General features: G+C 38.2%; 4 protein-coding genes and 1 long non-coding RNA gene across 6 annotated transcripts; 1 reads left to right on the top strand and 4 right to left on the bottom strand.

The window, feature by feature from the left end:
- Positions 1-3,358: 3,358 nt before the first annotated feature.
- Positions 3,359-5,104, bottom strand: LOC133734872 (uncharacterized). Of its 2 annotated transcripts, XM_062162490.1 has the most exons (4): positions 4,786-5,104; positions 4,297-4,575; positions 3,707-4,197; positions 3,359-3,586 (listed from the first exon to the last, which is right to left on the bottom strand). In XM_062162490.1, the coding sequence occupies exons 2-3, from the start codon at positions 4,396-4,398 to the stop codon at positions 3,718-3,720; spliced, it is 582 nt and encodes a 193-aa protein (XP_062018474.1). In that variant the 5' UTR covers positions 4,399-4,575; positions 4,786-5,104; the 3' UTR covers positions 3,359-3,586; positions 3,707-3,717. The 2 variants fall into 2 exon arrangements, with proteins under 2 accessions (XP_062018474.1, XP_062018473.1); XM_062162489.1 differs by having other exon boundaries at positions 4,297-5,104.
- Positions 5,105-29,558: 24,454 nt separating this feature from the next.
- LOC133730168 (uncharacterized) lies at positions 29,559-30,693 on the bottom strand. Its single transcript, XR_009856652.1, has 3 exons — positions 30,548-30,693; positions 30,098-30,269; positions 29,559-29,692 (listed from the first exon to the last, which is right to left on the bottom strand). It is a non-coding gene; the product is annotated as an uncharacterized LOC133730168 (long non-coding RNA).
- A 1,927-nt stretch (positions 30,694-32,620) lies between these two features.
- Positions 32,621-42,152, top strand: LOC133730590 (probable xyloglucan 6-xylosyltransferase 3). Its single transcript, XM_062158151.1, has 2 exons — positions 32,621-32,783; positions 41,635-42,152. The coding sequence occupies exons 1-2, from the start codon at positions 32,621-32,623 to the stop codon at positions 42,150-42,152; spliced, it is 681 nt and encodes a 226-aa protein (XP_062014135.1).
- Positions 42,153-47,196: 5,044 nt separating this feature from the next.
- On the bottom strand, positions 47,197-48,746 carry LOC133727755 (uncharacterized). Its single transcript, XM_062155162.1, has one exon. The coding sequence runs from the start codon at positions 48,654-48,656 to the stop codon at positions 47,271-47,273; it is 1,386 nt and encodes a 461-aa protein (XP_062011146.1). The 5' UTR covers positions 48,657-48,746; the 3' UTR covers positions 47,197-47,270.
- An 11,563-nt stretch (positions 48,747-60,309) lies between these two features.
- LOC133730084 (uncharacterized) lies at positions 60,310-61,893 on the bottom strand. Its single transcript, XM_062157755.1, has one exon. The coding sequence runs from the start codon at positions 61,891-61,893 to the stop codon at positions 60,310-60,312; it is 1,584 nt and encodes a 527-aa protein (XP_062013739.1).
- Positions 61,894-72,089: the final 10,196 nt, after the last annotated feature.

Raw genomic sequence — 72,089 nt, 5'->3', positions numbered from 1 at the left:
TGCTGATATAGCCTTTATTTGGTTCAGTTGACAAACTTTTAGATTTTGTTTTCTTCAAACAGTTGATCTTTGACGCAACTTTACCTTCCACAGAGCCATCAGCAGAACTAATGCATCATGTTGGACATAAGTTCCATGAGGTATTTCAGATAAGACAAGGATGCTACGCGGATCTTCCTGCTGCAAAGATCTCAGAAATGATGAAATCCAACAGTTTAGACGTATGTTGTCGATGTACCTGGAAACAAAATCAGGTTCTTTTTTTGTGTTCTCATCAAAGTTGTTATTCTTTGAAAATCTGGTAATATGTTTTATATATGTAGTGGTCATGCCATTTCTAATCGTGCTGCTACTTGTGATTGATTAGCAAACTTTTCAACTTATCTAATCATGATTTTGTCTTCTGTTTTGTAGCAGTCTATTGTTGAAGATGATGAGCTCCCTCAATTCAATATCTAATCATGCTGCTACTAAAGTCTGTTTAGTCCCTGTACTATGTCTCTCTCATCGTTTCAGTCCCTGACATTCCAATTTAATCTGAAAAGTTCCAGAAGTCTCAATTTCCGTCTAATAGGTCTTTTCCGCGGGAAATTAGAAATTGGCCTTGGGTGAAATGTCCAATATACCCCTCAGTTATTTCTTTTTTCTTTTTTTTCCTTTTTAATTTATTTTTTTCCTTTTTAATTTCTTTTTTTTTCTTTTTTCTTTTTCCTTTTTAATTTCATTTTTCCTTTTTTATTTTTATTTTTTTCCTTTTTCCATTTTAATTTCTTTTTTTTTCTTTTTTCTTTTCCCTTTTTAATTTCTTTTTTTCATTTTTTCTTTTTCCTTTTTAATTTCTTTTTTCCTTTTTTTCATTTTTCCTTTTTAATTTCTTTTTTTTTCCTTTTTAATTTCTTTTGTTCCTTTTTTTTTCCTTTTTAATTTCTTTTTTTCCTTTTTTCTTTTTTCTTTTTCATTTCTTTTTTGCTTTTTAATTTCTTTTTTTCCTTTTTTATTTTTCCTTTTTAATTTCTTTTTTGCCATTTCTTCTTTTTTTCTTGTTCCTTTTTAATTTTTTTTCCTTTTTAAGTTCTTTTTTCTTTTTCGTTTTGCCTACTTTCTACTTCCTCAACCCACCAATCAGTGGCGGATCCAGGATTGAAACCTTGGGCGGGCTTGGATTTCTTAAACAAAAAAAAAAATATATATATATATATATATATATATATATATATATATATATATATATATATTATGGAGAATCTCGACGGTGCGAGATAATTTTATTAATTTAAAAAAAAACCACAATATAAGCCACAATTTTATATGCACAATGAAAAGAAAAGAAAAAAGTACCTTGGAAAGCAGTAGATTTTAGCTACTCTAATAATGGACTCAAGCTTTTGCCATTCACTTTGTGTTCCAGTTCGTAGTTCCAATTCATAGTGTCATTCACAATTAAACAAACAAACAGAAAGAAGCCTCCTATTTGAAGCACAAAGTTGATTAGCACAACACTTTAATTAAACCCAAACTTGACATAGCATCGTTGTACAACTTGATTAAACCCAAACTTGATTACTCATTAGCACAACAAAATTGCTGCGTTATACTTTAATTAAACCCACTGAAGAAGTGCAGATGAGCCTCAAAATTACACAAAAAACTAAAACCTCAACAAGGTCTAAACTCTAAACTAAGAAACTAGCTTCATCCCACAATATAACTGCAGAGGGTAGAAGGATTGCTCTAAGACTCCATGATTAGGTCATAGATACTTTGGGGAGTCTGGTGGCCGTTTGTATTTGATTGATATTTTTGAGCATAGTAACACTCGGTTTGATGTAATGGAGATGGAGAGAGACTACTTTGGCTGGTTTGTCAAGTACATTGTTGATCTTAATCGGGTAGTCACCGCTTTTACTCTACATGCTTCGAAGGCATTTGTTGTCTTGTTCCTTTCTCGAGAAGAAAAATTTAGCAGATGAGGAGGAGGATTCTTCATCTCTTTTGTTGCATATGCCTGGCAAGGTCATAAATTATAATCTTAGGAATAAGACGTTCAAGGCATCTGTTAATTTAACCAATAATAAAAAATTTCTAGTTTCAGATAGAATTACCCTTACATGGAGACTTTAGCTTCTGTATGAGGCGTGATAATGCATGGAATCCATTTATGCTACTGTTGGCATGTAATATTTCATGTATATTAGAAATTGTTATACACACTGAACTTGTTGATTCATGTATTTGTGGTTGTCATAACTCATAACCATATATAGTCCAAGAAATCCAACAATGATTTACATAAAGTAAGCATTATTTAGATTGTTCAGATTCCTATGTCACATTGGAGTTTGGTTTGACACATGTTGATATGAAATTTGTGAATATTGAATCTCTAGTGTAGGTATAAGGTTTATACTTGATAGGGCATACAAAGCACTGAGGAAGCCTACAAAGTTCATCAAAATTGATCTCGGAAAATTTCAGGTAATTGCATATCATGCATAATCACGGGATTGCAACATGTGTTGCAATCCCCGAGTCTGCCCGAGTCAGTCCTAGTCAACCCTACGTTTTTGGGAGTCCAATTTTGGAAAGTATCTTTTGGTTTTAGATTTTATTTTACAACGATATTTTTCAAATGATAAAATCGTGCTTTTGAAGTCCTAGGTGATTTAGGATTTGTTTATTTTAATTGGATATCTTTTATTAAAAGATTTTTCCTAGGAGGAGTCCAATTAGGGTTAAGTCTTAATTGTTGAGAATTTATACACTACCAGAAAAATGGTCTTTTATGGCCTACAAAGAGAGCCGTGAGACAATTTACGGCACACAAAAACGCGCCGTAAATGGCCAAGCCGTAAAAGACAAAACTCTTTTACGGCGTTTTTTGAGAAAGCCGTAAAAGACCCCCCCCTCCCCCCCCCCCCCCCAGCACGCCGTGAATGACATAAAAGAGCGCCGTAAAAGGGTTTTAGATTCAAATTTTGAAATATAAAAGCACGCCGTAAATGACGAAATATGTGCGCCGTAATTGATCTCAAAAGCATGCCGTGATTGATCTCAGAAGCACGCTGTAAAAGACAAAAATGAGAGCCGTAAAAGGGTTTTAGAGATTTTTTTTATTTCAATTTTGAAATAAGAAAGCACGCCGTAATTGATACTAGAAGCACGCCGTAATTGATAATTGATATCAGAAGCACGCCGTGATTGATTAACAAGCACGCTGTAAATGTGGTCGTATGATATATTTACGGCGTGTAATATTTGCACCGATTTTTTTTTCCTGTAAATTTTGTGATACCATTTCAAAATCTAAATAAATCTATACAATTTATTGAGATAAAAAGAGAGATAACAAACTGCAAGTATCACATTACCAAATATAAATGAATATGCCAACAACACTAATACTGTATAAAAACAATTTAATTAAACCAACAGTCTATCATCACCATGCTAAAATATAAAACATTCTAGATTATTAGAGACCACCTTAGATTAGAATTGTCTTTGTTAATTGCAAAAGATAAATCTATAGTGATCCATGCTGTGGCCTTTTGAACATCTTCATATTATGTTTGATGCCAACTTTTACCTGCATGACCAAAACAAACACAAAGAGAGCAATGAAATCTAATTTTCATTCAAGGAAAACACATGAAGCTAAAGTTCTAATTCAACAATTCATGCATCATAAGCAAATAGAAGCAATTACCTCCAAAATGCCTAATTCACTTTGATGTACTTGATAGGCCATGCAATCATACTTCCTGTGGATGCATAAAGTTTACTAAACTCGCTTGTTGGGCGATACAAGGCTATATCATGAAAAACTTCATGCACCGATACTTTCCAACAATCATGGCCAAGAGGAACATGATGCACCTCAACTTGTGGATCTTTTGATATAATGCTAGCACTTGCAACAACTACTTCTTCTTTAGCAAACCAACTTAACAACTGCACTTGTTTCCCCAAATCTGTCTTGTGGACTATTTTTGGGTTAACTTGTCCAGAAAGTTGTTTCTTTCCATTAAAACTTTGCTGCATTGGGCTGCCATTTTCTGTCTCATTATAAGAACTTCTAACACTTGCATCTTTCTGTTTGCTCTGTGCTATATCACTACCAGTATTTGTAACACTTGGATTTTCTTTACGTTTTCTATTTCCAATCTCAATAGCAGATTGTTGTGCAATAGTGTGTTCCTTTAATGAAAAAAAAAAAAAAAAGGCAGTCAATAGTCTAATTAAATGTGTCAAAAAGAGGTAAGATATGTACTGAGACTAATGCAAGTCAAAACTTACATTGTTATTTCCTCCTTGGTCTAGCCGAGCACAAAGGCCTCTCACCATCTCTTGCAATTTGTCTACCACTTGTGTTTGAGCAGCAAGAGCATTCTCTAACATTGTGATTTTATTACTTACATGTGATTGAGCATTGACTTTTGAAGGTAGTGCACCGAACCCATACCCTCTTACTCGTCCTCGTGGATCTTGACCAAGCACTTTTGCAACAGCATCATTCTTTATAGAAGACAGTCCAGAAACTGTTTCTTCTTCTTCCTTGTACTTTTTCACTTGTTTCTACATATATAAAGAATACATAACTAAATACATAAGCACAAAGTTTTCATCACATGATCAATGAACAAATATATAGCAAGATCAGTGCTTAGAATATTTATGTAATTCAAAGGCTAAGACAAAATTGAGCAGGGAGGTAATAATGTAAGAATAGTACATATATATATTATATACTTTGAACAAAAACATTTTACTATAGATGCTTGTTACCACTATTTCTGAATCCACAGCTTCCTCAGTTGACCCCTTCTTCTGCTTTGCTTCATAGGCACAAAGCCAAACATCAGACCTTGATATTGCATCCGGCGTTTCACTTTGTTGCTTCTATGGAATAAGTAAGCACATATTAATTATGACTGTTATTTTGATATTATGACCTCAACAAATTGATCAAACAAATTGATCACTATAGGACAAGGATATAAACAGAACCTGCAATTGCTAGGACTAGTGCTAAAGACATCAATGCTATCACAAATATTTAAAACAACAAAACATATAGGAAAAAGATAAGTCACTTACAATACAAAGTCTCCTATCAAGTCTGGACGTCTTCCCTACTTAGATCCTCCCCATGATTTTAAAAGGCTGACCTATTGCTATGACTAGTTCTCTAGATAGTTAGGAAAGGAAACATGGAAAAGAAAGAAGATTAGCACCTTAAATAATGGTTGATTAATTGATACTTCTCAATTAATATACAGTAACCCCCATAATTTCTACTAAGGAAATCCTAAGAATGAATATCAAATAGACGTCTAGACTTCAAATAGAGGCAGAGAGGAGACTTTGTATCTACTAAGTACTAATTAAAGAGCTAGCTTTGTATGTAGACTTTGTATGCAGGGAATATACTAATTAAAGATAAGGCACTCTCAGACTTTGTGTTTCATTGGCTATAGTGAGAATATACTAATTAAAGAGCTAGCTGCCATATACGTGACATGTTGCCAAATGAGTATTTGGAAAGAAAGACAAGCTTATATCAATATGGTGGCGCAAACAATCTGGCCTTTGAAAGCAAGTGCATATTTCCATACACATATATTCACTCTTAGACTAGTCTAAGATAAATGCAACATAGCAATACACATATATTCATTCTAAGATAAGTACTCTCACTGGAGAAACTCCATCCTATACAATCTGCAATCCCCAAACACAAAAGAAATATTAAAAATTCAAGAAAGGAAGAGAGAGAATTCAAAGGTACAGAAATCTTTCTTTACCTCTAGATCAAAAAGAAAGGCCACGAATTGTGAATAATGTAGGATATCAACCTCCGAATTTCCCAACTACGATCGAACTTATCCTGATACACCTTTCAGAGAGAGAGAGAGAGTTGGAGGAAAACATAAGGTTCCATTTGGATGATCGAAACTGTTTCAAAAAAAGAATTTTCTTTTGTGCTGAAAAAACTATGAAAGATTACATATATTTGTTTGATGTAGCTAGATGCTGTATATTTGAAACGGTTTGCAAACTACACACAATGAGTCATTTACTTCAAAGCTAGGTATAAATGAGCAGCAATAGTTCAATCAAGCAATTTAAGCTACATATATATTAGTAAAAGAATACCGAGATTTCAAGTCAATCTCTTCAAATGGAATACAGAGAAATCTATAAATGCAAAATCAGTACTAATAACAAAAGTGCGGGGTCTTTTGATTGCAATAGTTAAAATTGAGAAATTAAACAACGTAATTTGAACCAAACCACTAGATTTCAAAGGAGAGTACAAATTAAGTAGTGTGGTACTCACTCAAGCCACGGCTACAGAGGGTCATCTCATCAATTTCTTGAATCAACCGCCTAGCCATTGAAAACAAAAACAAATCAAAATGAAAACTAAATGGGCATACATACTATAGAGCGAATGAAGATGAATTTTCGAGAAGAGGACCTCCGTTGTTCAAAGAGGGACTTCTTGAGTTGGTTGTTAGTTTGAGCTTTGAGAGCGTCGTTTAAGATTTCAACAAAATCAAACAATAGAGAACAAAAATTTCCAATTATTGCTAGGAAGAACATATAGGAATCATACCCAGAAATAAGCGGTGAGCATTCTTGAAATTGTGCAATCTTGCTGGGAACTTTTCTAGATCTAGCGGTGGATAGCGGTGCAATCATCTTGAGCAAGTTCGATTCTTCTGCAATCTTGTAGATCCGGCCGCTCTTCTCAATGTAGATTAGGAGCAAACCGTCTTCCGCCGCTGGTTCTTGCCTTTTCTCTTATCTCATTTCTTTTTTTTTTTTTTTCTTTTTTTTAAGAAACATATTCGCTTATCGAGTTAGCATTTGGGAAAGTTGGGAAAATTAGAAGGAGGGAAAAGCTAAAAATTTTCGCGCTAATCGCAAAATTCACGAACTCTTTTACGGCGTTTTCACAAACACGTCGTAAAAGACTCTAGATTACTCATTTAAGGCTTGCATATTGTGCAAGCCGTGAATGAAAAGAGATATTTACAGCGTATTCCAAAAGCATAGTTTCATACATCATTTACGGCCCACATAGAAGTGCGCCGTAATTGATACTCATTTACGGCGCACATTGAATGCACGCCGTAAAATGTGCGCCGTAAATGATCAATTTTCTGGTAGTGTTATTTTCTCGTCAATATATTCAGAAAAGTAGCGTTGATTGTGTAGGGATTTTGATGCAAGAATTATTGTGTGTCTTGCTTGCTGAGAAAGAGTTCCATAGGAGTCCATGAAACACTTGTTCCATGTCAAAGTGTTTCATTGTTCATTCATATACATGCATTGATTCTCTCGAGATCAGTAGAGAAGATTGGTGGTGCAAGTGGAGCGATATTTGCAGATCGTTCAAGTGAAGAAGAAGGTCAAGATTCAAGACAAGCACCTCTCTAGTGAGTCTAGAGATTGCAGCCGCGTAGAGAGCTATATGTGTTTGTAAAGAACCATATCCTTCATCAATAAGTTGATTGATTTTATTTGGGTTCTCAAGAGTAAGAGCCCCGCAGTGTTTTTAATCTCAAAATTGAGGTTTTTACTGCATAACCAAAATTGTGCTTTCTGTGTGAATTGTTTGATTTCTGCCCAGTAAGGATTGCAACGTGTCTATCAATCTCCGAAACCCAGAAAAACGTTTCATCCAAGTATTTTCATCTAGTGGTGGAGATCCAGCAAAATTTAGCCAATCTGTACTCTATGAAAATATGTATAATACAATTAGTTGGATTCCCATGAAATGCAAATGTCCTTTTTTTTTTTTTTTTACTTTGTCAAGGGGAACCCAAAGGCTTCCTAGGCCCAAGATAAACCCCTTCGGCGCATGTAAAATGCTCTAACTGTGCATTGCAGCACAGTGCCTCGCCACTTTGACAGCTTTGGGGTTCGAACCTAGGTTGGGGAGCACACTCAACTAGGCAAGAACCACTAGGCCACTTGCAGTGGTTAAATGTCCTTAAACTTACCTATCTCTGGGTACCGAAAGGCAGAAACTTAATTCTCCCCATTATATTGCATATTACCATGCCAATGAATTAATAGTAATTTTTGGTTTCTATAGAAAACTATACAATGCCAGCAATTTTTGAGGTAAATTCAATTTTGAAATATTCCAAAGCGAAAACATATGCTGAAATTGTGCACAAGTTCCAAGCTACTTTGGCTAGTTGGAAAAGTAAGACTCTTACTATGGTTGGGAGGCTAACTTTAACTCAATCTGTATACCAATTTATGCTATGGAGACAGCTAATTAAGTTACCAGTGCAGACCTGGAATAGTTTGAACAAATTAAATGGAGACTTTTTTTGGGGAAGAAACTGCTCGAAAAAGGAGGATTACTTGGCCAGATCGGGTATTGTACGTTTGCAGATGCAAATGTAGTGGTAGCTTGGGATCAAGAAAGCTGAAGTAGTTAACAAGGCTATGCTAGCAAAGGCTAGCCAGAGGTTAACTCAAGAGGACCACGGCTCATGAAGCAGAATCTGTAAGGAAAAATATCTCGATAAGTGTTTGAACCCAAAATTAGCATTTTTCCTGACATGGGGTGTCTCGGAGAATCCGGGCCAATATCCGTGGCCCAAGTTATATATTTTCGACAAGTTCAGAATATATTATTTAGAGGCTAAATAAAGCCTACTTAGAGACCAAGCAATCCTGAAGCAAATATGGATATTTATTGATTTACTATTAATTATCAAATATTTGATAATTAAATATGATTTATTTGCTTGATTACCAAGATTATGCAAGAGAGAACAATAACGTGAGCCATGCAAATAGTGAATATTCCCATACAATTGATACGTTCGCGAAAGGATAGCAAAAACATCTGCAGGCGGTCAAGTCTCCCATGCAATTAAGGAATGGATCATGGCCAAGAACCATGCATGTAAGGAATCAAGGGGTCCCACATATATTGCAATTAAGCCACAATGGACGTGGGGGAGATAGCAAGGATGTAATCATCCTTGATTACAATCAAACAAGGGATCTCAGTGCATTAAGTGTACCATAAGCTACGAAATGCTCGCGAAGGCAATCTGTGCATATCCAAGAATCAATCCTTGAGGCAATTACGTTCGCCTAGAAGAAGATTACGTCCAGGACTCTAAGAGGCATTAACTTTGCCTACATTCTAGCTATGTGAAGAGGCGGATAATTATTAATTATTGCCTACGATAATATCAAAACAAAACAATTTGATTCAAAGCCAATAACTGTGGCCTAAAAAATAGTATTTCATTCCTATTAGGAAGGAGAATCTACGAGCAGTCTATATATAGAGGCTAAAACGGAACACAAAAAACACAAACACTTCAATCAATCAATCTCAACGATTATCAAAAGCCTCTCCGGAGCAAACCTACCTGCAACCTAGTTGAAACCGGCAAAGCAAGGGTAACGCCCTCACAACCCAGCGAAGCTAAAGTCACGCTTTAGCAAAACCCGTGTTTTCTCCTACTTCCCGGTGATTGCTCTACTTAACCTACAACGTTAAGTATTGACTCAATGACGCAAGAGATCACAACACAAGTCCTTATCCGTAAGGCAAGAAGTCATTTTCCGAAAGGCATAGAAAAGAACCTTGTGACGAGGTTGGTGCTCTCCTCGTCCACATCGTTTGATCAAGAAGTCAGGTCAAGGGACTCCCCGACAACTGCACCCCACGGTGCTGGCACGCCTGCACATTCAAAAAGAGACTGTTTGCAACCAGACTGGTTTTGGAGCCAAACAATAAGGATTCTATTTTTAAAGTTTCAAAGAACTGCTCTAGCACTTGAACTAGTATTTTGGTTGGTGCTGACTTGCTTACACAGGCTTTATTCTCGTGGATTGACAATGGAGCTACTACTAAGTTTTGGCATGAGAACTGGTTGGAGTGTGGTATTCTGAGTCAACTTACTACTGATGCTAATCATATAAACCATAATTCTTTTGTTCAGGATTTTGAGTGAAATGGCTCAATGCGTAGGGTGTGTTTACCCTCTGAAGCTGAGCATTCCTATTTATCAGAGTGATAATGCTGCCACTAAACTCATATGGGGTCAATGGGGTGGAATTTCATCTAGGAGTTATTTCTGTTAAATCTTCTTACAACTGCTCAATGATATATGGTCAAGGATACCTTAATGTACTACATGTGGAAAGGAATTTGGGCATTACCTATTCCCAAACTTAAGACTTTTCTTTGGCTTCTAGTCCAAGGAAGAATTGTCACTGATAAACAGAGGTTCAAACTTCTGAAGGCATATTGCTAATGGCCCTTCTTGTCATTTTTGTCATGGAAACCAGGAAACCTTGTTGTACCTGTTCAGAGATTGCTTTGGCACGCGTTTAATATTTCCCCTAGCAAACGTGCTGTCTACTTTTACCTTGGATTGGAAAGGTTGGATTGTTGAAAATCTGAAGCAGAAGTCTCACAAGTCACACACATCTTTGAAAGTTTCCTTCGGAATAGTTTTTTGCTACTGGTATATCTGGAAGCATAGATGTAATACCCCGAAAAATCCAAATTAAATTCTGTGGATTTTTAGAAATGATTTCACGATAGTGGGAGCGAGTACGAGGCTCGGAGGAATTGTGGAATTAGTTCGAACGATTAATTTTCGAAAAACGAACGTTATTTAGGGGGTCTCAAAAAGTGACTTTTTATACATTGGGAATTTGGGAAAACTTCCTTCATGAAAGTTGTAGAGGACATTAAACCGAGTGCGTGCATATGTGGTACGTAAAAATCGGAGTTCGTATGCGAAAGTTATAAGCAAAATATGAAAGTTACTGTTTATGGTAGATTGGTATAAATTTGAAATGTTACTGTAGCCAGGTAACTTTTCTTTCTTTTCTCTCTCCTTCCCCCGTGCTCTCTCAGTCTCTCTCTTCTGCAACTCTCTCTTTCTCTCTTCTGCAACCTCCTCTTTCACCACCTCTAGACCACCAAATGGCGAGCTGCGAGCATCGATAGACTCGTCTCTTCCTCCTTATCACGCATGTGGGAGTTGTTTACGACGATTTGGCCGGAAATGTGGAGATCGAAGCCAACATTTTTACTGTAGCAAATTAGTCAACGCCGATTTCCGGCCACCTCCAGTCATAAACCCAGGTCCATTAGAAGCGCCTTAAGCCGCTCTTCATGCTCGCCAAGTCTCATAACCCAGATCGAAGCATGGAGGAAGAAAGCATAATTGGAAAATTTCACTGTACATCGGAGTGCTTAATTGTTCGGCTACTTCAAGGTATTTTCTGACTTTGTCACAGTTGAGAAAGTGATTGGAAATGTTGAGATGATGCTGTGGATGAAATTTGGTGGCCAGAGGAGGTGGTTGACCGCCGCGTTGACCGCCGTTGACCGCCCACTGACCGCCGCTTGTGGCGGCGTATTCGACCATATTTTGAGTTTTTATTATCTAGGTGATGATCTACGCATCCTTACGAGCGTTTTGATATATTACAAGGTCATTTTAGAAAACGTTGATAAATAGTGAATTTATGTTTTGACGTTACTATTTAACGTTTTTACGTTTTATCTTCGGTTTACGATCTGTGAGGATCTGACCATCGGTTTTACTTCAAATTTGGATATGATGATCTTATGACTGTCCCAGTGGCTTTGTGTGGTCATGGGCGAAGATCCGACCGTTGGATCTTCGTATAAATGTAAAACAATGATTCGGAAGGCGATTCGTGAGAATCCGACCGTCAGATTTTCGTATAATTTTATGGAGATGTTTGTTAGAGTGATTCAAGAAGATCTGACCATTGGATCTTTGTGATAATTTTGGAGGATGATCCTAAGGGCGATCCGTGAGGATCTGACCGTTGGATCATCGTATAATTAGGATCCGACCGTTGGATCATCGTATAAATTCGATCTGACCGTTGGATCATCATTAAATTAGAATCCGACCGTTGGATTTCCGTATATGTGTGGTTTATGAATGATTGCTAAGTTAAGATCGTATCTGACTAGGTGATTGACGGTTTGAGTTGGTGGACGATTGTGGATCGTATTTTGAGCTGAATTGAAGACGCAGCGGGATTATCGAGGTGAGTAAACCTCACGTGGTTCATATTACGAACCCAATACAATTAATTGCTTATTTTGTTGCAATCATATGAACTATTGTTGGTATTACTAGACATTCCTGTGTGAATGTCTGTATATATATTATTACGTGAAATAATATGTATTGTTGGAGTTGTGTTGAGTTTATTGTTGAGAAACAATATATTGTGAGAGGTATTGAGTTTATTGTTGAGAAACAATATATTGTGAGAGGTGTTGAGTTTTATTGTTGAGGAACAATAAATTGTTGTGATCTGTGGAGATCACTAGGTCACGAGGTGACCATGGCATCTATTAGTGAATCACGCTCTCGTACCGGGCTGGTGGTTATTAATAGTATTAAATCGTAATCACGTCTGTGGCCGGACGAGTGGTTACGTTCAGTTAGAGCTCTAGTCTGTCTGCCAAATGTGGAGTGAACTTATGAGTGAAATTGAGAGTAACTCATAAGTGTCAATATATATATGGTAACCTTATGAGGGAAATTGAGAGTAACTCATAAGGGTCTATATATATATATGAGTCTGTCTACCAAATGTTGGGAAATCTTATGAGCGAATTTGAGAGTAACTCATAAGTGTCTATATATATATATGAGAGTGAGTGATCTTATGAGCTAAATTGAGAGTAACTCATAAGTGTCTATATATATATATGAGAGTGAGTGATCTTATGAGCTAAATTGAGAGTAACTCATAAGTGGCTATATATATATATGAGAGTGAGAAAGTAACGTGGGTTTGTGGTAGTCTTGAGATCTAATAAATCAACAGTTCTTTCTTGTTTACTCATACTGGCTGTAAAAAGCTTACCGGGTTTTGTGTTGTTGCAACTCCCGGTACACTATTCAAATTGTGTAGCGGGTAATCCTACAGGACAGGAGAACCAGGACGGTGATCGCGCGGTTAGAGCAATTGTTAGAGTTTTACAACAATTGTAAGTTGTGAGGTGTGTTATGCTCATTTGAGCTTTATAATATATTGTGAGAGTGAATTGTAATAATGAACTCGAAGTTTCGAGATTTGGATTTTGTAATTGTAATTATTCAGGTTTCGGATTTGAATTTATCATTCAAAATCCGGGGCGTGACAGTTTGGTATCAGAGCGTAAGGTGCATATTTGGTGATGTGTCAATACCTTCCGAGTGATGGCCCGTCTGCAGCGGATCCCCATCGTGTGCTCTTCGGTATTGGCTAAGTCATTGGGTATGCGTGAGTGTTGGGAGTTGTTTAGGCCGCTAGGTCGTTTAGGGAACGTGAATACCTTCCCTATAGTATTGACTTGGTTAATATGAATTTGTATTTGACTTATACTGTGTTTTAAGTGTTATACATGTCTTAGCCAAGCATACTATACTCCTTAGGTGATGGAGATTCGAAGGGGTTGTACTTAGAACCTTACAGTTGTCTTGTAGGTTCGTATTGGAATAAGTTCAGTGGCCGCGAGTTACAATCCTTGAGGAATAGAAACCTCTTGATTCAACTCTGTTAAGTCAACGAGGATTGTTTTATGGAAATGAGGTTCTTTTGATTGTTGAAGTGTTTGGTTGAAGGCATGGTGTGGACCTATGCTCGTCTGTAATGTGGATACGAGTATTAATCGATAGTAATTTTGCCTTTTTAAGTTGGATATACTAATGTTTTTGAATAGATTCTTGACTCATGTGGAGTTGTGAGTAGTGTTGCGGTTAGGGAAGGAATTATTGTGGTTAATTCTTCCATGTGTTTGTAAGTTGTTGAGCAGAGTTTGAGGTGCGAGAACGGAGTTTGATCTTGTGTTTGAGTGATTGAGACGAACGACTATATATTTAAGTTATCTACAAGTACCTATAATCATAAGGGTTATTGAAGTGGGACTAGTAGTAATTTTAGTGATTCTAAAATTGAATCGAGTTCGAGGAACGTGTTTTATATACGTGGTTGATGTTGCGAGCATCATTTTTGATTGATATTTTGCGTTTCACAAAGACAACTGGATTGGAAATTCTCCATTTGGACACCTTGGTCTGTTGACCTGACTATGACTTGTGGACATAGTTTTATTTAAGTGAAGGAAATTGATTTTGTGAACTAGTTTTCTTAAGTTTTGGATCGTAGTATGGAGTTGGACTGAAGTGAATTTGAGGTTGTTTGTGTTTTAAGTTTAAGTAGGCGGGACACTTAAAGTTTTGAAATGGAGTTGATTTTGGTGTAATTAATTGGGAAAGTTAGAATCAGTTCTTGTGAAGGATGTTGGATGAGAGTGTGTGCCTTTGGTGATTGATCTTAGGTGATATAGTTAAACGCAATTTCGGATATTGATTTTAGTGACTTTGTTAGGTATATCCATAGTGGTTCAAGTGAATTACTATGTGATATGGAGTTTGATTCGGTTTCTAAATCGTAAATTCATAGGGTATGAATTGTGGTAAGTTTAATGGAGCAATTAATAGAGGAAATGGTTGAGATTTTATAAGATTTGTATGGGTAACTCTAAGGATGTGGGTTTTTCCTAGCTAACTCAGGATGTGTTTAGCTTTATTAAACCCTAATTCTAACGACGAAATTGTTTGTGTTTGGTTTGACTCAGAGGATACTAGCTAGACCTCGATGCGACTTAATTGATTGTTGGATTCTTTTTGAGTGATTGTTTTTATTGCATCATTATGAAAGATGTGTGCAGTAGAGTTGTTTATGGTTTTGAAAATAGTATTGGGTGACCAAGGTTCGATCCTTGGTGTTGTTGTTGGTTAAACAAACAGGAAAGAAAACATGCACACCATCTTATTGAGTTTATATTACAAAAAAAAAAGAAAAAAAAAAAAAAGAAAAAGGAAAACGAGGACTATGCTGTACTAAGCCTAGTCAGCAGCTCCGGATGGGTTGAGGCTGAGCTCAAGAGAAACTGGAGATCCACGGTTGTAACCGCCTGAGCCACCGAAATAGTAATCATGTGCACTACCTTCCTCGGAAGTAGTCTTCAGGTTACCAAAGACGTCCTCGCCGTGCACGGGGAACAGAGGAAGAGTTTGAACCTCCTGGTGATCTCCTCCTCGTTGTTGCAGGGATGTTTGTCCTCCTGTTGTGCCAAAAGAGTTGTACTAGTATTAGTGTTGAAGTGTGAGGAAGAATATGAAACAGAATTTAAATCAAGAAATCCTTCATTACCAGTAGAATAGGTGGAACCAAAGTTGAGATCAATGGATCTACCATCATCAGTAGAACTAGTGGACCCAAAATTGATGTCAATGGATCCACCAGCTGGCCCAAAATTGATGTCGATGGATCCACCAGCACCAGTAGAACCAGTGGACCCAAAATTGAGATCAATGGATCTACCAGTACCAAGAGAACTAGTTCTCATGGGCACTGGAGCAGCCTGATTACACCTATTCATCTGCTTCTCTCGAGCCCTGACGTTCTGGAACCAAAAGTAAATGTTCTTACCCTCAACATACCCATACTGGTTCAGCTGGAGACAGATCTCGTGAATCTGCTCTGTAGTTGGGCACTTAAATCCCTTGACATAGTAAAGATCCTTGAGGATTCTTATTTGTTCTGGAGTAGGAATCCACCTGGTACGGCTTCGCCAGAAATCCATGTTGGCACTACTTCCAGCTGCTTGGGTGTTTCCTCCCTCCTCTGTTGGTTGCTGTTGTTGTGGTTCCATTTGTTGCGGGGTTTGGAGCTCCATTAGTTGCAGAGTTCGTGGCTCTTGGGTCATGGGGTGAGAGGATGTGGAAATCGAGGAATACATGGTTTAGTGTTTGAGGGAGATTTTGTTAGAAGGATTGGAGTTGTTGAACTGGTGATTGGAGATCTGAGATTCTCAGAGGAAAGATGAGATCGAATCTTCAAATGGAAGAAAAGATCTGAGAAAGAAGGATTGAAGATTTGGAGGAAAAGATTGAAGATCTGAAAGTTCAGAGGAAAGATGGGATTGAATCAACTAGATGGGAGAGAAGATCAGAAGAGAAGGATTGAAATTGATGAAGAAAGGATTTGAGTTTCGAGAGGAAGGCTGCAGAGTTTGAGAGAGAATGGCTGGGGAAAATTTCTTTTCTTTGGTGTGAACAGTTTTTCTCCAGGATGCACCTATTTATAGAACGAGGTGAGCAGATCTCCACCGTTGGATGGACGATCTCTGAGATTCAATCCACGCGTTGGATTAAAGTCGCCCCGAAACCCGGAAAAGCTGTTGGCGCGTGGAGAGCGTGTAAGGGGACCGAGGGAATCTCGAGGCGCTGTGGCAGACAGCTGTAGCCGAAAGCAGATTTGACTGCCGTAAATCACGGAAGGGATAAGCCGTGACACAAGTGGGCCGTACTTGGGCCTGTCTCGGATCAAGGCATCACTGTAGCTGTGGGTGGAGGCCTGATGGGCCGAGTTTCAGAAACAGTTTTGGACATGATGGGCCGAGTTTCTGAAACAGTTTTGGATGAGTTGGGCTGGATTTCTGTAACAGTTTTGGATACGTTGGGCTGGGTTTCTGCAACAGTCTTGGATGTTTTGGGCCGAATTGTTTAAACAGTTGAAACAGTTGGTTTAAATAAAAGGATTTGTATGGATAATAACGTGAGCAGCCGTGCTCGAGTGGTTGAGTGTACAGTTCGTGTACAAGAGGTCTGAGGTTCGAACCTCGCCTCTCGTTTATTTTTATTATGTTCGTTATGACATAATAAGTATAAAATTTGTACACATTATATTAAGCACAGCTTGTGCTCCAGTGGTTGGGGGACAAAGGTTTCGTGCGGCAGGTTGAGGTTTCGAACCTTGCCTTCCCCGTTATTTTATTTATGTCGCTTATGACATAATAAATATAACACGTGAGCATATATTAATGAAGGCAGCTCTTGCTTCAGTGGTTGGGAGCAAAACCTTCGTGTTCGAGGTCGGGAGTTCGAACCTTACCTCTTACAAATATTTTTGGATCTCGTATATGCTTGATATACGGACGTGTATACGGTATGTACGGTATACATACGTATATACGGTCTGTACGGTATGTATACGTATATACAGTTGTACAGTATGCATACGTATATACGGTCTGTACGGTATACATACGTATATACAGTTGTACGGCATGCATACGTATATACGGTCTGTACGGTATGCATACGTATATACGGTATGTACAATTTCATACCGTAGCCGAGCTGGAAGTTGGTGGGCCGATTGGTAGGCCCAAATAGTAAGCCCAATTGTTCGGCCCGAATGGTAGGCCCAAATGTTAAGCCCAATCGTTCGGCCCGAATAGTAGGCCCAAATGTTAAACCCAAAGTGGTTTGGGCCGGTTCGAAATGTGGATGGTTCGGTTTCTTCGGCTCAATTGGCCAGCCTTAATGCTTAGCCCAAGGATTGAGCAAGCCCAAGTCATCATCACTGGGTCACATGTTTTATTGGCGTGCTTTGGAGAATGATTTGTTTTGAGTGATGCTAATTGAGTAGCGAAACGCTTTGTGGGAGTGTTTACTGTGCTTGTATGCCAGTACAGGGTGAAGATCTATGTGAGGATCTATGAGATAATCTCTGTGAAGATCTAAGTAATGATCTATGTGATGATCCATGTGATGATTTTGTGTAATTGATGTGGAGTGATGTTGAGCAGTTGTGTTGTGAGTTTACGTTTGTGATGAAAGGATTTAGTGGCCATAGGAATGTATTTTTATACAAAGGGCTGAGGCTTTGTAGATTACTACAGATTTGGAAAAGATGGAGATTCTATAGTTAGGTCAACCTTAATCGAGAGGAATTGACTTACGCTTAAATTTCGGGACGAAATTTCTTTAAGGAGGGTAGATTGTAATACCCCGAAAAATCCAAATTAAATTCTGTGGATTTTTAGAAATGATTTCACGATAGTGGGAGCGAGTACGAGGCTCGGAGGAATTGTGGAATTAGTTCGAACGATTAATTTTCGAAAAACGAACGTTATTTAGGGGGTCTCAAAAAGTGACTTTTTATACATTGGGAATTTGGGAAAACTTCCTTCATGAAAGTTGTAGAGGACATTAAACCGAGTGCGTGCATATGTGGTACGTAAAAATCGGAGTTCGTATGCGAAAGTTATAAGCAAAATATGAAAGTTACTGTTTATGGTAGATTGGTATAAATTTGAAATGTTACTGTAGCCAGGTAACTTTTCTTTCTTTTCTCTCTCCTTCCCCCGTGCTCTCTCAGTCTCTCTCTTCTGCAACTCTCTCTTTCTCTCTTCTGCAACCTCCTCTTTCACCACCTCTAGACCACCAAATGGCGAGCTGCGAGCATCGATAGACTCGTCTCTTCCTCCTTATCACGCATGTGGGAGTTGTTTACGACGATTTGGCCGGAAATGTGGAGATCGAAGCCAACATTTTTACTGTAGCAAATTAGTCAACGCCGATTTCCGGCCACCTCCAGTCATAAACCCAGGTCCATTAGAAGCGCCTTAAGCCGCTCTTCATGCTCGCCAAGTCTCATAACCCAGATCGAAGCATGGAGGAAGAAAGCATAATTGGAAAATTTCACTGTACATCGGAGTGCTTAATTGTTCGGCTACTTCAAGGTATTTTCTGACTTTGTCACAGTTGAGAAAGTGATTGGAAATGTTGAGATGATGCTGTGGATGAAATTTGGTGGCCAGAGGAGGTGGTTGACCGCCGCGTTGACCGCCGTTGACCGCCCACTGACCGCCGCTTGTGGCGGCGTATTCGACCATATTTTGAGTTTTTATTATCTAGGTGATGATCTACGCATCCTTACGAGCGTTTTGATATATTACAAGGTCATTTTAGAAAACGTTGATAAATAGTGAATTTATGTTTTGACGTTACTATTTAACGTTTTTACGTTTTATCTTCGGTTTACGATCTGTGAGGATCTGACCATCGGTTTTACTTCAAATTTGGATATGATGATCTTATGACTGTCCCAGTGGCTTTGTGTGGTCATGGGCGAAGATCCGACCGTTGGATCTTCGTATAAATGTAAAACAATGATTCGGAAGGCGATTCGTGAGAATCCGACCGTCAGATTTTCGTATAATTTTATGGAGATGTTTGTTAGAGTGATTCAAGAAGATCTGACCATTGGATCTTTGTGATAATTTTGGAGGATGATCCTAAGGGCGATCCGTGAGGATCTGACCGTTGGATCATCGTATAATTAGGATCCGACCGTTGGATCATCGTATAAATTCGATCTGACCGTTGGATCATCATTAAATTAGAATCCGACCGTTGGATTTCCGTATATGTGTGGTTTATGAATGATTGCTAAGTTAAGATCGTATCTGACTAGGTGATTGACGGTTTGAGTTGGTGGACGATTGTGGATCGTATTTTGAGCTGAATTGAAGACGCAGCGGGATTATCGAGGTGAGTAAACCTCACGTGGTTCATATTACGAACCCAATACAATTAATTGCTTATTTTGTTGCAATCATATGAACTATTGTTGGTATTACTAGACATTCCTGTGTGAATGTCTGTATATATATTATTACGTGAAATAATATGTATTGTTGGAGTTGTGTTGAGTTTATTGTTGAGAAACAATATATTGTGAGAGGTATTGAGTTTATTGTTGAGAAACAATATATTGTGAGAGGTGTTGAGTTTTATTGTTGAGGAACAATAAATTGTTGTGATCTGTGGAGATCACTAGGTCACGAGGTGACCATGGCATCTATTAGTGAATCACGCTCTCGTACCGGGCTGGTGGTTATTAATAGTATTAAATCGTAATCACGTCTGTGGCCGGACGAGTGGTTACGTTCAGTTAGAGCTCTAGTCTGTCTGCCAAATGTGGAGTGAACTTATGAGTGAAATTGAGAGTAACTCATAAGTGTCAATATATATATGGTAACCTTATGAGGGAAATTGAGAGTAACTCATAAGGGTCTATATATATATATGAGTCTGTCTACCAAATGTTGGGAAATCTTATGAGCGAATTTGAGAGTAACTCATAAGTGTCTATATATATATATGAGAGTGAGTGATCTTATGAGCTAAATTGAGAGTAACTCATAAGTGTCTATATATATATATGAGAGTGAGTGATCTTATGAGCTAAATTGAGAGTAACTCATAAGTGGCTATATATATATATGAGAGTGAGAAAGTAACGTGGGTTTGTGGTAGTCTTGAAATCTAATAAATCAACAGTTCTTTCTTGTTTACTCATACTGGCTGTAAAAAGCTTACCGGGTTTTGTGTTGTTGCAACTCCCGGTACACTATTCAAATTGTGTAGCGGGTAATCCTACAGGACAGGAGAACCAGGACGGTGATCGCGCGGTTAGAGCAATTGTTAGAGTTTTACAACAATTGTAAGTTGTGAGGTGTGTTATGCTCATTTGAGCTTTATAATATATTGTGAGAGTGAATTGTAATAATGAACTCGAAGTTTCGAGATTTGGATTTTGTAATTGTAATTATTCAGGTTTCGGATTTGAATTTATCATTCAAAATCCGGGGCGTGACAATAGATGTAAAGGATTTTCTCAACCTGATTTATGTATCTCTTGATAACATTTCTGAGGCCATCCAAGGGTAACTGCTGAATTCCAACCCAGAAGAATGTCAGATTGACATGGTCTCTTCGTCCTGGGCATTTCAAACTTAGTATTGATGGAGTCATCAGAGATGGATTTGGTAGCTGGATTAATACGAGGCATAAATTTATGTGCAATATTGCCTTTGGTGAAGTCTTACAAGCTGCAGCCTGGGGTATGTATTATGGGTTAAAGTTGACCTCTAGCTTAAGCAGTAATCAACTTGAAGATGAATCAGACCTCCATCCTTTGGTTACTTTGACTTGAATTGCAGGCAGCTGATAGGTAATTGTTAGAATTTGTGACTTTGATTCCACTGTTGGAATTTGGTGCGGAAGCTTTGGAAGTAGTGGGCTATGACAATGTGTTTAGGAGCTAGAAGTTGGGAGAAGATGTTATTAATTAGGAAAAATATGTTAGGAGGATATGATTTTGAGGAGAAGTGACGCAGTCGGAGTGATAACTAGGTTTATCAGCAATAAACCTAACAAAAGGGTTCTAGAGTCCACCAGAGATAAAAGAGAAAATTCTCTATTTTTATTAATAAAAGATGAAAGATAGGTTCTGCAGTCGCTTGCGGCTGCATAAATAAGAGAAAAGTAACCCTAGGGCGACTAACAATGAAACCCTAAAGCCCATGGGTAAAAACGAAAACAACCCAAAAATAACTAGGAAAACCAAAACTCCGAAAAATACAAAAATGCAGTTTTGAGGCCCTAAACGAGCCCGAAAAATGCCACAGCTCATGGCATAGCTATGAGTCTTGTTTCTGGCGCGATTCCCTTTCCGGAAAGGTAAGGCACGTCCCAATCGGACACCGAGCTGTTTCGTGTCTACTAGTCACTTTTCGTTTTCCTCCTTTAGCATGATCCAACTGTTCTTCAAATTGGGCTGCCATCTGCTATCCGTTCTGCATCAAGAAGTAGAGGAGGGAATGATAGCAATACTTTGAAACTTTCAATTGTATTGCTTAACTGAAACTTTCAAAGTATTGCTTAACTTTCTTCTTGTTCTTACTTGTTCTTCCTTTTTCTTGATTACACGGGTACATCACATATTTATAGACCTTGATGGATCATTCTAGACTTTCCTAGAATTGTTAGATATTTTAGACCTTAATTACATTTCCATGATTAATCTAGAACCTTACCACAATTACATGATAGTTCTAGAGACTTCCTACACTTACTTACATGATGAGTGTAGAAACTTCTTCCACTGGCTAATATGATCATTTTAGATCATATTCTAGATTACTCTAGCAACTCTTAGACTTAACTTGATTGCTTTAGACTTCTCTAGATTGATGTAGATTATTTTAGATGTTTCAATGTGCAATACTTTCAACAGTAATTTTGACGTTGCCCAAGTCAAATATCTGCACAGAAAAAGAATATATATGGTTGCAGACTTGTTAGGGAAAAGCAATGTTTCCAATTCAAATGGGATTTACATCTTCCCAAAGACCTCCAGCTCTGGTGTCTGAAGCTATTCAAGATGACATTGTTGGCAATGCTAGACCTAAGAAAGTTGCTAGACATTAGGGTTGGCTTCTTCTTTTAGTCCATTTGTTTTGGCCTTTGGCCTCCATGGTACCAAAAGAAACAATTAAAATTCAATTGTCATTTCAGTTTTGCGGTTTTTTTTTTTTTTTTTATTGTTGATTTTTGTTAAATTTTAACAGGTTGCTCAGCTCCTAAGCCATTCCTTTCCAGCCTCAATTTGAGTCCCAAACTGGGACAGCCAGGTTTTGATTTCTTCTTTTTTGTTTTTATCACAAGGTTATTCTCTCTGGTTGCTGAGAAAGTTGTCTTTTCTGTCAGTGTCATTGAACTCATTTAAGAATTGGTAGTGTTTGTTTTGTTAAAGATGAATGAATTCGTGCTCTATGGTATTAAAATTTAATTTATTGATCTGGTCGTCTCCAATCTAATGCTTTCGTGTTGCACGGTGTATATATGTACAGATGGTTTGAAAACACCTCTTTCTTTGTTTGGCCATTGTATTACTTTGAGAGTTCATCGAAATAGGCATAAACTAGGCTCCACTTCCTCATTATACCAGTTCTTTGATTACTATTAGGTTGGTAATTAATTTGAAGTTTAGATATTGCAACTTGCATATGTCCAGATTGATTGTTATATTCATTGCCTGATTTCTGTGTCTTCTGATGGAAAGTAGTGCCACAAAGTACAATACAGGGAAAATGCAGGCTGTCTCCTCTTTGGCTACTTGGAAGAGTTATCAAGTGGAGATTTACATACCATTCACCAAATAGCTACAGTGATATTCATCTGACAAGTTTCTTGAATTCAGAAGAGGTTGATGCGGGATGGTTACATTATTGAGTATTGTAGTTGAATTTTACTGTCCACTCTTCCAAATTTACTGATTTCTGTTGCCATTGAAAGAAGAAGAAAGGCTGGTGAGAAAAACTGAGAAAGAATTGCCTAGCTATCAATCAGTGAATTATGAGATGAGAGAAGAGAGTGGAAGAAAGTAAGATTCATTATTTCCATAAACCTAAGCTTCCTCAGTACTTGAAAATTTTCATTATCAACATTCACACCACTCTCTGCATTCAGTCTGCATTAATTGTATGCGAGTTAGTTGTTTTTAGGCCCCTATCCTTGTGAGCTCCTGCTTCTTCTTGTATATATGCCTTCTTCAGTAAACCCCATCTCTGAGAGCCCATGATTCGTCTCTGTTTTGAAGCAATACACTGAAGCTCAGTATGTAGTTTCAATTATGATTTATAGATCAAAAAAGAGGCATGTTTATATGGTATCTGTCTTCAATATGAAAAGCTTTGATAAAATTTTCTCCATATTAAATTGGTTAGACATTGTTGCAGTCTAGTTCATTTGTTCTTTTCTTCCGTCAATCATTTTGTTGGTACGTTGTGCTTGTGGATGACATGGTCAGTTTGATCAATGATCTGTTTCGTTTTTTCTAGAACCTCTGGTCCATCCAAACGGTCATTGAGACCCTGAAGAAAGGAATGTTGAGAATGTGATAAAATATAACTCCCACATTGAAAAAATATAACTTTGCTTATGGGTTTATAAGGGTTTGGGCCACTCCATCCATTGCTAATTGGTTTTGGATGTGAACCCCATATTACTTTATCATGGTATTAAAGCGGGTTACCCACGTGTTTGGTTTTAGCAATGGCCACACGTGCTCACCGTCACCTAATATAACTTGTCCACGTGTATGGCTTGAGAAAATGCCACACGTGCGGGGGCGTGTTGAGATTGTGATAAAATATACACTACACCACAAACAGTCATCTATAGCGGCCAAAAAACGCTATAGTATCATGTCATAGCGTTATAGATAACGCTATGACAGCCCCCGCTATGGTAGGTTTGTTGCTTTAGATAGCGTTTACAAAACGCTACAAATTAGTTTTTCATAGCATTTCTGAATTGCTATAAAAATACTTTCCATAGCATTTTTGAAATGCTATTAGCTTATTATTCATAGCATTTATAAACTGCTGTTGTCATAAATATAATTGCTTTTAGATAACTACCATAACATTTAAGGAATGCTATCATTCTTCTTTTAATAGCGTTTTGTCATTGTCTCTGTACACTTATTATAGCATTTCAATAATGTCATCTAAACATTTGTGTCAAATTGAAAATAGTTTCAAATAATGACGGCCATAAAAATAATAATTCATTTAATGGTTCAAAATGATACATAATTAATTTGTACCATACAAGAAATTCAAAAACTAGTCCAACCAACAAGTTGTGTCTTTGGATCCAATATGGACTACTTACTGAAATTTAACAAAGTAGAAAAACATATATAATAACTAATGGGCTAAAGTCTGTTTAGTCCCTGTACTATGCCTCTCTCATCGTTTCAGTCCCTGACATTCCAATTTAATCTGAAAAGTCCCTGAGGTCTCAATTTCCGTCTAATAGATCCTTTCCGCGGGAAATTAGGAATTGGTCTTGGGTGAAATGTCCAATATACCCCTCAGTTTTTTTTTTTTTTCCTTTTTAATTTATTTTTTTCCTTTTTTTCTTTTTCCTTTTTAATTTCTTTTTTTTCTTTTTTCTTTTTCCTTTTTAATTTCATTTTTCCTTTTTTTATTAGGGAAATGATGGAAAAGGTCATATTAGAGTGTGAAATGATAAAAAGATCACATAGTTTCCCACTTGATAAAATAGTCCATTATGAATTGTTAATAATATTAATTTAGTCCTTATGAATAATGAGGTAATGTTAAGAAAAGTTAGTTTTCCATTTTTTTGATTCCGATTCTACCCTTAAACCCTGATACACGTTTATAACTTTATATTGAAGAATCTCATAGCTCAAATCTTCTTCGTTTTGATCAGAAATCCCAAATAGAGCTCCGATTAGAAATTCAAAAGATAGAAGACGATTATCTGATCAAAACCTAAAACCTTGATTCAATTTTGATCTGAGCTTTTTTTTATCCCAACTCTCTCTGTCTCTCTCTGTCTCTCTCTCTCTCCAATGGCGTGCTTCTTCTTCTTCTTCTTCTTTGTTTCTCTGCCCTCGCTTCGCATCCGGAGCAGGACGACGTTGTTTGGAGTTGAAATCGATTTCGAGCTTGGAAAAATGTTGAAAATGGAGCAAGTGTTCTCGTTCCTGCAGTCGGACGGCGACCGAAACTCGACCTCGCTGGTGTGCAAAGTCGTGGTAGATGATTGAGCGGTAAGCTGAAAATTCAGAGCTTTGGTTTTTGCATTATCGGTAATCTGTGAGTGCTTCTTATCCTTTCTTCAATCGCATCGGAAATTTTCGTTTTCGTTTTTACTATTCTCGCTGTTCCTTTGTGTTTTGTATGATTATTGGTAACTTCTCTGTGAAACTGTGAAAGCGGAAAATGAAGCAACATGTTTGATCTGGAAGAATTTGTCTAGATGATTTAGCGTCATGCGATTTTCTTTGGTTTGAGTAGTTTTGAATCATGAACACTTCGATGAAGCAATTCGATGAAGAATATGGCCGGAGGTTGCAGGAATTTCAGGCCGAATTAATTAGGCATAGATTTTTATGCAGATAAGGTGTTTGATGAGATGCTTGTGAGAAATAGTAGTGACCTCAATTGTAGATTGACTCTGTTTTTCGGTTTCTGATTGTGTTTGTTTTGGTTTGGTGAAGGTTAGTTACATTCAGAATGATAATACTATGCTGGAGAACAAGCAAAAAGAGCTGAAGGGATACATAGCTTACTTCAGTCTATGGAAACTTTTGTGAATGCTTATGAGGTTTGTGTTTGTGTTTGCGTGCCGATTATTAATGCCTGCAGTTTATGTATGTAGTTCAGGAACTTAATGTGAAGTGTTTGTAAACCCTAGGCTATTGTACACATAATGTAGGAGCCATATATTTTTGGAAGGAATAAAGTTCAAACAAATGCTCAATGGCCATGAATGTGGGAGCCAATCACAAAGCTGTGCATCATGAAGATGGCAAAAAGATCACCAGGTTTGGATATGATATTATACGTTGAGATCTCTCTTTTGCATTCCTAACAAACCCAGTCTTTCACATTTATTTGTAATGCTTCTAACTGATGCGCAATTTTAAAAGAGGGACTGACCTGGAGAGTATGACCATAGTTCAACGTGATGCTTTACTGGTTTTCCGAACCCTATGGTTTGTGTTTTTGTACACTGTCTTCTAATTGTTGAGTTATTTAAGCAACTTGAAGCCTCCTATATGAATTTTGAAACTTGGTCTGCAGATGGGCATGAAGGAAGATAACAATGAAGTCACTTTGAAGACGAGGATTTCCTAACCCTTCAAATTCTTATTTAGGGTTCAATGTAGTCAGCACAATATTGGATTATGTTCCTGAGATACTTAGCATGTTCAAATCATAGCTCTGTAAGTGGTCAAATGGACTTCATTTGACTGTAGCTTTTACATCTAAGTTAACCTTTGCTATAGAACTTTAATCAAGTTATGAACTGTAATTCCATTACTTACTACGCAAGTGCCAGATTGGTTACTAATGGCTTATTGTGTATGTATCAGTCACAGAATAGCTTCTTTCACCTTCCCCTCACTTTATTTGCATAAATTAATTTTGACTATATTTGAGGATTCTTTGTTGACAGGTAAGGGCTCTATTTATGTGTCTTTTCTATATATTTTAAGATCTAGATATTATTTTGTTGTGTGCTTTAATTAAGATATGAACCACTGTATATAGGAAGAACAGGAAGGTTATCTCATCATCTTAAAATATTTTTCTTTAGATCAACCATGCTACATTATTTATTGATTTAAGGTTGAGGGAGTGGACAGGTAAAAACACTAAGGTATATTGTTGTTCACAGGAAGGTTATCTCACCAGGTAAATACTATCCTTAGTATACATTTCTGGCACTAAGGATAAGTGTTATTCAAAAATGATATTTCAACTGCTTCAATAAGGTATTAGTTCGGTAGTCTAATGCTTCAATCCTTATTGCATATTTTCTGGCAGGCAAAAGCTTTGGTAGAGCCTTTTGATTATAGTGAATACATTGAACACCAAAAAAAGAAGAAGCTAGAAAAAGAATTTCTGGGACAGCGAATTACGGTTAGACACTTTCTTCTAAGAATATTGTTTGTATATTTACAAACCTTATAATTCTTTTTGTACCTCTGCATCCAAACTAATTACTAATTTGTTTTCATCTATATAAGTTAGTCATCCATGAAGAACATTCAACATTGCTCTGAGGTGCTCTAATAATTTTTTTGATGTTCTTCATACTTTCCAAATATGGTATTATTGTACATCTAATACTGCAAGGTATTCTGACTCTTCATTTGGTTACAACTCTATCCAGAATATCTCAAGGGATGCAAAATGCAGATCTAATATGGCTGTTGCGTCCCAGACTACTTCAATAAAGGGTTCATCTCTTCTGGTAAGTTTAATGATTTACTCCTTTCTTAGTTTTGGCTAGTTCATCATATGCTCTCTTGCTGCTATATATTCATTGATGGTAGCACAGGTTGCTGGATGACCTCTTTTTCCTTGACCTTGCCAGTGTCTTGTGAATGTGCTTAAATCACTCGTAGATTGGGAAAAGTCATGTGGAGAATTAGATAAAATAAAAACACTCAGTCTCTGGAAGGAGATGCTTCAGCTAAAGAGTCTGTTGATGTGAAAAGCAGGCAAGATGCAACCACTAACTTTGAGAAGGCAAAAGCTCATAAGTCTACAGTGGAAGCTGCCATATCTGCATGAGGTGGAATAAAGTGATGCTGTATTACTAATACTTTTGTATCTCAAGTGCATTTTTATAAATGGAATAAAGAGAGAAAACACCATAATTTTGTTGGTGGTTATATACTTTTTTGTTTGACGTATAATGAATGTAATGCAGCTGTTAGAACATATGCCTTGCAGTATTTGTCCAACTTTAGGTGAGAAATTCTTAGAAGAGGTTCATAGTCTAATGGTTAGACAATACAACAAGGTTCTTAGAAGATCATCAATGACTTTGACAGTTACATGATCAGTGACCTGGCCAGTGACATGTTCATAACAGAGACATGAGGTTAACAGTTACCTGGTCAGTGACTTAGTCAGTGGCATGCCAGTGACTTGGTTAATGACTTGGCTATCAACTTGTGATCAACATTAGATATGACCAGTGACCTGGCCAGTGACATGTTCATAACAGAGACATGAGGTTAACAGGTACCTGGTCAGTGACATGCCAGTGACTTGGTTAATGACTTGGCTATCGACTTGTGATCAACATTAGATATGACCAGTGACCTGGCCAGTGACATGTTCATAACAGAGACATGAGGTTAACAGTTACCTGGTCAGTGACTTAGTCAGTAACATGCCAGTGACTTGGTTAATGACTTGGCTATCAACTTGTGATCAACATTAGATATGACCAGTGACCTGGCCAGTGACATGTTCATAACAGAGACATGAGGTTAACAGTTACTTGGTCAGTGACATGTCAGTGACTTGGTTAATGACTTGGCTATTGACTTGGCTATCGACTTGTGATCAATATTAGATATGACCAGTGACCTGGCCAGTGACATGTTCATAATAGAGACATGAGCCTAACAGTTACCTGGTCAGTGACATGCCAGTGACTTGATTAATGACTTGGCTATCGACTTTGAGGTTAACCAATGATTTGAGGTTAACAATGCTAGTGGCCTTACTATGGACCTGGGCTAGCCAATGACATGGCACTGACTTAGTCAATAACATGTGTATAACAGTGACATTGTCAGTGACATGCAATGAGACTTGCATGGTTAGTGACATAGTCAGTTACTTGAGGTTAACAGTGACCTCACTAATTACGGGTCTGGCCAGTGACTTGGCCAGTAACATATGCATAACAGTGACATAGATATAAAAATAATTACAGTGACTTGGTCAATTCAGAATATGCCTAAAACTTGAACTGCTGCAAAAGGTCTATAAAAATAATGTTTCATTAAGGAAAACTAAACATAAAAGTGACACCATAAAAATATACAAATTTAGTAAGCTAGAGTTTACAATTGGGTATGTTTCTTCTTCATTATCCTCTTCTTCACTTTCTTCCCTCTGTTTTCTTTTACCCCGGCCCATGTGTCATGTTTGTATATTCTGTACAAAATTGTGAAAATGAGAAGATCATCAGTGATTTTGACAATAGTGACATGGTCAAAGACATGTTCATGATTATGACATGAGCAGTGACTTGATGTTAACAGTGATCTGGCCAGTGACCTCACTAATGCTGCATATAACAACGCATAATTGGTATTTGGTTGAAAAATAAATAAGTGGTTGGTTGAATTTCAGGTAGGTTTACGAATGTCATAATTAGTATAACTAGTAATGCAAAAGCTATAAAGCAATAAAATTAACCACAAGCTACGTAGCTAAAAAAGCCTTGACACTCTAGGAAAGAACAAAATACTGCAAGCTAAGCAACTAAAAAAGCCCCAATTCTCTGCAAAAGAACAAAATGGCGGGAGTACGGAGTACTACCTTCAAAAGAAGGCAATTGCTTATGTTCTTTTTGATTGGTTCCTCCACTGGTTGCAGCTAGCATAATAAACAAATTATTACAACCACCGAAGTCCAATAAAAATAATGCTTTTCTTCATTAAGCTAATCCATGGAACTTCTTGCATAATATAGCAGTATACAAACTCTAATTCCAACTCCAAGAAGAGGTTGTGAACCACCTGAAGGATGAATAAAAAATAACCACGTACAAGGTTCTACATAACTTATATGACTCGTGATAGATCTCTCTCTCTCTCTCTTTTGGATTTTTTTATTTATTATAAACTTGTTATTCTGTGTGAGTTCTTTAGACCTAGAAATACTTCACTAATCGGAGATCATTTTGAAGAGAATTATCAATTCATGACACTCAAACTCTAGTCTTCCTGATCATTAAACAAAATTTAAGATTAGTCCAGAAGGCCGAAGACAGAAAGTCACCTCTACCAGCCACCCCTGCATAAGAGAGGAGCACTATGCCAAGCCCAACCACACAGAAGGCTGCACCAAACAATTGCCATAGGGAATATCGAGCGCCAAGGATGATCCATGTGAGAATTAGCACCCAAAAGCAGGTAAGTGAACAGGGCCTGTGTAATCGGCGTATCCACACCTGCATTCACATCGAAGAACCATAATCAAAAGAGAAAAGGTAAGAAATTTGAAATGGGTTTATGTGATAGTTACCCAAATTGACAAGCTTGAAAAGAATCAATAACCAGATATCAAAGCAACAAAAGAAGAGGCTTCACACTCGAGTTTCTTCTCCAAATTCTCAGGCAACAAAGCAAGTAATCTACCAAACAGAAGCACATAGATACATTCTAGCATGTGAAAATTCGAAACAAAAATTGATTAATAATATTGAAAAACTGAAAAATCAGAACTTACAGTGATGAGGGGGTGGATCGCGGTGGCGTCCACGAGGCGTTTAATTTCAACGTCGCCGGATCGACCTGAACGATCTGGAGCGATCAGATTAACGGCGAGTCATCACCACTTCAAGAACTCATACACCGATCCTCAACGACGCGTCATTCTTCGCTATTCACACTCTCTCAAGGTAGTGTCTGTGTGGAGGAGGAGAAGAAGAATAAGCAAGCGAGAGAGAGAGAGAGAGCAGTTGATAAGGGTTCAGACGGGTTTGAGCGAGATAGGGAGTTGCCGGTGGCAGCTTTGGTAATTAAAATTAAGCTTAGTGGCAGATTGTTAATAGGTGACCTTAATTATCATAGGGACATTTGTGGTATCTAGATTATAATAAGACACTTTAAAATGACCTTTTTTATCATTGTCCCTTTTTTTTTTTTTTTTTTTTTCCTTTTTCCATTTTAATTTCTTTTTTTCTTTTTTCTTTTTCCTTTTTAATTTCTTTTTTTTCTTGTTTGTTTTTTCTTTTTCCTTTTTAATCTCTTTTTTTTTCTTTTTCCTTTTATTTTTCTTTTTTTCCTTTTTCCATTTTCTTTTTTATTTCTTTTTCCTTTTTAATTTCTTTTTTTTTCTTGTTTCTTTTTTCTTTTTCCTTTTTAATTTCTTTTTCCTTTTATTTTTCTTTTTTTCCTTTTTCCATTTTATTTTTTTTTTTCTTTTTTCTTTTTAATTTATTTTTTCCTTTTTTTATTTTTCTTTTTTCCTTTTTAATTTCTTTTTTCTTTTTCCTTTTAATGATCATCGTATTCTGCTGCATCAGTAGCGCCACGTCAGCGAACCAATCCAGATCGACCCGAAACCCCAATTCTTGTTCTCCACGCCAGCGGCCATTTTTCTTTTCCATCACTATTCTTCTTCTTCACTTCTGGTTTTTGTCAACTTGGCCATCAAAAACCACCATTTCAACCAAACCCAAAATCCAAATCACCATTTTGAGCAAGACCCAAAAACCTCAGAGTTTGAAAAAATGGTAGTTTTCAGTGAAAAGTTAAAAAATGGTAATTTTCAGTGAAAAGTTTCCAAATTGAGGCTTGATGTGGAGAGAGAAAGTGGGATTTGAGTGGGAGAGAGAGAAGTAGGCTGTGAAAACAAGAGGGGAGTGGTTTAGCGGCGAATTTCCGAGCTGATTGGGAAACAGTTGGGTTGTAGAGTTTGATCGGAATGAGATTGGTGGCACTGGCGGATCCAAGTAGAAGCTTGGGCGGGCTCCAGCCCGTCCGAGATTTTTGGGGCTAAAAAAAAATTAGATGTATTATGTATACATTTTTGAAGCCACCCAAAGTACCCTACTCTCCCGACTCCAGAGCAGAAAACAACTTCGGGCTATTCGATCTGCCCAGTTCGGCACTCTCCTCCAGTTGTCCTCCTCCTTTCGCCTTCTCTGCCCTTCTCCACTTCTCTCAGAGATGAAGACATCAAGACATCAAATTCTCTTGCTCTGGAAATCTGATATGCAGCATTCTCTCCGTCTCCTTATCAATTGGCAATTGTTGTGCTATCTCGGCCAGGAGCTTGGCCTCATTCGAAGGGTTTAGACCCTTAAACAACAAGTTTGGTTCTTCAGCTGCAGACTGCAATGTCACCGAATCGCTCCTTCAGCTGCCTAATCGTCAAGGCCGCCAGCCCGCCACCAGTCCGCCACCGTCGCTCCCAAGGTTGTTCTCAACCCTAAACTCCTTATTCATTTCTGTTGCATATGCGTTATTGGGTCTTGTAAAGATTTAGTTTTTGTGGATAAAGTTGGTTGCTTTGGACATTTTTTGCTACTTGGTGTTTTGTACTGTGTGGTAAAAAGGTAATTGGTAAAGATGATTTGAAACTTGAGTAATTGGTTAGCAGGAAATTTATATGGTTGACTTTGGTAGTCTGATTGTGGTGAAATTGTTTGTTACCGATTCCTTGCACAGGAAGACTAGGTATGGTGATTCGCAGACTTTCTTCACCTATGTCAAAGTAGTGTAACACATCACTTACATCTCTTGATATCCAAAGTTTTTCACCAACACTCTCGAACCTTTTTTTCCTTCGTATCCAATGAATTGCACCATTGGAGTATACTGCACAATTCCTGCTCCTGCAGTCAAAGTCCCAGCTGCGAGAGTTGTCGGAGGAGACGAGAGGAACATCAAGAAGCTTCCAATCTTGAGTCTCGGACGAATATATGTCTATTTGGTGATGCATGCCATCGTCGTTGAAGGTGTTACTTACAACGATCACCTTGTAATGAGGTGATTTGGAAGGGTCAAAAGCCAAAGCATAACGTAGAAAACATCTTTCTTTTTTTTCCGTGTGACTTTGGAAGAGAAAGAGCAAAGAATTTGTTGGTTGTGGGATTGAACACATATATATATTTTTCGATATTTTCCTCGTTCACCAAATATAGAACTGCCTCTATCTTTAGGGTTGCAGAGGAAGAGACCATTGCAGGACTGAAGAATGTCGAGGCCTTCTGAAACTTGTTCGTTAAGAGTTTTGAAGGGATTAGGGATTTCATGTTTACTGATTAGAGAGATGGAGTTGAAATACTTGTCGTGGGTTGTTCTGGAGAAGAAAGCAGAAACTCTAGGGTTAGAATTTCGGAGGGTGTGTGTGTGTCGACGAGAGAATTAGGGGTTGGAAATAAGAGAGGAGATAAGAGAGAGCCAATTCTTGGAGACGCACTTGAAACGGAACAAGGATCGAGCTGGCACCCACACAAGGATCTGTGTGAGGAGTTCTTCGATGTTGCCTACGGTTTCTGCTGCTGCTGAGGAAACCCTAGATTTGATTTTACGGTCGATTCTTTTGCTCTTCCTCTGCATTTTTTGTTTTCTTTACTTTCGGAGTAGTTTTTTTTTTTTTTGAGAGTTTCTATAGGGACCTCCAAATTTGCTCACTTGACCTCACTTTCAAATGAATTATTAAATGACACTAGCCTTCTTCATATATGCTCTGCATGTGTAATAGCTTTTTCTTTTTAAAATAAAAAAATAAATGAAATAAAACAGTTATTGCAGAGAGAAAATAGTGAGAGAAAAGTGGGAGTTGTGGGTTAATTTCTTTTTAATTTTATTAACAAAATCTATTTTATAATTGTCATATTTATCCTTGTGATTTAATTTATTCTAAAAGTTTTTTAATCTTTCAGGGTTAAATCTGTCAAAATTTTCAGTTTTGGCTAACAAAGCCTCTTCTCTTAATAATAGTATAGATATATAACATACTATAAAATGATTATTAAGGACAATAATTATACTAAAAAAATATTATATTTATTTTATGTAGACTTTCCAATTCAATAATATTAGATTGTATTCCTTATCTATTTTCATTTTTCAATTTCACTACATACTCATTAAAGCATTCATATATATTTAATAAGAATTAAAAATAAGATTAAGATCATGTAACATAAAAATGTATGATATATATGTTGAACGCATATTGGTGAGGGAAAACAAAATAAATCCTCTTATGATTTATGACCTAAATCTAAGTCAATCCATTATATTTGCAAAAAAAAAAAAAAAGACACTAAAAATATTTAAATAATTAATCATGTGGTAACAAAAAATACAGAAATAAAAACATTAAAAAACGAATGATTTTTTTTTTTTTGAGAATAAAAATAAATGATTTCCTCTATTTTTTTTTTTGCACAGCTAAAATAGAATTTTTTTTTTTTTAAAAAAAACATAATAGTTTATGGCATTTTCTTATTGATTAGCCATAAGTTTTTGAAACTCAAGTTTGATTAAGAAATGTATATTTAGTTAAGATTTATAGAGTGATTAAATAATTGAAATGACTAAATTTTTTATTTTAAAGATAATAATTTGTTTGCAAATTATATGAGTGATGTTATTTGAGGAAATTTAGTGAGGTTTAGTGAGTAAATTTAGTATTTGAAGATTTGATAAGAGGTGTAAAAAGCATAGAGGTCAAGTGAGTAAATTTGGAGGTTCCAATAGAAAAACTCTGTTTTTTTTTGTCTTACTTTTCAAGTACTGCATGTGAGATCTACCAATATATAAGCATTATCACTATGATACCTAGGGGGTTGTTACAGTTTATTTTTTTATTTTTTTGAAGAAGGGCCGGTGCGGCTGTTCTTAAGCCTTTATTAATGAAACAGAAGGTATCCTAACATACAATAAATAGCAATGGTTGCACCTCTGCCAACTGCATTTGCTTTATGACAGACCGGCAAGATCACTCTCACAAAGAGGATCATTAGTTGACAAATAAAATCAGCTGTCGCACAATGTTGCTAATCGGAACGAAGACCAATGGCACTCTGTTTCATTGTGTCACTAGGAGGTTGCGTCCAGTCAACAACAACACGCCTCCTCACTAGGGCAGACAAGGCACACCTAAAATGCAAGCCGGGACAAAGCCCACATGTCCTTACCAAGACTTGGAAAGGATTTATTGTAAATAAAATACACCTATTAATGAAACCTAAGAAAAGGAAAACATAATACCTAGGACAGAACCACAAGTAAAGGCCCAAACCTATAGGAGAGGCCCAAACTCGCCCAACAAGCCCAGAGCCCCATGAGAGGCCCAATCCCTAAGGACGGAGCACTGCCACCGACCCGGACTCGGCGTCTGCCTCCCGCTCATGTCCTTTGAGACGGAGCACTGCCGACGAAGCACACCGTCGACGAACAGCGACCGGCACCAGTGGCCGGACCAGGCCACCAACAAAACCCGCCACCTGTGAACGCCGACGATGAAACATGAAGACCGGAGAAGACGAAATGGATCCGGATCGTATCCCACCACCAGGCCCCCATACATCGGGGAAGAGGGGATTGGCGGTCCCGGTGACCCGTCTTGGTGGTTGCAGAAGTTGCCGCCGAAACACCTTGCTCCACCATCGGACCTTCTGGTCCCCTTCGCTACTTCAATTCCGACCTCCACTTGTGGGCTGCCAAACAAAACCTACTACCTCTACGAGTCCGACGACAACGTCACAGGGACGCGCCGCCTGACTGAACCATAGAAATAGACGAAACTCCAAGCACGACAGGCGTGAAAACTGGTCGTGATAACCGTTGCAGAGCAAAGTTATCGCACCTTTTAATTTTCAAAATTTTTTTGTTACAGTTTATTTTTAAAAGACGACAATTTCAAGAAGATCATGTTATGATTATTAAAAAGTGAAGGTCAATTGCTAAATCAAGTTGGCATATATCTACTAGAACCTGTTTTTACTCATGAATAATTTTATGTTTCACTTTCAAGAGTTACATCAAGAAATGGATTAAAACTTTTAATAAATAACAACAACGATATGCCAAATAAATATACTAAAAATATAGATTACAAAGATGTATTAAAAAATTTATAAATAGAAATTTGTATTACATTGTGTCTTAACCCAATCAAAGATATAGTGGTTTCGACTTAATCATTTTCTCTTTTTCTAGTATCTAAGATTGGGGGTATCTAAGTTCGATATCTCTCGCCGAGATGCTCTCTCTCTCTCTCTAGGAAAAACTTGGTTTTCCTGGTTTTGACGGTTCTCGTCTCGCGTCGCCTTCACTCTGGCGTTGGTCTTTGGCCGCGCTGTGGTGCTGGGGTTGCTGCCAGACGGGATATGGTTGTTCCCCGGTGGTGTGGAGGTCTCGTAGGAGGGTTGGTTGTTCGTGGTGTCTCTCTCGTCAGGGTGGTGGCGGCGATTCTTCAGTTTGGCCTCCTGATTTGGTTAAGGATTAGTCTGCGGTCATGGCTAGATGTTTCTAGTTGGGCTGCGCTGGTTTTTGATCAATAGGGGAGGGGATCTCCACGGCTGGAAAGAAGGGTATGTGATTTGCCCCGATGGTGTGATAAGGGTGTGTCAGATCTGGGCTGTGGTGGATTGTGGGGGAGTGTGATGGTGATCGTGGGAGTCTGGCGGCGGAGAGTTGGATCGATCCAGCATGGGTGGAATTACGGAGGCGAGGGTGGATTGGTTTAGGGTCCAGCACGGCTTAGATCTGGTAGAGGGGGTTTGATCACCGACCATCCAGTTTTGGCTATGGGGATTATCGAAGGATCGGGGTTGTCTACTCGGCGGCGAGATGTGGTTCATGGAGGCGGTCGTTTGGTTTTATTTAGGGTTTTATTTTTGGTTAGTTTAGTTCTGGTTAGTTTAGTTCTAATAAGTCCCTACTTGTCTGAGCTAGGGTTGGGTTCCTACTCCTTTGAGATAGGATCATGTCTAAGTGTTATGCCATGTAAATGGTGTCATTCCCGAGGATGACGACGATTTGGTTCAATTCTGGTTTACCTTTGTTGTCGATTCGCTGACGAGCGATCCTTTACACGTGGTCTGGTCCCTTTAGACACGGTGTTGAAGAGGATGTTGTCTTCTTTGCGGTTGACTACGAGGTTTTACTGGCACTTTCGGGTTCATATGGTCAAAGTAGCCTTGAAAATGGGCGTATGGTGGTTAGAGTTTAGGCCCATTCGCCTGATGGTATCTGTAACCGCGTTTTCTTGGGGTTTTGGTTCATGTCCCCCCTAATGTATGATTTCTGGTTGATTGAATGATTATTTATCTTTTTCTAAAAAAAAAAAAAAGATATAGTCGTTTCGATTTTATTCAACTTGAAAATAAATAAACAAATAACTACTTTTCACTAACAAATGACAAACATAAGGGAAAAAAAAAAACAAAAACGTAACATTTATTTAGAAAAATTAGACACTAGCTCAAAATTTGGTATATTTAAACTAAAACAGTCACATATAGCAACCAAACTCTCACTTCCTTTGAAACTTGAACTCTACACTAAAATTTGATACACTTTATGTGACAAAATAAATAAGGGTGTTTCTAAATGTACCCAGCAAAAATCTAAGTATATACCCAGCAATTGTTTTTAAATTAAAAATATATAATAAACTCAATTAATTTTTCCATCATTGCCCCATCGCCAAACACCCAGCAAATATTGGGTTTTTCTTTCTATACCCAGCAGCAACGTCTAAGGATTGATTTATAGGGAGAGAAGTCTTAATTAATTAGTTTCTTCTTGTGGAATCCATTATTCAATGAATACTACTTCTTGATCTTGGTGGTAGAGACAACAAATCAATTCCATTGAGATGATTTCTCATTCAGTTTGAAGATGATTCGCACCTTTCTCAACTCTTGAAAAAATTTTCTCTTCCCTCTAATAATAATTTGTTCTTTTATTTTGCTTAGATGATTAATTGAACAAAAAACTCATCAAATATGTCTCAAACTGAAGCAATTCCTACCGGAACACGAATCTTGAAACCCAAAATGCAATTCCTACCGGAACACGAATCTTGAAACCCAAAATGCGGTTTCTAATTTATGAGAAGAGAAAGGGAATAAGAAGTTGCTGGGTTTGTTTTGTGTAGATGAGGGTATTTTAGAAAATTTATCTGCATTTAATTAGATATTATTGGATATAAATAATTAGCTGGGTACACTTAGAATTTTGCTGAGTACATTTAGAAAGACCTATAAATAATTACTTTAGTCTTTTATAGTTTTGGTCAACACAAGCAAACAAAAAAAAAGTCTTCAAAACAATAGCAAACAACATGAACGTTTCAATCTCTTTCAAATTCTCAATCTACTTTGAAATTTTGGTACAAAATCTAGACAATTTGAAACAAGTTTCACATTCCAAAAAAAAAAAAAAAAAAAGGTTTAACCTCACTTTCCAGATTGTTTCAAAAATATCTGGATTTGTCATCTTTATCACATTCTAGACCTTTATCTGAGTTTTCTGGCAATTTACGCTTCTACCATTTACCCGGACTATATAAAATGTAGCATTGACTCACCAGTTTGTTCGGAAAGTGTCGACTTAGACCGACTACAGCTCTTGCACTGTTTGAGACCTGCGATCAACATCAGTCTACAGGGTTAGCATCATCAATCGCTGTCTTTCACTTTTTTTCCTCAAGTTACGCATCTGATGAACTGTGAATCTCTTATTTCAACTGAATTCAAGTTTGAATACTCTTTGTAAATCGAAAAACAGATGCTTTCAATCACAAAGAAAAACTCGAATTTGGTTTATCAATTGAAATTCTGTATAATCATTCTGTTTGTTTTGGAAGCTTATCATTTTTACTGATGAAAAAGATCTTCAATTTTTTAGTGAACCACATACATGGCTTTTAGAGATGATTATAGAAAAGCATGTTTTTGTTTTGTTATACCCTTCAACACTTTATTAACTGGGAATAACTAGCAATATGAGATAAAATTTGATACAACTTAAGGTAGAAGAGCGGCGAAACTAAATCCTACAAGTGATTTCACATCCGATACACCTTAAGCATCTCAAGCTGTACATAGTTTGATTTTAAATTTTCACAAATTATATTTTCTTTCCAATCATACCAGTTCAGGAAGTAAAGAAGTATTCAATGAATCAATAGTATGCTGGTTTTACTGGTTAAATGCATTCTTTGATTTACATTTTTCAACTTTCTGAGAGAAAGAATATCCTGGAAATTGACCATCGCAAAGGTCTTTTTGACACAAAGGTCAATATGATATAAAATTTTAACAAAATTAGACTCTGTAGTTTATTATTGCAGAAGAGTTTAGAAGTTAGTTTATCTAGCTTTCTGTTATGTCATCTCAAAGTGAGGTAAAATCGTATTACGTGAAAAGATAATGGATTGTTCTTTTAATTTTATGGTGTTATAGTTTCTATGCGTTCTACAATGTACTTGAATTCAGATCATGTTGCAGCTTACATAGAGCAACAGTTTATTGAACCCATTACTCATCACATCAGAGCAACATACTGTAAAATAAATGTGATAATGTTGATTAAATTCAAAAAGTGATGATAAAGTTTGATAATTAAAACATAAACTTTGAGCTTTTATGGGAATGTCAGCTACGTGTCTGGGTGTTTGTGATATATGTACATAGTTTGCTATTTTGTATCCTTTTGATCATCGAGGAATTGTGACATTTGTATTTGTTCGCGGTCTGCAATATATCAATCCTATTATCAAGAATTCCTATTCATGTGATACAAGTCAAATTTCATTTTTAAAGCTACTTTGTGCAGCCTCAGCTCTGTTTCAAAAGTCCAAATCAATTAGCAACAACAGAGAAGCGAACAGTAACTTCATCTCCTGTGTGTCAGAGGAGAGTGAACTTTCAGGTAAAAACTTTTATCTATGGAGCTAACATTGGTTCTTTTCTGAAATTTATTAGGTGTTTTCAGTTTTCTGTGTTTAGTGTATTTTTGAAGAGTCTTGGTATTGCTAACTTTTGTTTTTTTACACACAGTATTGCAGCTAAGTTTCACTGGATTTGGATCACATCTGGTATTTTTCTTTATAATTTTTTTTTAATACTGCTCATACCATTTTGATTTTAGTTTTTTCAATGAGTCTGAATTATGAGTCGGTTAGTCAGTTTCTTGTTTTCATATCTCCTTATATTAGAAATTGATTGATGAAAAGATCATCTTAAGACCATTAAAAAAAATAGAGATCATGGATTATAAGGAAAAGAATCACAGGGCACATTAATTCAATTAATGACTATAGATTTGAAATTTTGTGGGTCAAAAATTCCCTTAGTTACTGCAATACTTTCACCCTCTGTGAAATTTGGTTGATACGAATTTCAATCATGAGAACATTAGTAATATTGGAATGTGGTTTGTTTTGTTTGTGTTTATTTTGTCTCAGTCATCTTCTTTAATTCAAATGTTTTGCTCAAGTGAAGAATTTTTAACCAAGTACAGTTGGTCATATTTCCTTCATTATGAATATTAACTTTCTAGGATAACTGATTTTCATTGAATAGTGAGAATTGAATAGATTCTTCAAGTTGTCTGTGTTGGCGTGTCTTCCTCTGAGATATAAACCTAAAAATATGATCATGTAGTTTCATTGAATGCTTATTTTATTTGATTGCATTTTTTTTCTCATATAAACTCTAATATCTTAGCATCAGGAGAATTATTAAATCTCTCCGTGAACCACTCTCTATTCTCAGACTTTGATTCTCCAGTGATAACAAACAATTCTCTCCCAAAACTCCGACCCTTCGTTTTGATTGTTAATCTCTCTAAAAATTTCAAAAGTGGCAAATACTGACTGAAAATCAAAATTTTTCACTAAATGACTCATATAACTTAAAACATATTCAAAAAGAATTGTGCCTTTATTTCTTCATTCAAGTTTATCGTGTCGATCAACTCATCCATCTTTTCATTTGAATAAGAGAGTTTCCAATTCATAAAAACAGACTACTGAACTTCACTTGAACTTTCTTGCAAACTTCTTGAATTCATTCTTATTTTCTTTGATGACTTATGTTGATATGTTTTCTTTAAATTTGTACACTTTCGGTGTTACTCTGTTTTGAAACATTGTTTTGATATGTTTATATTTTTTTATTGGATTAAATTCAGTTTGCCCCCTTAAACTTTGGGGCAAAAATCAGTTTGGCCTGTGACCTTTTTTTTTTTAATCATGATGGTCCTTGCACTTATATTTTCCATCACGCAAGTCCAAAATTCAAATTTGGCTTGAAAGGTGACGTCATATGCTGAGCTGGACCAGACATCCGGGCTCACTTTTCAGATTTTAAATCACTAATAAGGGCAAAATAGACGTTTCTAATTTAATTTAATTTTTTTTTCTTTTATTATCTAATTTCTAATTTTTTTTTCTTTTCTCTCTATTTTCTCTCTTTAGCTTCACTTTGCCTCTCTCTCTTGCCGCACGGCCTCTCGCTCTCTTCCCGACCTCTCTTCTTCTTCTCTTACTCTGCCATCAACGGAGACCACCACCTCCAGCCATGAGCACCGCCGCCTCCGCCTTCTCCCGACTCCGAGGCCGACGCCGTGAACCAGAACTTAATCGAGGAGACGAATCGGATCCTGGCCGAGATCCGGTCCGACAGTGACCCCAACGACCCGGATGAGTTCATCAACGGCACCCAGATCAGTAACCCGAACGTGACGTACACGCTCGGACCCAAGATCGGAAATTGGGACATGGAGAGAAGGCGGTGGCTTCAGTCGAACCCGGAGTTTCCGAGCTTGGTGAACGGTAAGCCTACCCGGATTTGCTGTTTGATCAGAAGTCTTGGATTGCTTTGAATACTGGGAGTTTTCTGTTTAGGAATTGCCAGTGGTCTTTGGATTTGCTTGATGCTTGGGCTCCGATGGGTCCCAAGGGGCCGATACGAGAGGAGGCCGAGAAGGTTTTGATGGTGAATTTGAAGGGGAGGCCGGCATTTGAGGCGGATGATCAGTCTGCATTGATATACTTGTTGCTGTCGCACAAGGATATGTGGATGGAGAAGGTTTTTGTGGAGAATTCGTATTACTTGCATAGATATTGGGCTGGATTGGTGGATCGGTATGAGGAGATGATAGAGAAGTACCATCCGGGTTTGGGGGATGAGAGGTGGTCGTTTGTGACCCAATTTGTGGGTTGCAAGCCTTGTGGGAGTTATGGGGATTATCCGGTGGAGAGGTGCTTGAGCAGCATGGAGAGGGCTTTCAATTTTGCAGATAACCAGGTGCTTAAGCTTTACGGGTTGGTGGCTGGAGGTGGTGGTCTCCGGTGATGGCAGAGTAAGAGAAGAAGAAGAGAGGTCGGGAAGAGAGAGAGAGGCCGTGCGGCAAGAGAGAGGCAAAGTGAAGCTAAAGAGAGAGAAAATAGAGAGAAAAAAGAAAAAAGAAATTAAATTAAATTAGAAATGTCTATTTTGCCCTTATTAGCGATTTAAAATCTGAAAAGTGGGTCCGGATGTCTGGTCCAGCTCAGCATATGACGTCACCTTTCGAGCCAAATTTGAATTTTGGACTTGCGTGATGGAAAATAGAAGTGCAAGGACCATCATGATTAAAAAAAAAAGTAAGGGACCAAACTGATGTTTGTCCCAAAGTTGAAGGGGGCAAACTGAATTTAGTCCTTTTTTATTTGATTGTTAGATTACTATTCTGTGGTATTGGATTCAAATTGTATTGGTAGATTGTTTAACTGATTTTCTTTGTTTACTATCTAAGATCTGTACACGTGCAGTACATAATAGCTTTGATTAGTGTGATTTAACTGTGAATTTTTAGTTTAACTTAATTTTTTCGCTCTTCCTATTTTTTTACACTGCACTTAAATTGATACACAGAATTACAAATTCATGTCTGCTTTCTTATACCAGCTTGAGGGAACAATGAGCTCTACATTAATTCGTGAGATAAAACATTTTCAATTCAACTTCAAAATGAGAGTTCGAGTGACAAGATTATGGAGGCCGAACAAATTCAAGTCTCCATTATGTCTTATTTTGATGAAAAGGTAATATTCTTCTAAATTCTTTAATATCAATTTAATAATGTCAAAATCTAGATACATGTTTTTTTCCTTATTAAACATAGGGTGACGCAATTCATGGTATTATCGATGAAAATAATTACCCTTATGTCACTGAGAAAATGGAATAAGGCCGAGTCTACGACATATTCACACTCGAGAAGACCTATTCAAGTACAAAGTCATTGATCATCGAGCACAAGTGTACTTCAATAAAAAAACAAAGTTTATATGAATCGAAGACACTTTCCCACCAATCCCACGACATTCATTCCAGCTTCTTGAATTTCATGAATTTACAGCACTTATGAGGAACCAAACAGTTTTTATAGGCAAGTTTACAATTTTTAAATAAACAATGTCCATGTTTACATTTCATATACTATCAGTCAAACTAACAATATGTTTTTTTCCTTAATGCAAGATATATATGGCTGTCTCAAATCAATTGTACCTGAAGACCAAATACCTGTGAGAAACAAGGACAAAATGGAATCAAAATGCAAAATCATATTAGAAAACTTGAGGTACACTATTTTCAAACCTTCTTACTCGTTAAACATATAACTTCCTCTGACAAACAATAAGAAACAAACTTTTTAAATTCAAAATGCAGAAGACAGGATCTCAAAATCACCTTTTGTGGTGATGTTGCAAAACAATTTGACACAGAAGCTGCTCAGAATCTCCCTGCACCAGTGCTGGTTGTCTTTACTAGCCTATAAATCACTACATTCAGAACAGCTTCTGAATCAGCACTGGTGCAGCGAGATTTTGAACAGTTCTGTGTGAATTGTTTTGCAACATCACCCCAAAGGATGATTTTGAGATCATCTCTTCTGCATTTTAAATTTAAAAAGTTTGTTTCTTATTGTTTGTTGGAAGAAATTATATGTTTAACGCGTAAGAAGGTTTGAAAATAGTATACTCAGGTTTTCCAATATGATTTCGCATTTTGATTCCATTTTGTCTTTATTTCTCACAGGTATTTGGTGTTCTGGTACAATTGATTTCAGACAGCCATATACATCTTGCATTAAGGAAAAAAACATATTGTTAGTTTGACTATAAAGTATATAAAATGTAAACATGGACATTGTTTATTTAGAAATTGTAAACTTGCCTATAAGAACTGTTTGGTTCCTCATATGTGCTGCCAATTCAGGAAATTCAAGAAGCTGGAATGAATGTCGTGGGATTGGTGGGAAAGTGTCTTTGACTGATATAAACTTTGTGTTTTGATTAAAGTACACTTGTGCTCCATGATCAATGACTTTGTACTTGGATAGGTTTTCTCGAGTGTGAAAATGTCGTAGAGTTGGCCTTATTCCATTTTCTCAATGACATAAGGGTAATTATTTTCATCGATAATATCATGAATTGCATCACCCTGTGTTTAATGAGGGAAAAAACATGTATTTAGGTTTTGACATTATTAAATTGATATTAAAGAATTTATAAGAATATTACCTTTTCATCAACTAAGACATAATGGAGACCATCATATATGTCACTATTGAATTTCTTCGGCCTCCATAGTCTTGTCACTCGAACCCTCATTTTGAAGTTGAACTGAAAAGGTTTTATCTTACGATTTAATGTAGAGCTCATTGTTCCCTCAAGCTGGTATAAGAAAGCAGACATGAATTTGTAATTTTGTGTATCAAATTAAGTGCAAAGTAAAAAAAATAGAAAGAGCAAAAAAATTAAGTTAAACTAAAAACTCAACAGTTAAATCACAGTAATCAAAGCTATTACGTATTGCACGTGTACAGATCTCAGACAGTAAACAAAGTAAATCAGTTGAACAATCTAACAATATAGTTTGAATCTAATACCACAGAATAGTAATCTAACAATCAAATAAAAAAAAATAGACAGATCAAAACAATGTTTCAACCCCGAAAGTGTACAAATTTGAAGAAAGCATATCAACACAAGTCATCAAAGAAAATCAGAATGAATTCAAGAAGTTTGCAAGAAAGTTCAAGTGAAGTTCAATAGTCTGTTTTTAAGAACTGGAACCTCTCTAATTCAAATGAAAAGATGGACGAGTTGGTCGACACGATAAACTTGAATGAGAAATAAAGGCACAATTCTTTTTGAATATGTTTTAAGTTATATGAGTCATGTAGTGAGAAATTTTGGTTTTCAGTCAGTATTTGCCACTTTTGAAATTTTTAGAGAGATTAACAATCAAAACGAAGGGTTGGAGTTTTGGGAGAGAATTGTTTGTTATCACTGGAGAATCAAAGTCTGAGAATAGCGAGTGGTTCACGGAGAGATTTAATAATTCTCCTGATGCTAAGATATTAGAGTTTATATGAGAAAAAAAAATGCAATCAAATAAAATAAGCATTCAATGAAACTACATGATCATATTTTTAGGTTTATATCTCAGAGGAAGACACGCCAACACAGACATACTTGCAGAATCTATTCAATTCTCACTATTCAATGAAAATCAGTTATCCTAGAAAGTTAATATTCATAATGAAGGAAATATGACCAACTGTACTTGGTTAAAAATTCTTCACTTGAGCAAAACATTTGAATTAAAGAAGATGACTGAGACAAAATAAACACAAACAAAACAAACCACATTCCAATATTACTAATGTTCTCATGATTGAAATTCGTATCAACCAAATTTCACAGAGGGTGAAAGTATTGCAGTAACTAAGGGAATTTTTGACCCACAAAATATCAAATCTATAGTCATTAATTGAATTAATGTACCCTGTGATTCTTTTCCTTATAATCCATGAAAAGCCAAATTTCAAAAAGACTTCTATCCCAATTTTTTTTTTATGGTCTTAACATGATCTTTTCATCAATCAGTTTCTAATATCAGGAGATATGAAAATAAGAAACAGAAATAAAGTCAAACTGACTCATACTTTCAATTCCTGCCTATATGTTACCACGAATTCAGACTCATTGAAATACAGATTGCAAAAACTAAAATTAAAATGGTATGAGCAGTATTAAAAAAAAAATGGTGTATTACCAGATGTGATCCAAATCCAGTGAAACTTGGCTGCAATACTGTATGTAAAAAAATAAAAGACTCTTCAAAAGCTTTCTCCTAAAGGAATGAAAACATACTAAATGGTTGTGAGATCACCCAACCAGTAAAAAGCTTTCTCCTTTCCCTTTTTAACAAACCAAATCAAAGTCGATACAAAACTAGCCATTTAGTATCAGCAACTGTCTTAACAAAGCATAAAATAAAGCATGAGTTATGAGTTCAAATGCCAAGGGACATTGAAAACACAATCAGATATGCATCGTATATCCTCAACCACCTAAATTCTGCATCCTGTCAGAAAATTACCTCAATTGAGTTGACTTTTATATTTTTTTCTTGAAAGCATTCTATGTCCAGTGCCTGTAGGCAAGGTTCAGTGATGAGTTAACTCTCCAACTAGTGTATCTTCTGGATCACATATACAATTAATAAAGGCATAAGATAGGAAGGATTGAGTAACACTGTTCACATACAAGATCCATTTCTGAACCATGAAATGCATACCGAGAAATCCTAATATAACAGAAAGTTCCTTCAGCAATTACTTATTTAAATCACCACCATATCACCATATATTCAACTGAACCAAATCACAAGTAGAGAGCATCAGTTATATTAGCCTGCTGGGAGCCTGTATCTATGATGTCGATTCTAGAATATACGTACTGCCTATCTTAGTATTATCAATGCCATCTCAATTTGCCTTTTATGTTGGCCTTAAAAACATTCATAACTTGGAGGGAGCATTTAGGCTACACGTAAGTCATAAGCAAAGAGATTTAGTTGCCTTTGACAAGCTAGTGAGTGAGTTTTACCAGCTCAACTTGCAGAGGCAGTCTTCATCCATTTGGCTTTTTGGGTCCTGTTTTCCCACAAGTGATAACACAATTTTTTGACGTAAGACCATATGACCCATAATTCAGCCTCAGGAACTGAACATATAACTGTGTATGTAATGCTCATTTTCTAATTGATACCGTACCTTGACCAATTGGGACTGCAAGTGGTAAAGCCAGGTTTGAGAAACGTTGAAGATCATAGGATATGTAAGGTCCATTTGTCAATCTAGCAGGTCTGAATAACATACAAAAGCATAAACATGGTTAGAAACAATTTTAAAGAAAGCTTTTCACCAAGCTGAAAGCTGTCATACTTTAGAATATCCTCCCAATTTTCTTGTACTTGAGAACACAAATAATATTGATAATATTAGGAAAAAAAAAAAATCTTATTGAAGAGAAATAGGAAAGTGAAAATCCACTGAAATAATTGGATGTGCAGATGCATGAACAACATGGTTCAATTCCCAATTGAGCTTCATGAACCCTATATTAATTGTTGCTAAATACCTGGCAAAAACCTACCAAGTCTTTCTCTCAAGATGGGAGAAAGTGAATCACAACAGATCAAGACATCAAGTGAGCGAATCACTCCTTTCTTCCCAAGTACACTAAATGATGACAATACGCCTTTAACCATGATATCATGATGATTCACATCATAGTTGTCCACAAGAAGGAACAAAAATTCAAGGAGTGTGTGAGTCACATAAATGTATCTTGGAACAGAAGATACCATCAATAACATTGCAGGCTCAATATTCATAACATTGTCTATGCTTTCGTGGAAGAAAAGCCAATCGTAAAGAAGAGCCAGTTTCACACTGGCTGCAACAGAATTCCTCGTGCACAATTTTAACAGCCAACCAATAACGGCCCATCTTGGAATGACATCAGATTGAATGATTTCATTTGGTGGGTGGTGTGCACAACAAATAAAACGAACAATGTCAATGATCAAAGTCTCTCTATTTGGTTCACTTAGGAACTTCCTAGCAAACCATGCCTGGTAACGCTTCTGGTTCCCCAACTTGACATAACTGAGTAAAAACCGCAATTGGGTCTCCATTTCTGGAGTAATCCGAAGCAAAGTATACTGACTTGAAGTCACTGTATAATAGAGCTGTGAAATATCAAAGAAAGTGGGAGTCTTAAACTCGCCCTGATTCAAGACTAAACCTTTCCATATAGCTCTAAACTCGGGTAAATGAACCAAATCTTGTAAGAGCCGAACAAGATCTCTCCCAATCTTCAAACACAAAGAAAACTGCTCCCTTAAAAGTCTAATACAAAACTCAATCTCTAAATGCTTCAATGCCTCCACTTTTGAATTACTTAACAATCTAGAGTGATCAGCTAATAACCGCAGAAACGTAGACAACCCACTAGTCAAAATCATTGGTTCTACTTCTAACAGAGAATCCCATTTGGACAAAAAAATGCTCACCATCTCGAAACACAACCACAAATTTCCGTCACTGAAGTCCCCACCAACAATTTGCCTCAATAAACAAACCAACAAACCATGAACTCCAACGGCCTGAACATCAATCATCTCAATGGTAACTTTAATCAATTGGCATTTGACCGGTTCAACAAGGTTCACATAGAATTCATTCACAACATGAACAATTGAACTAACACACAAGCCATACCCATCAGTGACAATGGCATGTAAGTGCTTGATATGTGTTTTGGCCAAATGGGTTTCACATAAAACCCCGTAGAGTATAGCCTTAATGAGCAGAAAGTATTCTTGTGGGTTTGGGGGTGTTAATGCAAATGCGGGTCTGAGTTTTGGTTCAAGAAGCTCGAAGGCTTGCCTGAGAGAGACCTCAGTTGGGTTTTCAGCTTTGTGGGAAGCGATTTTGACCAATTTCAAAGCCATGTAAGGTTACAATGAACTGAGGCAAGCTAAGTACAAATATAATTGAGTAGAGACTTACAGGCTATTGAAACCAACGAGACTTGATTCAAAAACAAGTGAATGTCTGATGTGCAGTCATACAGCCCTATTTATAGGCCTTGCTGCACGACTGGTCGGTCTTCCAGAAGATGGACGGTCCTGATTTCTTTTCATCTTCCACAAGTCCACAACTGATAAAAATAGCTCCAATGCATAGTCGTAGTGGCATGTATCGTATAATTTTACAACGATGTCCAATTCATTATCATGATTGTGAAGTCTTTGGTCACTCACATTTAGATACATTCAATGATTGATGACCACAAAATTTTTGATCGATCACTTGTTCACCGGCTGAACACCACTCACTTCTTCAAATTCAAACTCGACTTCAAGGGAATCTCTATAAAATTCCTCAACAGCTTTTTACTGCTCTAAATCCCATTTCATTGTTCTTAGCAAATCCTCATAATTACAATTTTTTTTAGCTTTTTAGAGGTTGGGTTATCTCACAAACAATTAGCATATTTTCATTCCTTTAGCATTTTAAATTTAAATTCATGTATGACAGTTATTGGCCTATGAGCAAACCATATAAACACAGATACTTATAGAGTTGTAACTTTCCTTCAAATATCCGAATGGGATGTCTGTGGATATTCATAAACTTGGATAGGATTTAGATCCCCAACCAAATAATTCCCTTGATGAATAAAGATGAACAGAAGTTACACATTTTGCTTGTTTTCTTCTCCCCTTAATCAGTTCCTTTTTACCTTGTTCTAGAAGCCGAGTAAAGAAGTCGACAATACCAGATAAGTGTGTTTTGTCACTCTAGAGTGGACTATAAGGGCATGCCTAGGTACCTCCCAAGATTGTTAGTGAGGCACAACAACATATATACTACTCATATTGTCAGCCAGTACTTAAGGTCTGGAAGTATTAGAACAATATAAGAGAGATTTAGAGTAGCTAACCTCTTGATCGAGTAGATAAGTTACTAAGAGGCATTTCTTCAACACTTGAGCTTGAGTGCAGGAAGCTTCATATTTGGCTCAATGAGCCAAATGATACTTACATGCACTAGCTAAAAATACTGTACTCAAGGTATACTTTAGTTAATAGAAAAAAAAGTAATAATAAAAGATCCATGCATGTTAAGTTTCATTGGCTGCTCCTTATTTTGCTACTCTTATATCGATCGGCTGGTTTTAAGATTCTAAATAAATTAAGGATCATTCAAGTAATTAGTCAAGTACTGGTGGATCTTATTACTCTTTTATCATTGCTTCTAGTACTGAATCAACCAAGGCCATACATGCAACAAGGAACCAAAAATAAATACTAAAATGATTCTTGCATAAGGTGATATAATCAGATGTCTACAGATAATCAGATTGTAATTAAGTATATATGGAATCTCAGTGTGCATTTTTACAGCATACTTAATAGCTGTATTACTGAGAGGTATATTTAAAAGACTGTATGCTTAAATTAAACAGAGAAGACTAGAAACATGTCATAATTTGATATAATAAACCAGCTAGCTAGCTGTCTCTAGCAATCATGATTTCTATATATACAGCGTACTTAGCATCCAGCTTCTTCAAACCACCTAAACGGAAAACAAGCAAAGAGTATGGAGAACATGAAATACCGAATTTCTACTTCAGGTGCTTGTCTCTTCACTATCTTCATCATTCTTGGAGCACGTTGCTTAAACGTTCAATCCAAGTGGCAAGATAATTGGCAAAAAGCCTCCTCCGGGACAAAATCTTACCCAGAGAATCAGTCTGACTGATGCAAAAAAAGAAAGCTTTAAACCACTCATAAATGTTCAACATAAGCGTGGCATACAGAGGCAACCATGACAATCAACATCTTCGAGAAAGGTGGTGATGGTGGTGCACCATCCAAACGTGACAGTAAATACATACCATTAACATAACACCCCTCATGAAATCCATGATTATTGATGACTGTGACTCAACAATGGGATGTGACGCTGATCAAAATTTTCAGCCTCCGTGCCCTAAGAACATCGTTGATGCATCTGAAGCTGTTTAGAGGGCCTTGGGTGTGAAACAGATAAGTGGCTGGGGTGAAATGAAGATATTCTGGTCTGATGCCTCATGCCTGACTTGAGTGAAGATTCAGAGTAATAAAATAAAATAAAAAATAAAAAGCAATCTCTAGTTGCTACTTGATCAATGCAGATGATATTCGAGGGGCTAATACCGTAATATAATGAATGAATGAATGGCTGGTAAGCGAAAACTCACTGGAGTAATGAAGATTAATACTTCAATCCAATGATTTTACAAGCATGGTGCATGCATGCTAACGGGAAAAAAGAAGCGCCAATCAGCAAAAGTGTTATTATATTGACAATCTGAATTCCAAGGATTCTTTTCCAATTAAGCCTGGTTAAGCTCATTTTGCATTTATAAATCCAAGATTTTTAGACCGTCTGAAGGATCTTTCTACTGTTGTAATCAACAAAGATCACCTAATGTAGATGCAAATAGAGAACTAAACAAAATAAATAAAGATGGTGCTACGATCAAGAGTCCTTAGCAGCTGTTTTTTTTTTTTTTGAAGGGTCCTTAGTGTTAATAAAGGATTCGAGAGAGAATTGATGAGAATTGTATTTCATTATTGAGAATAGGAGCCCTATATATAGGGATTACAAAGTATATGTTCTAATGTTACAAGGAAAACTAATCCGAGTGTAGGACTAGGAATTCTAAAACCTTCTCTCCTATTACAACCATGAAACTAATCCTAGTTTGAATAGGCACACAAAACTGATTTTCCTTCAACACTCCCCCTTGTGCTGCTCAAACTTGGTGGTGACGCTTCGTCCGTTGTCTCGTTAAAAACCTTGCTCGAGTGAAAAACCCTGTGGGACAAAAACAAGCTCGAGGAGGACAAAAAGAGTACAACACGTCTTTCACTCTTCGAGATCGAACATGTAGACATCATATATAACTCCCCCTGATGTCGATATCTCCCCCTGATTGCTACAATCGTGAGAGTTTGGATAACTTTCTCAATCTGATGCTCTTCACATGTTTCTCGAAGGTGGATTTAGGTAACGACTTAGTGAATAAGTCCGCTACATTATCCTCTGATCGGATTTGATTCACTTCAATCTTTAGAAGTGATTGTTATTGTTGATTATAAAAGAACTTAGATGATATATGCTTGGTGTTGTCGCCCTTGATGAAACCTAACTTCATTTGCTCAATACATGCAAGCTGCATTATCCTCATAAATGCATGTAGGTTCATCCGTGGTAGACTTCAAACCACAACTTCCTTGAATATGTCTAATTACAGACCTTAGTATGCACAGCTTCATGTAGAGCAATAATCTCTACATGATTTGAGGAAGTAGCAACAAGGGTCTGTTTTGTAGACCTCCAAGATATCGCAGTGCTTCCCATGGTAAAGACATAACCCGTTTGGGAGCGACCTTTGTGAGGGTCAGAGAGGTACCCTGCATCAGCAAAACCCATAAAAACATCATTGTCGTTTTGATGGAGGGGAGTAGGAAGACGCCGGCCACCATGGGCTGCGTCAGCGCCGGCGCCGGCAACATGGCCGGCGGCTAACTCTTGGACGGTGGCATTTTGCCTATTGGGGTCCGATCCCAAATTTCCGTCATTCCTTTTCTCTCTGTAGGGATAGAATAGGCCCATATCAATCGTACCTCTTAAGTATCGAAATATTGTCTTTACACCAATCCAATGGCAGCGTGTTGGCGCAGAGCTATGTCGAGCTAACAAGTTCACTGCGAATGAGATGTCCGGTCTTGTGCATTGAGCTAAGTACAATAATGCGCTTATTGCACTTAAATAGGGCACTTCGGCCTCTAATAATTCTTCGTCCTCATCCTTTGGATGAAACAGATCTTTTCTGGGCTCAAGACTACGGCCGATCATGGGAGTACTCATAGGCTTTGCTTTATCTTCATTAAAGCGCCTTAGGATTTTCTGAGTATATGCAGACTGATGGATCAAAATTCCATCACTACGGTGCTCGAGTTCTAAACCGAGACAAAATCGTGTTTTCCCAAGATCTTTCATCTCGAATTCGGATTTCAAGTATTTAGCAGTTTCCTTCAACTCATCTAGAGTTCCAATTAGGTTCATGTCATCGACATAAACTGCTACGATTGCAAATCCGGAACTTGTCCTTTTAATGAACACGCATGGGCATATTTCATTGTTAATATATCCCTTCCCAATCAAGTAGTCACTTAGACGGTTATACCACATCCGTCCGGATTGTTTTAATCCATATAGGGAGCGTTTTAATCTTATTGAAAACGCGCTCCGTGGTTTAGAGCCGCTTGATTTGGGTAATTGAAGTCCATCTGGAACCTTCATATATATCTCTGAATCTAGATCCCCATAGAGATATGCTGTAACCACATCCATAAGCTGCATGTCAAGTTTTTCGGAAACTACCAAACTGACAAGGTAGCGGAACGTTATAACGTCCATTACGGGAGAATACGTCTCCTCGTAGTCGATTACAGGGCGTTGTGAGAAACCTTGCTCCACGAGGCGGGCTTTATATCTAACCACCTCATTTTTCTCATTACGCTTTCTAACAAAGACCCATTTATGGCCAACAGGTTTTACATCTGGGGGTGTCTACGTTATAGGCCCAAATACCTGTCTCTTTGCTAGTCAATCCAATTCAGACTGGATCGCATCTTTCCATTTAGGCCAATCCGCTCTTCGTTGACATTCTTCGACAGAGCGAGGTTCGATATCATCATATTCTATAATTCATTTTGCAACATGATATGCAAATGCATCATCAATAAGCTGCATGTCAAGTTTTTCGGAAACTACCAAACTGACAAGGTAGCGGAACGTTATAACGTCCATTACGGGAGAATACGTCTCCTCGTAGTCGATTACAGGGCGTTGTGAGAAACCTTGCTCCACGAGGCGGGCTTTATATCTAACCACCTCATTTTTCTCATTACGCTTTCTAACAAAGACCCATTTATGGCCAACAGGTTTTACATCTGGGGGTGTCTACGTTATAGGCCCAAATACCTGTCTCTTTGCTAGTCAATCCAATTCAGACTGGATCGCATCTTTCCATTTAGGCCAATCCGCTCTTCGTTGACATTCTTCGATAGAGCGAGGTTCGATATCATCATATTCTATAATTCATTTTGCAACATGATATGCAAATGCATCATCAATAGCCATAGAATTTCTATCCATCATCTCATGTACACTAGTGTAATTCATGGAGATCTCTCTATTATCTGGAATTGGTTCTGACATTGGAGCATCCCCCAATGATGTCTCTTGGACATAACCATAATCCGGAATATTCTCATGAGATGGATTATTTATATCGATGATTAATGGATTATTTTGTGTCAAACTCGCTTTCTTTCTTGGGCGAGAATCCATCGAACCAATGGGCCTCCCGCGCTTCCTGGCAGGGGCCGTGGGCCTAGCCACAACGTTACCAAGGGTGGGAACGTTGGCGCCATGCTCAGATATCCTTGAGATGGCGTCATGTCCTCTAATTTTAGGGACATCAATCCTTGCAGGCACGTTTGCAGCAAGTATGTGTGATCTCGTCACTTTAGCGATATCAGAAAACGCATCAGGCATCGATTCTGCTACGTTATGAAGATCGAGAATTCTCCGCACTTCAATTTCGGACTGTACGGTTCGGGGATCAAAATGAGATAGAGTGGGGACAAACCACGACAATTCCTGTCGTTCCTGTTGAACATTTATGTTCTTATCTCCCCCTAAATGACGGGAAGACTGTCTCATCGAAGTGACAATCCGCAAATCTAGCGGTAAAGAGATCGCCTGTCAAGGGTTCTAAGTAGCGGACAATTGTTGGAGAATCATATCCAACATAAATGCCTAATCGTCTTTGAGGACCTATTTTGGTGCGCTGTGGCGGCGCAATTGGCACATAAACTGCACACCAAAATATGCGTAAGTGTGAGACATCAGGCTCATACCCAGTCACCATCTGGGACGCAGAAAAGGGTTGAGTGGCAATAGGTCTCAGATGAATAAGCATAGCTGCATGCAATATTGCATAGCCCCAAGCAGAAATAGGGAGATTGGTGCACATTACCAATGCTCTAGCGACCATTTGTAGTCGTTTAATGGCGGCTTCTGCGAGACCATTTTGGGTGTGAACATGAGGAACTGGATGTTCAACTTCAATCCCAATGGACATGCAATAATCATCAAAAGTTTTTGATGTAAACTCCCCAGCGTTGTCTAATCTTATAGACTTAATAGGATGATCAGGGTGGTGAGCCCTTAACTTAATAATTTTGGCTAGGAGTTTAGCAAATGCAGCATTCCTTGTGGACAATAGCATGACATGTGACCAGCGTGTCGATGCATCAACCAACACCATAAAATATCTAAATGGTCCGCATGGTGGTTGAATAGGTCCACAAATATCACCTTGGATTCTTTGCAAGAATGGTATATTTTTTGCAGAACGAATGATGGGCTTTAAAAACAACCAATGAGGATTTTGGTTGAGCCACGAAGTCACAATGGACTTTAGAAGTAGAATAAAGAGCATTGGTGGCGTCAAGGCCACCCTTAGGCCGCAGGGGGACTGCGGCGCCGGCCAAGGATCGCCGGTTTTGGGGGTGAACTGCCCCGTGAGGCGCAGGGGCTCCTTCGGGGTCCAAATCCCGATTTTGACTTCTTTTCGTTCTAAAAAATGGATGTCCGTGTGAAGTTTTTAATATACGGATCATCATATCACGACCTGGATGTCCCAAACGGTCATGCCAAAGCCTATATGTGTCAGAATCCCATAAATCATCTCTCATAACATGATTGGATTCAATTATTCGAATAGTGGTTGCATACAACCCACTAGATCGACACATAAGTTTCTCTAAGACTCTTTTATGTTCGTAGTCATTAGAGGTGATGCAAAGGAACTCTTGTCCATTCTCACAATGTGTTTCCACATGAAAACTATTGGCTCTTATATCTTTGAAGCTCAATAGGGTTCTTCCTGCCCTAGGAGCATAAAGAGCTTCGGTGACATTTAAAGTTGTGCCATTTGGCAATATAAATTGGGCTGTTCTTCTACCATGAATCAATTGAGATGATCCAGCCATCGTAGTCACAGAAGATCGAGAAGGCGTTATCCATAGGAATAGTTGCCTATTTCTAAGGATGGTATGTGTAGTTGCACTATCCACGAGGCATTCTAGCTCTCTGGGAAACATACTGAAAAATAATAAAGTTCGAAATTAAAATATGTCCAAGACATTGAAAAATAAATCGATACTTTATTAATAATAGCCAATGATTACATCAAAGTTTCCAAAGTCTAATCCAAAATAAGAAATCAAATTTAGACAAATCGTAGTCACTCTATCCGTTTGGTAACTCCAATCAAATATGACCAGGGAAGTAGAGAGAGATGTCGGTGGAGCGAGGCTCTCTTAAGTACCACTAATCTCAATTACTTTCCTAGACATCATACTTCATCGGATGCGCCACATGAGAAAGAGTTAATACAAATGTCATTTATTGACTAAGGCATATTGCCATTACATAATTCTTGGAAAATAAAAATAAGGACTATACTAATCAAAATCTGCAGCATCCTTGTGCAATTCTTTGTTAGATTTGAAGTCCGCTATGGTGAGATTGACGTTGGCATCATCACCATCTTCTTCTTCTTCAGCAAGATAGGCTTCATGCTCTCTAAAGTCTCTATATGCCTTGTAACGTGCAACTAGTTGATTGCTTGCATTGCATTGCTTGAACCAATGCTCACTTGATCCACATTGATGACATACGTCATTGTGATTGCCTCCCTTTAATTGAGGTGCATTTTTTGCACTTGGGTGGCGTCCCCTAGAAGAATTGGCGCCATTCCCACGGCCTTGGGCGGCTCCACCACGTCCTGGAGCCCGACGACCTCCTCTCCCACGTTGCCATGTGTTGTCACGTGTCTGTCCTTCATTTTGACGATTACCTGCCTTTGTAGGGAGGTTATATGGACCAAAAAGTCCGTTGTGTCCCTTATTTTTAGGGTTCCGCTCCTTGCGCCCTCCTTTGGGTGCATTATTATAATTCGCCTCTTGAACGCTCTTAGTTCTGACAGGCCTTGAATTATAATTCTTCACGAGGATATTGTCATGTTTTTCAGCTACAGACATAACATTAATGAGATGATGAAACCTCGTGATCTGTCCAGTATTGTACTCGTTTCGATATTGCTTTGATACCAAGATTGCTGAGACGGGGAAGGTGGAGAGAGTTTTCTCAATTAGCTCTTGCTCTGTGACGGGTTGTCCACAGAACCCCAACATGGTTTTGAGGTGTAGAGCTTCTGAATTAAATTCAGCTACAGACTTGAAATCGGCGAATCGTAGATTGCTCCATTGAACTTTCAAGTCGGGGAGGAGGGAGTCCTTGACATTGTCAAAACGCTCTTCTAGCGCAACCCATAATTCTCTAGCATCCTTGATTTCCATGTACTCCAATCGGAGTGATTTATCCATGTGGCGTCTCATCAAGATGAGAGCGGTGGCATTATTTGTAGCCGTACGCTCAAAAATAAGCGCAGGGTTTGGTGCTTGAATTACGGGTAGGATCCCTTTCGAAGTAAGGTGGTTCTCAACATCCGTGACCCAACTATGATATTCCGAGCCAGTTGAGTTAAATATAGGAAAGTCAGCTTCGGCTTCGACATCCTGAAATCAAGAAGAAGAAGAATATTAGTTTCGGAGTTAAAACTTCCACGACAACTAATAAATAATAAGATTTCCGAGGTATGCTACCAAGAAATCGATTTTCAAGAATGATTGGATTAGACTGAAACAATAATGTTTAGATGGTCATAAATCGATGCTTAGGGACGCTCTTAGTCCGAAGTCTTACGAACGCTCTTAGTTCGTTAATAGCGTGAATCCCCACGATTCCGCTTTTCAAGAATCGAACTCACGTTATAAGAAAGGTGGGATGTAGAAGAAGGGAGCTTGCAAGTCCCCGAAGAAAAGAAAGATGAAATTAAATTTCAAAAGCGGGAACTTTAATGTAAATACTTACTTGTTAATTCGAAGCTTGAAACCTTGATTCTTGAATTCTTGAACTTATGGAAGCTTGGACTATTGTTGATCGATGAAGGGGACTTTGGATGGCTCGATGGTGATGGCAGCAGTGGGTTGTAGTTGCTGCCGAAGGTTGCAGGAAGTTAGGCCGAAAACAGCTGTTGCAAGTCCGGTTTGGTGGCTGTTTGGCTAGCCGAGGGCTGGAGGGGCAGCGGAGATGCGTGGCCGTCCGAGGGGGCTGCAGGGGCAGCAGAGAAGCAGGGGCGTGCTGCACGGTGGGCGGAGGTAGCGACGGTAGAAGGTGGCAGCGGTGGTTTTGAAGATTTCTGGTTTGGTTTTTTTTTTTTTTTTTTTTGTGGTTAGAACTCGTGCTGATAACGTGTTTAAGGAATAAAGGATTCGAGAGAGAATTGATGAGAGAATCATTATTGAGAATAGGAGCCCTATATATAGGGATTACAAAGTACATGTTCTAATGTTACAAGGAAAACTAATCCGAGTAGGACTAGGAATTCTAGAACTTTCTCTCCTATTACAACCATGAAACTAATCCTAGTTTGAATAGGCACACAAAACTGATTTTCCTTCAACACTTAGCAGCTTATTTAGAGTAAATACCTTTGTTATTGTCTTCACATTGTACATTCTGTACGAAAATTTTTTATTCCTTAGACCTAACTATTGTATTACACCTGAATATTGTATATTGCAAAGCTCCTTTCGACAAAATTTAACTACTAATTCCCCAGTTGTTGTGTCTGGCAATCGATTTTCAAGAATGATTGGATTAGACTGAAACAATAATGTTTAGATGGTCATAAATCGATGCTTAGGGACGCTCTTAGTCCGAAGTCTTACGAACACTTTTAGTTCGTTAATAGCGTGAATCCCCACGATTCCGCTTTTCAAGAATCGAACTCACGTTATAAGAAAGGTGGGATGTAGAAGAAGGGAGCTTGCAAGTCCCCGAAGAAAAGAAAGATGAAATTAAATTTCAAAAGCGGGAACTTTAATGTAAATACTTACTTGTTAATTCGAAGCTTGAAACCTTGATTCTTGAATTCTTGAACTTATGGAAGCTTGGACTATTGTTGATCGATGAAGGGGACTTTGGATGGCTCGGTGGTGATGGCAGCAGTGGGTTGTAGTTGCTGCCGAAGGTTGCAGGAAGTTAGGCCGAAAACAGCTGTTGCAAGTCCGGTTTGGTGGCTGTTTGGCTAGCCGAGGGCTGCAGGGGCAGCGGAGATGCGTGGCCGTCAGAGGGGGCTGCAGGGGCAGCAGAGAAGCAGGGGCGTGCTGCAGCGGTGGTTTTGAAGATTTCTGGTTTGGTTTTTTTTTTTTTTTTTTTTTTTTTTTTTTTTTTGTGGTTAGAACTCGTGCTGATAACGTGTTTAAGGAATAAAGGATTCGAGAGAGAATTGATGAGAGAATCATTATTGAGAATAGGAGCCCTTATATAGGGATTACAAAGTACATGTTCTAATGTTACAAAGAAAACTAATCCGAGTAGGACTAGGAATTCTAGAACTTTCTCTCCTATTACAACCATGAAACTAATCCTAGTTTGAATAGGCACACAAAACTGATTTTCCTTCAACACTTAGCAGCTTATTTAGAGTACATACCTTTGTTATTGTCTTCACATTGTACATTCTGTACGAAAATTTTTTATTCCTTAGACCTAACTATTGTATTACACCTAAATATTGTATATTGCAAAGCTCCTTTCGACAAAATTTAACTACTAATTCCCCAGTTGTTGTGTCTGGCAATCCGTTGTAAGCTTGAGAATTCATTACTGAATACGAATTACATGATAGTTAATTTTCATTTGTTTACAGAATACAAAAACTCAAACAATTGCTAATGATGCAGCAGAGCTATCGGGAATGATTGATGAAATTATGACAGTCCATGATGAAAGCTGTCTAGCTTATTTCTATATATGATAGAAGATTGTGATGGTTCTATCCTTGGAGCCTATTGGTTTTGCTTCTGGTCTATGTTTTGGGTTGCTATGGGCAAGCGGACGGTAGAGATCTTCAAGTAGAAGGTGACTCGATCACTGGAATGTCTCTTGCAAAACTCACTGTTAATTGTGTTAAGCTTCTCAACTATAATATTTTTTTTTTATTTTTTTTTTATATCAAATAAGCTGAATCATATGCTTATTGGGTGGCAAATAAGTACTACTACTGAACAAAATTTTATTGATTGTATGACAAGTACATATCCAGAATATATAATGGGATAATATTAGTGCAAGATAAAGATGTTAGCAGAATTTGTTCTGTATCCTTAAGTCCCTCAATCCAATGTCAAATAAAGATGTGGTGAATCCATACTGAACTGAAATTGGAACAATGAATTATTGGCAGCTTACGAAAGTCGAACTGAAATACAGCTAATCCCTGAAAGCCAGACAATAAGACCAAAGTTAGAGGTTACCATAATGTTCCATGGCAAGATGACATTAATATACAGAGACTAACTGGGACCTCATAAAAGTGTTAAGGAATGAAAGTCAATTTACTTACCAATACTTAATCAAGCCATCCCAGCCACACGTTGCCACTTTACTCTGCTCCAAGGGATGCCACTCAGCCCCAATGCATACCCCCTGATGACATTTGAGAGTTTTCAAGACTTTGCAAGACTTCCAATCCCAAAACCAGCATCGACCTTCGCTGTCACCAGAGAAAACAAACCGTCCATCTGGCGAGAAATTCACTTGGCAAGCATGCCCCGCAACAACATGCCCTGAAAACCGCCTCTTCTTTTCTAGCTGAAATTTCTCCCCAGTGCTGTAAACAAGAATCTGGTTATCCATGCTCTGTGCCGCAAGCCAATTCGAACTAGGGTGCAAGGAAACCGAAGGCATAGAATACATGTGAGGCTCACTGATGCACTTAACCACCGCAGGAATCCCAAACTCCCAGACACGGAGAGACTTGTCATCACTTGAAGTAACAAACCTCCTGTTATTATCAACAAACGTAATAGTATTCACGGCACGCAAATGCTGAATATACTTTTGAGTGATCTTCTTCCCCTCGTTCACATCCCACTGAACAATCTTATTGTCACTCATCCCCGCCAATAACACATTCTGCTTATCCTCATCCGGATTAAGCTTAATCACATACGGTACTTTTCCGGTCGAAAAGGTGGATATGACTTGGCCAGTTTCTGTATCCCAGTACTTGATATTCTTATCAAAAGAAGCGCTCAAAAACTTAGTGCCATCATTAGAGAAACAAATGTCCCTAACTGCCTCGGAATGACCCATGTATGTTCTCATGCAGTTCCCGTAATTGAAAACGTCCCAGATCTTGACCCTACTATCCATCCCTGCAGAGAGAAGTAAATGCCCGTATCTGGGGTAGAACCTAATAGCAGACACACCCTTTGTGTTGCCACTCCAAGTGTGGACCAGCCTCTTGGGTGTAAAACAGTACTCATTGGTGGCCTTGGCGTAACTAGGCGGTGCTATCCAAGACCTTCCCTGATAATCCCTCTCTTCTTTTCCATGAAAACAAGTTCTTTCGACGAGTATAGCCTCTCCCTTGTCGGCGCCGGCACCGCCTCTCAGTGCACCTTTCTTCTTGGCATAATACTCCTCGGCGTATTTCCTCTGCTCCTCCGTTAGCTCAGCCGGCAAACCCTCATCCGATACCTTGCTCTTTTCAATCTTGCGCTTCTTTTTCTGCTCGTGCTGCGGTACATTGTACATGGAAACGGCGTCGTTCTCTCTATGGCCGAAGTCAGAGGCGGAGGGATCGGCGGCGTAGCCATCAGTTTGGAAGGTATTGTACTGCTCGTGGAAGATGAAGGGCTCGATGGAGGCGTCTTCAACGAAGCCAAGGTTGTGGTTGCGTATGCATGACAGCTGTGGGCCGTAGAAGTTAGGGTTGAAGTTGACAAGGTGCTGCTGGGTGGGATCGATGGGCGTTGACAATGTCTTTTCCACCGTCGGTGGTGCGGCGGACTTGGCTTGGAGGAGGAGCCTTGGTGGCGAAGCTTCTGGGGACGATGTGAAATTAGGGTTTTGGTTGTGGTCCTCTGAACAGCCCAAATCATCGTCCAGTTGGTCGTAATAGCCTTGGAGAAGATCCATGATACGAAAAGGGGAGAGAGAGAGAAAGAGAGAGAGAGAGAGAGACTAGTACAAAAAGTTGCGCGACGGATGCTGGAGGCACCGAGTATACCAGCAACCACGTCTACTTATTATTTTTTTTTTCTTTACCACCAAATTCTTTTTCTTTTTTCCCATATGGACATGGAATCATGGATATAAAAATCACGTGACAGAGTTGGTATGATCGATAGAATCATAATACCATTCTCAGCCTAAGGTTTCGTGCAAATCGGCGGCGTTTGACAGTGGTCCGTCGTGGTCCGTCACCGGTCTAGGCCAGACGAGGCTGTTCTTAGGCGCCCCATCGGTGTGTTGAGTGAGATCGAGTTTTTCTGGGTTTATTTGGCTTTCTTCGCCGACTAAGACAGCGAGTTTGTTTTGGCTGTTGTTCATCGGCGACGGTCCTTTGTTCGCCGGCGAGGGTAAAGTGCTGCGGTGTGATTGTTTCGGTGGCTGGGCCGCAGGCTGTGCGGCGGGGAAACTAGCAACAGTGTCGGGATAGCTTCTTCAGGTTCTGGTCTTGCAGGTGGGTTTTGGCCGGTGTTCCTGGTCGGTGATTGGCTGCAGAGAGGCGGCGTCGACGATCTGATGTGCGGCTGGAAGGGTCGGCCGGCGGCAACTATGGCATGGCAAAGGACAATTAGCGCTTCTGTCCAATTTGCTTGGGTTTGGGCTTGGGCCTGGGCTCCAACTTGGGCTGCTGGGCTCTGTTTCCTGGGCCTTCAAGGAGGGTGCCTTGCCACCCTCATTTATCACTTACCAAAAAGTTCGAATTCACGGCTAATGATGAGGGTGGGCCTAGCCTGAGATGTGACCTACTTGGGCTATATTGAGCTTTTTTACAGTTTTTAAAGTGTCAGTCGTAATTCAGATCATGGTTCTACAAAATTGGTAATTATCTTGAGTTGAATTGGAGAAAACGACTTATAGATGAGGATTTGACTCCTATTTGTTTGCTGGGAAGTAGCTTTCCTTTTGTACCACAATTGCGTGCCTGGCAGATGGAGGGCTAGTTTTTCCTCAGAAGACACGGAGTTGTTCTTTGTTTATGGGTTCGCTTTAATAGCGGGCTCAAATTGATTTGTAATGATTGCAGTGCTTAGATAGGAGCTTGTCTTTCTGTCTTTTAAGTGTCTGTAGATTCTAGCTTTTTAGCTGGTAATCTAATGCAATGAACCTTTACTTAAAAAAAAATGGATATAAAATCATAAATTTACAAAATAATTACTGAGCATTAAACTCAGCAAACTCTCAGCAAGCAGCAACAAAAAGATCAATCAACGGAGCCTACAATATTTAATCAATCATTAATCATGAGCAAGGTTCGAAAAATCGCTAGGCGCTAGTCGGGCGGTGGGCTGGGGAGGAGCGCCCAGGCGGCTAGGCGGGTGCCTAGGCGGCGCCTAGGCGGTTTTGTATTTTTTAATTTTTATTTAATTTTTATAGCTTTTATTTATGTAATTAAAAATATATAAATTTATCAAGACTCAAAGAGTAATAAAATTGCACCTAAAGATCTAGAATATTCAAATTTTAAGAGAGTCCTAAATAAGCATACATAAAGATTAAAGACTAAAGTGATAAAATTACACCTAGAATGTTCAAATTTTAAGAGAGTCCTAAATAAACATCCATAAAGATTAAAGACTAAAGTGATAAAATTGCAACATTGTTTGACCCACGCCTCAATGATCTATCCGCTTCATTAGTAGCATTAGATCCTCTGGAAGCTGCCATCGATCAAGGAAGCCCTATTAATAAACAAACAATGATTTAACAATAGTGGCACTGTGGCAGAATGTATAATTGTACATGCATTAACTAATTTAACTCATTAATTCATTATATATTTATATGCATTAAGCCATTAACTAATTGTCTAATTTAACTATTTAAGTCATTATAATTTAACTCAATGATACAACAGAAACATTGAGATTATGAATTTCCAAAACAACAAGCCTACTGCCTACAAGGCCACAACAGAAACATCCAGATTATCAATTTCTAAAACAAATGCATTATCAATTTCCACTTTCCCAGCAAGGCAGCAACAAGAAGAAGATTATCACTTTCGCAACAACTTAACTCAACAAGAAGTCAAGAACATTATCAATTCCAGGCTCCAGCAACAAGAACAATAACATTATCAATTTCGGAATTTCCAGCAACAAGCCAACAACTCAACGTCTCAACAAGATGATTATCACTTATTCACTTTCCACTTCCAGCAACAACTTAACTCAACAACAAGATTATCAATTCCAGCAACAAGAACAATAATATTATCAATTTCGGAATTTCCATTTTCCAGTAACAAGCCAACAACTCAACAAGAACAAAGATTATCAATCCCCATACAAAAAGATTATCAATTTCTCAGAACTTACCGTGGAGAAGCTGGAAAATGGAGGAGCTGTGGAGCGGAGGGGCGAAGAAGCTGCCGGTTGAGATGGTGGAGGAAGAGTTGATACTGGAGCGGAGGGGCAAAGAAGATTCCGATCTGGTTTCAGAGCTCAGCCGCGCGCAGAGCTGCAGAGAAAAGAGAGAGCGACGAAGAAGCTGACAGTTCCGAACTTCCGATGATCCGATCTGGTTCCAGAGTGAGCCGCGCGCAGAGAGAAAGAGAGAGCGACAAAGAGAGAGAGAGAGAGCGACAGCACGGAGGAGAGGCTCACCAGCGACGGACTGAACCTATTTTTTGCGGCGTTTTGGCCTTTGGACGAACTGACCCTATGAGATATCTTTAGGTCGATATCTCGCGAATTATAAAAAAAAAAAAAAAAAAATGCCCGACTCACCGCCCAGCCCGCCTAAATCACACCCGCCCAGAAGCTCCGATTTGCCATTCCTCGAGGCGGAGAGGCGCCGCCTAGGCGGGCTGGGCGACCGTGTTTTAGAACATTGATCATGAGTCTTGACACCCGAGCGGGTTCATGTGTGTAACGAGACGTGTTTTAACGGGCCAACATAATGGCAATCTATTGGCTTAATGGTGTAACGGGTTATACCTAGTGGATTGGTTGGTTAACCATAGGAACCCCCGAGCGGGTTCATGTGTGTAACGAGACGTGTTTTAACGGGCCAACATAATGGCAATCTATTGGCTTAATGGTGTAACGGGTTATACCTAGTGGATTGGTTGGTTAACCATAGGAACCCGTTAAGACTTGTGAACAGAAATTTTGTTATATTTTTCTTTCATCAAACTCATTGTCTTTAACCCCTTCATAGTTCTAGTGGTTAACTATTGAACATTTAATATTTGTGTACTCATTGATTCATTGTTTAGTTAAAGGTTTCAGTGAGCTTTACAGCATGACGTACACTCGAGGTTGGGGACAAATTGGACATAAAACATGTGTTGCTCCTAATAATCTAACTTATCAACAAAGAGCGCCTGCTTCTGAGCTTCAAAGTGAATGATGATAGCTTGCAAGCGAAAAAAGTGAGTGCATGCCACTCTTTATATGGAATTCATTGTAGAGTTTCTCAAACTTTTGTCTGGTTTCTCAACACCTGTAAGAGTAACATACATTTTTCACCCATCTGTCTACAACTCAATATCTTTAAGGAGTTTGATATTACGCATAAGGTTTTGCTTAATTTTTACTTTTATAGAAAATAGATCAATGTAAAGATTTAGAGTTTATATACTAAGTACTAACGTTTAATTTTTTGCATTTAATGGGCTATTGTTCCTATAGTATTTGCATTTATATTACATGATGCAGTGATATATGCAGCAGATCAGTGAGTTATGGTTTGGCAAGGGATTCATGGAAATATTAGAAGATTTTCTTCCGGTCATTCTTTACCACCTCGTTGATTCTAGAAAATAAGAAATTTTAACCGAAAATAAATAAATCTCTCTTTATTTTGCTTCTTCGAGCCCATTAATTGAAGTATTCATTTTCAAAAATAAAAAATAAGATAAAAGCTATCATAGTCATGCTTTTGTGTCAAATTTGTCCCCAACCCCGAGTGTCATGTTGTAAAGCTCACTGAAACAACAAAGTAGGTATTATCATTTGACCTGCGAGCCTGGACACCCGCAAAAGCCCGCCTAGCCCATCGAAGAAAAGCTTGGCCTGGCCCGGCTCATAAAATTACGAAAACACGTTAAAACCCTGCCCGCCCCGGCCTGGGCCAGTCATTTTTGGGCAACCCTGGGCCAGCCCGACCCAATGACAATCCCTACAACAAAGCTATCAGTCACATTTGTACTTCAAATAGAAAATTTTAACTTTTGGATCGGATGACTTCGAGCTAAACAAAAAATAATCAACAAGGGACTGTTTGACGAATTCGTTTGTTTTTGAATTCAACTGAGAATTCGTGAAAGTTAAGAAAGAAGATAAAATATTTTATTTTTTATTTTTGGAAATGAATACTTCATTTAATGGGCTCAAAGAAGCAAAAATAAAGAGAGATTTATTTTTTTTTGGTTAAAATGTATAGAAAATAAGAATCAACAAAGTGGTAAAGAATGACTGGAAAAAATCTTCTATTTTCATTAATCCCTTGCCAAACCATAACTTGTTGATTTGCTGCATATATCACCGCATCATGTAATATAAACACAAATATTGTAGGAGCGATAACCCACTGAATGTCAAAAAAATTAAATGTTAGTATATAAACTCTAAATCTTTACATTCTTTTCTTTTCTATAAAAATAAAAATTAAGTATAAACCTTATCAAACTCCTTAAAGATATTGAGATTGTAGACGATGTTAAGAAACCGGATAAAATTTTTTAATCCAATATCTTACATCCAAAAGCTATTATTCATTCTCACCCCCATCTCACATTCACTCACTTTTTCTCACAACAGTCATTAATTCAATTTCTTCAGTGGCTGGCCTTTTTTATTCAATTTATTTTATAAAGCTTTGAAATGTAAAACATTTATTCAATTTTGATTGATGTTTTTTTTTTTTTAGTATGAATGATGAGTAACAAAGTATATTTATGGAAGAAAAATAAGAAGATAGAACTAAAATATGTGCAAGGATATAATATGCTTAAAAGATAAAAGAATAAGGCGAGAGATTTTACAGTTAAGAATAGGAAAAAGAGTTTATAATGTTGGCTATCATTTGAGAAAATTTCTTTAGGTGATGATTTGATAGAGCGTGCCAAATGCAAAAGATGTGGAGTAGTACTTAAATGTGATTTGGTAATATGAACAGGTAACATGTTACGTCACCATAATTCTTGTTATGTTTCGACGGATAGTAGTGTTGTCGCACTACAATCTTTTTTACACGCACTTCTAAGTTTCATGAAAGATTTTGTGAGTTGTTCATTGAATGAAGCAATTATTAGACATGATATATTTGTCTTTCTGTTGTAGAGAATTGGAAAAATTGTATTGTATTCATCTCACCATGAGGTTTATATAGGGTTACATCATGTATACAAACGGCAATACATAATAGCTATACTAATCAATCACACATTACAAGTATGTCAATCGCATACATTACGAGTTGTCAATCGCACATTACAAGTATGTCAATCGCATACATTACGAGTCTGTCAATCGCATACATTAAGCAATACCTATTGCATGAATAGTCATTATCATTTACAACACTCCCCCTTGGATATTCCATGTCAATAGTGTTGCCTCTGCTATGCGCTTCTAAGTTGCCTCGTCAAAAACCTTGCCAAGTAATAAAAACCCTGTGGGAAAAAACAACCTTGGTCGAAGGAGAAAAAGAGCACAACGCACGTGAATGTGGAGTAGTCGACATCATTCAACACTCCCCCTTGTGCCGCTCAAACTTGGTGATGACGCTTTGATTGTTGCCTCCTTAAAAACCTTGTCAGGTAACAAAAACCCAGTGGGACAAAAATAACCCTAGTCGAAGGACAAAAAGAGCACAACACGTCCTTCACTCTTCAAGATCGAATATGTAGACATCATGTCTCCCCCTGATGTCGACATCTCCCCCTGATTGCTACAATCATGGGAGTTCGGATAACTTTCTCAATCCAAGGCTCTTCACATGTTTCTCGAAGGTGGATTTTAGTAACGACTTAGTGAATAAGTCCGCTACATTATCCTCAGATCGGATTTGATTCACTTCAATCTTTAGAAGTGATCAATGTTGTTGTTGATTGTAAAAGAACTTAGGCGATATATGTTTGGTGTTGTTGCCCTTGATGAAACCTAATTTCATTTGCTCAATACAAGCTGCATTATCTTCATGAATGCAAGTAGGTTCATCTGTGGTAGACTTTAAACCACAAGTTCCTCGAATATGTCTAATCACAGACCTTAGCCATATGCATTCTCGCACGGCTTCATGTAGAGCAATAATCTCTGCATGATTTGAGGAAGTAGCAACAAGGGTCTGTTTTGTAGACCTCCAAGATATCGCAGTGCTTCCCATGGTAACGACATAATCCGTTTGGGAGCGACCTTTGTGAGGGTCAGAGAGATACCCTGCATCAGCAAAAACCCTTCAAAACATCGTTGTCATTTTGATGGAGGGGAGGAGGAGTCGCCGGCCACCATGGATAGTGGCGTCGACGGCTACATTACGGAAATTGGTGTTTTTCCTTATGGGGTCCGATCCCAAATTCCCGTCATTTCTTTTCTCTCTGTAGGGATAGAACAAGCCCATATCTATCGTACATTTTAAGTAACGAAAGATTGCCTTTATACCAGTCCAATGGCGTTGCGTTGGCGCGGGGCTATATCTAGCCAACAAGTTCATAACAATTGAGGTGTCCGGTCTTGTATTGTGCTAAGTACAATAATGCGCCTATTGTACATAAGTAAGCACTTCTGCTATTAACACAAGCATTTATTGACATGGTATACAAGTTCTAAATCTAGACAAAACCGTGTTCTCCCAAGGTCCTTCATCTCAAACTCGGATTTCAGGTGTTCAGCGGTTTCCCTTAACTCTTAAGGTTTCCAATTATGTTTATCAACATAAACCGCTACAATTGCAAATCCGGAATTTGTCATGGAAACGCGTGGGCATATATAGTTCATCATATCCCTTCCCAATCAAGTAGTCACTTTAGTGAGCGTTTCAACCTAGTTGCAAACGCGCTCAGTGGTCTAGAGCCACTTGACTTGGGTAAATGAAGTTCACAAGAACCTTCATTATATTCCGTATCTAGATCCCCATAAAGATACGTAGTGACCACATTCGTAAGCTGCATGTTCAGTTATTTGGAAACTACCAAACTGACAAGGTAGTGGAGTGCAATGACATCCATTACGAGAGAATATGTCTTCTCGTAGTAGATTCCAGGGCGTTTTGTGAGAAGCCTTGTGCCATAAGGCGAGATTATCATCTCTTTTTCTCATCACGCTATCTAACGAAGACCTATTAATGTCAACAGGTTTTATGTTAGGAGGTGTTGGCATCTCAGGCCCGAAATCCTTCATCTTCGTTAGTGAATCCAATTCAACCTGGATCACATCTTTCTATTTAGGCCAATTTTCTCTACGTTGGCATTCTTCAACGGAGTAAGGTTCGATGTCATTGGTCTCAACAATTCCACGTCCTCGTGTACACTAGTGTAGTTCGTAGAGATCTCTATATTCTCAGTCATTGGTTCTAACATTGAGGCGTCCCCTAACGATGTCTCTTGGACATAACCACAATCCAAAATATTCTCATGAGACGGATTTTGAGTATCAATGATCAATGGATCAAGTTGTGCCAAACTCGCTCCATCAAACCTATGGGTCTCCTACGCTCTCTAGCGGAACCCATGGCCTATGACGCCATTATGCCACCTTGTGGCGTCACCATACCACCATCCATGGTGGTGGTGCGGTACCCATCTTCTCTGGGTGGCACCATGTCCTCTTGTACGTGGGGACATCAATCCTTGCAGGCATGTTTGCAGCATGTATATGTGATCTCATCACTTTTAGGGGATCAAGATGAGACATAGTGGGGACAGACCACGACAATTCCTGTCGTTTCTGTTGAACGTTGACGTTCTAATCTCCCCCTAACGACGGGAAGACTGTCTCATCAAAGTGACAATCCGCAAATCCAGCGAAAAAAATAGATCGCTTGTCAAGGGTTCTACATAGCGGACTTATAGTTGGAGACTCATGTCCAACACAAATATATATATGCATTCGTTGCAATGACTCATGTTGATGCGCTGTGGCGGCACAATTGGTACATAACCCGCACACTCAAATATGCATAAGTACGAGATATTAGACTTGAACCCAGTCACTAGCTGTAACGCAAATAAAAGTTGAGTGGCTGCTATGAGTTGTAGACGAATTAGCATAGCTGCATGCGATATTGCATAACCCAAGCAGAAGTATTGGTGCACATTACCAAAGTCCGGGCTACCATCGTAGTCTTTTAATGGTGGCTTTTCCGCGAGACCACTTGGGTGTGTACATGGGAATATGATACTTGATATCAATACCCAATGATATGCAATAGTCATCGAAAATTTTCGATGTAAACTCTCTAGCATTATCAAGTCAAATTGACTGAAGGGGATGATCTGGGTAGTGAGCCCGTAGCCATATGTTATGTGCTAGAAGTGTAGTATAAGCAGCATTACGAGTGGATAATGGCACAACACGTGACCAGCGTGTTTGCGTATCAACCAACACCATAAAACATCTATATGGTCCGCAAGTTGGTTGATCCAATCCACAGAATTCCCTTAGATTCTTTGTAAGAATGGAATTATTTCATTAGTGTCCTTTGCATAGGATGGTCTCGATCCTAATTTTGCTAAAGAGCAGGCTTTGCAAAACGAAAGATGGGCTTTAGAAGCAACCAAATAAGAATTTGGTTGAGCCACGAAGTCACAATTGACTTTAGAAGTAGAAAAAGGAGTCAAAGAGGAGTCCATGGCATCAAAGCCATGTTGTTGCCGTTGGGGGTAGACGACACCTACCCTAAGTGGCCGGTCATGCACAGTCTTGGCGCCGTGAGGCGTATGTGCTTCTCCTCGAACCGATTTTTGGTTCTTACTTCTCTTCGTTTTGAAGAATGGATGTCCATGTGAAGTCTTTAATAGACGGATCATCATATCACGACCTGGGTGTCCCAAACGGTCATGTCAAAGCCTATATGTGTAAGAATCCCATAAGTCATCTCTCATGATATGGTTGGATTCAATAATTCGAATAGTGGTTGCATACAACCCACTAGATCGACACATAAGTTTCTCTAATACTCGTTTATGTCCATAGTCATTAGAGGTGATGCAAAGGAACTCTTGTCCATTCTCACAATGTGTTTCCACATGAAAACCATTGGCTCTTATATCTTTCAAATAAAGTTCGAATTAAGGTATGTCCAAGACATTAAGTAAAAGAATCGACACTTTATTAATAGCCAATGATTACATCAAAGTTTCTTAACCAAAGTCTAATCCAAAAAGTCAAACTTAGACAGATTGTAGACACTCAATCCGTTTGGTAACTCCAATCAAATATGACCAGGTAAGTAGAGAGAGATGTCAGTGGAGTGAGGCTCTCTTAAGTACCACTAATCTCAATTACTTTCCTAGACATCATACTTCATTGGATGCGCCACTTGAGAAAGAGTTAATACAAAATTGTCATTTATTAATTAAGGCATAATTGCCATTACATAATTCTTGGAAAAATAAAAGACTATTTGATCAAAATCTGCGGCATCAACATGGTTGTTTTCCTCGCCATATTTGAAGTCTGTAATGATGAGATTGACGTCATTGTCATTTCCATCATCTCCTTCAGCTGCGAGATGAGCCTTATGCTCTCTCATATCTTTATACACTTGTACTGTGCAACTTTGTTTTTCCACTCGCATTCTAGTGCTTAAACCAATGCTTTAAAGATCCACATCTATAGCATTACCTCACCCATTAATTAAGATGCACCTTGTGCATTTGGACATCCTCCATGGACGTTGGTGGCGATACCACCACTACCGGCGGTGCCTGTTTTGCCTCTCCCACGTTGGCCAATGTTGCCACGTGTCCGCTTATCAATCTCGCGGTTTTCCTTCCTTTGTAGGGCGGTTGTATGAACCCACACGTCCATTTCGTTGGCCCCTAACTTTTTAGGGTTCCGCTCCTTACGCCCTTCTTTAGGTGCGCTATTATAATTCGCCTCGTGAACGCTCTTAGTTCCAACGGGCCTTTGAATTATAGTTTTTCACGAGTATGT

This window comes from Rosa rugosa, chromosome 2, assembly GCF_958449725.1.
Source record: "Rosa rugosa chromosome 2, drRosRugo1.1, whole genome shotgun sequence".
NCBI lineage: Eukaryota > Viridiplantae > Streptophyta > Magnoliopsida > Rosales > Rosaceae > Rosa > Rosa rugosa.
This window is presented reverse-complemented; position numbering and strand designations above follow the sequence as displayed.

Coding starts and splice junctions, on each gene's coding strand:
- LOC133734872 (XM_062162489.1), bottom strand. CDS start 4,398: ATGTTAGAGAATGCTCTTGCTGCTCAAACACAAGTGGTAGACAAATTG. Junction 4,198..4,296: donor ACCAAGGAGGAAATAACAAT/GTAAGTTTTGAC, acceptor TTTTCATTAAAG/GAACACACTATTGCACAACA.
- LOC133730590 (XM_062158151.1), top strand. CDS start 32,621: ATGAATTGCACCATTGGAGTATACTGCACAATTCCTGCTCCTGCAGTC. Junction 32,784..41,634: donor GCATGCCATCGTCGTTGAAG/GTGTTACTTACA, acceptor GTGAACGGTAAG/CCTACCCGGATTTGCTGTTT.
- LOC133727755 (XM_062155162.1), bottom strand. CDS start 48,656: ATGGCTTTGAAATTGGTCAAAATCGCTTCCCACAAAGCTGAAAACCCA.
- LOC133730084 (XM_062157755.1), bottom strand. CDS start 61,893: ATGGATCTTCTCCAAGGCTATTACGACCAACTGGACGATGATTTGGGC.